Genomic DNA, 60,948 nt, shown 5'->3' on the forward strand with positions numbered 1-60,948 from the left:
TGCATTCAGGGCAACCCCCAGAGACACCCCTGTCCTGCAGTTGACTTTGCCCATTGAGCAGATTGCTTAGTTGCATTTACACTACCTGACCCACTTTTCATCTCCCTGTTTGTAGAAAAAACAAAATCATACAGAAAAGGAAGCACAGTCCAGATGCTCTAGAGAGGGGCTTTGAACTGTGAATCACATAGAAAGGAAACTTGAGGAAAAGAGAGGTCTCATTTTACCCAGAGAACAAAAGGCACCAGTGTCATAACCTAAACTAGATTTAGTCCCCAGTCCTGCCCCACATTACACATCATGATTGGTCTGATAGTAGACTGAAATACTGTTCTCAAAGTTCTGCCTAATGAATGTTATAATTTGGCCTCACAAATTATTTTCATCCAAATGAGAATGAATGGGCTTGGTCTTCAAATGAGAGACAACTTACAGTTGTCTGAGGAGGAAAAATCACGTCTACATGATTCTCTATGCACATGTACTCACACATGCAATGAACAAATTTTGTCTATTTGTTACCAGACCAGACAAATTTCAGGCAGTCCACTCCAGCAAAGTTTCTCCTTCTGTCTTGCATTTGTTAACATAACACATCATGGTGTCCTATTTTCTCTTGCATTTTTAAAAGTGAGAGCTCTAGAGTAATTTAATGTCCTCATTTACCACGGGTTTTATTGAATATAGAAATCAATAACAAACTGCTGGTCAATAAAGAGCTGCTTATGGAAGGGAAAAGCTTCTTGCAGGTGCTAAAAAGAAAAAAATAGAGAAATAATTAGTATGTGTTTGACAGTGGCCACCGGGCGGTAACTAATAAGGGGAATGTATCATCTGCTAGGAGAAAGTTTCCATTTCATGGCTGCCTTGAAGACCTGGGGACATTTCTCTGGCTGTCTGCAAGAGCCAGGCATAGGTAGTTACCATCTCAGATGGATGTTTCTGCCAAGCAAGGAAAACTTATTTCATCTCTTTCAGAGCATTTACTGTTGGCACAGAATAGTTTCCTCCAGTCCCCAGCAAGTCAAAAACCACTCTTATGTTCCTGTGAAGCAGGACACAGATCCTAATACCCTCATTATCACCACCATCACCATCTGGCTGTATCTGTTGTCTCATCATGGTGCAGACCCTGCTCCCTCACTGACACAGATCTAGAATTTTTCTGCATGGCTGAAGCTGCTAACTGCAGCCTGCCACCCTATCAGCCTGCCATGGTTCAGTGATCTTGGTTTCATCCAGCAGAGAGGCTGACATAGGCCCAGCCCAATGCACTGCAGAAGTGATGATATTCCATCCCTATTGAACTGGAGAGGAGCCTGGTCACCAGAACAGGGACAGGAAGAAAAACAATTGGTACTCTGTAAAATAAAGGTGCCCATAAGAAACAAGCTCTCAAAATGATGGAGGACCAAACACATCAACAGAAATTCAAAAATTAGTTATTAGACATTTTTAGGACCTTTGTCTATTCCCTTTGGTTTACAAATCCTGCAGTGAGCTGCTTCAGATAGTCAGGGTGCCATGATCAGCTCTGCTCAGCCTCACTCCTCTGACCCAGGGATCCACATGGCACTGACTTCATGCAGACCAGGTGCACAACCTCTGTGTGTCAGATTGCAGCCTCATTTCTTCCTTTCCAGATGAAGACAGAAAGATGGAAGAAGGGGATTTCAGTAGAAAATAGTGAGTCTACAAGGCAGATTTCAAACCCTTTTCCTTGACAGCAAGGCTCTGTCACCAAGGTTTTGTGGGCATATTCCTGCTGTTATATCACCCTACAAACAACTCAAATGCACTTTTTACCTTCTTTTGCTCCATAAGGTTTTATTTTCTCCTTCAGTGCTATCACATTTTAGTTAGAAGTGATCACTCTAAATTATCCCACAGCTGTGACCCCTCAGGTGCCTCAGCTATTAGATTAGACTGCCCCATCCGTGAAGGCAAGGATATCGATATCATCTGTACATCCATCCTGATGAACCGCTAACCACTACAAGATCACCTTGAGGGAAGAGACATTTAAACTGCCCAAGAAATGAAATTTAGAGGGGAAAAGGACAAAGAAAAAGAAGAAAGAAAAAAAAGACACTTGCCTGCATGGGGTACAAGTCCATGGAATAACTGCTTCCAGCAAAAGATATCTCCTTCTGATGAAGAGAAGTTGCTAAGTTGCTGCTGCTGTTGTTTTTATAGGAATAAGAACAAAGGACTGACCTGTTCAGGTAGGAGAAATAATTGAGCCTGTAATCAGTTATAAGTCTCCAGATGGAGGCTCATTAGCTTTCCAGGCAACATACATTAAAATTCTGACACATTCATACAAAAGTCCCAGCAACTCAAAGCTCTCCCAAGCATGTCTGTGACCTGTAAGGATCCCTTGTAACCCTCACTGCTGCAATATTTTAGTTAGAGAGGCAATGAGGAGAATGCTCCAGCTCTGAATGCAATCCATTCACAGCAGCAACACAAAGGCATCAGGATGTAAACAGACTGACATTTGGTATATTTAGGGTTTAATCTATATGCAAATCTCTTGAACATACTTCAATAAAAAAATAATTCACAGAAATTTATGTTTACAATTTTGGGCGTGATTCTTTATGTCTTTAACTAATGGTCTCAGATCTGTACTGTTGTATTTTATAACACAGAGCTGATAGATTGTTTGAACAGGAGCAGAACTGAATATTTCCCTTTGTAAATACAGAAGAGACCTGAGAGTTTTTTCAGATGAGTAGCACACAGTGGTTACTTGTGGTAAGACACACAAGACCTCTAGCAAGTTTAAAGTTCCACTTTCCTCTCCCTGTCCCCAGCCCACTTGTCTTTTGAATAGGCACACAGAGCAGCACAGATACTCCAGCTGGATCCTCAGGTTGGAGAATCAGTGTTAAGGACTCTGGACACCTCTGTGTAGGTCATGTGCCCCACAGTCTAAACACAGAATGCAGCCACTTGAAGATTTGCTGAAAGTGAGAAACAAAAATATCATGGAGGAGACCCATAGCATTGTCCTACGTGAGCTCCAACCAAACCAGTGTCAGGTCAAGTGCATTCCTAAGGACACACACAACACTGTCAGCAGGAGCTGAGGCGTCCAGGGGATCTGGCTAGACTGAGTGTGAAAAAAGAAATTTGCATCAGAGACATCATTTTAGGGCCAGAAAAGGGCCTTAAAGAAAGACATAGGTCACCACCTCCTTTGGTTTCTCCTATACTGAGAACCATAACTCTTCAAGACAGCCAGCCTTGATTGAAAGTCTTCAAGCAATGGAGATTCATCATTCCATTAATTCTCACAATTTCTCATTTCTATGGCAGCAAACCGTAGTTTTCATGCAAAATGAGAAGCAGGCATTTTGAAAGGAAATGTTCATACATACAGAAGAAATGAATCACAAATGCTCATACTTAATATCCACCTAAATCTCTCACAGCAACATGGAGGTTATAAACAAGAGACCCAACAGTTTTCAGATCTTTATCTAGATGCAATGTTCTTTTTAATCTTAACTCCTGTATAATGCAGGAAATGCTAAAACATATACTTCTGCATATCACCAAGCAATTCATATGGAGATGTTTTAATTGCCTATTTCAGTAGAAGCCACATTAGTTATCTGTATGTAATTTCCAGAATATTTTATTCATATCATGTTTGTAAAAAGACTGAAAAAAAAGAGGACTGTATACACTTTGAAGTAGGAATATTTACATGCCATATCTGATTTAAAATGTACCAGTTAGTAATATTGAATTGGGAAAATTTAAATATAGTTTCAAGGCAAAATACATGAGGAATATATAGAGGTAAGTTAAGAGCAAACCTGTTGCAAGCAAAATCAATAAAAATATTCATTAAAAGCCTTGGCTGCTCAGAGTTAATGGTTCTCTTAGAAGGCTCTCAAACACCTTAAGGGGAAGACAATGCACAATGAAGACATTTAATTAACCTTAACTCTGACCCCCATAGCAATAGTATTCACATATCTTGCAATCATTATTTCTTCCCTACCTGATATGTACCCCTGAGAGCACACTTTCTCATCACCTTCTCATCACATGGATCTTTCCGTGCTCTGCTAAATTTCTCCAAGATAAGCATAAGGGACACTTATTGAAATCACAAAAGGAATCATAGGCAATGGAATGAGATTAAATATAAGCATAGTGGAGATCATCTCTTCTGCTGGGAAGGGAAAACCTTCAAGATATGAGAAGATGATCTGTATGGATGCAAATGCAGCTGTTCCTCTCCCCTGGCTGCACCACAACAGGAGATCAATGAAGAAAGGGGAGGACTTACAGAGAGAGACAATCTTCTTTTTGATAAAAAAGAGAAACTACATGATTCTGGGAATGAGGAATGCTGCCAAACCACCCTGTTATCTTGATTCCCTGTTTGTAACAAATAATAATCATAGCTTTCTCATAGGCACCAAAGTAGCAAGCCCTTTGGAGGTAAGATGAAGGATGGGAGGAAGAGACTGGTCCAAGTTCCTTCTCAGAAAATTTGCTCAGAAAACTTCCCAGGTTTCTGCTAACACTCAACACTGTAACCAAGATTAGAACGTCAGACTGCAAATTGTTAAAGACTTACTCTTGATAAGCTTTTTAACTCAAGTTCCAAATGCACAGCTAATTCACACAAGATTGCAAAGAACTCCTGAAAAATACCATTTGGAAAAAAGACTGGGGATTTTAAAGATGTGATTAAGAAACACCTGATTTACACACAGACGCCCTCAGCATTCACAGAGGTCCGAGGGCATACCAGTTTAATGGAAAGGGAAAGAAACCCCATACTTCACAGCAAGTGAAAAGAAATCCCTACTATGGAAGGTGATATAAGAAAAGTGTCATTTCCTTGCCCTACAAAGAATAGTCACAAAGGAAGTCAAGCAGGTCTTAAAAAGGCAGATCTGCTAAAGGTCGAGGTGCATTAAGCCTTCAGCTGTGCTGGATGAAAAGCAAAAGAGCAAAAAACACAACTGAAAGATGCATTTGAAAGTTATTTGGAGAAGAAAAGAACTATCTGTTCTGCACAATTACAAAATAGACATCCTAATATAGCAGTTATGTGAAACAGTGCCAAAAAAACAAGAATGCAGACTATTTAAGAAAGTAAAATTTAGTCTAATATGGGTTATTTTTCCTTGACTTGTAATGGCAGTATACTTTTACTGTATCAAGTCTTAACTGTGAACCCAAAAATCCTCTTAAGTCAACAAAGAGACTGCCATTTACTTTATCAGACTATAAATCCGGTCCCAAAGAAGATAAGTGCAATGTGTCATTGATAAATGATGGAACTGAGGAGAGCTATTTTCCAGCCATAAGCGGTTCCTCCAATCCTGAGAGCATTGTCCTCTGAAGCACAGCCTCTGCCAGGGCAGCACTGGGCCTTTTAAACACAGCAGGACTGCAGCATGACCTGCTGTGGAGAGGAAAGCAGCTCAAGCACTCACACATGGGCCAGGAGCAGGTGCCATGCTCTAGGAACCCTGGTGGATCCCCCAGCTTGCCCATGGTTGCCCAGAAGTGTGTGGGTATGTTTAAACAGCTGGAAATATAAGAACAAATGTGCTGTCTCAGGCTCTCAGTGCCAAGAATTCAGTCTCAGGAGAGATTCTATGGTTCCTGCAATCACCAGCTCCACTCCCTTGGAAGATGCTAAGATTAAGTCAGCGCAAAAGTGCTGTCTCAGGCTCTCGGTGCCAGGAATTCAGTCTCAGCAGAGATTCTATGGTTCCTGCAATCACCAGCTCCACTCCCTTGGAAGATGCTAAGATTAAGTCAGCCTAGAGGGATCTGGACAGGCTGGATTGATGGGGCAAGGCCACCTGTATGAGGTTCAACAAAGGGAAGTGAAAGATCCTGAGCCTGGGTCACACAATCCTACACATCACTATAGGCTGGGGCAGAGTGGCTGGAAATCTGCCCAGGGGAAAAGGACCTGGAGGTGCTGGTCAACAGCAGGTGAAAACGAGCCAGGTGTGCCCAGATAGCCAAGGAGACCAATGGCACCTGGTCTGTATCAGAAATGGTGTGTCCAGCAGGAGCAGGGCAGTGGCTGGCCCCTCTGCAGCACTGCTGAGGCCACACCTGGAATACTGGGCTCAGTTTTGGGCCCCTCACGACCAGAAAGACACTGAGGGGCTGGAGCATGTCCAGAGAAGGGCAGCAGAGCTGTGTAGGGTCTGGAGCACAAGTCCTGTGAGGAGTATCTCAGGCAGCTGGGAGTGTTTAGCCTGCAGAAAAGACTCAGTGGTGACCTTATAACTCTCAAAGGAGGGTGTAGTGAAATCTAGTTCAGTCCCTTCTCCCAACTAACAAGCAATAGGACAAGGTCTTAAGATTATCAGAGTAGGTTTAGATTGGATATTAGGGGAAAGTTCTTCAACGAAAGGGTTGTCAGGCACTGGAACAGGCTGCCAAGGGAAATGCTGAAGTCAGCAGCCCTGGAGGTATTTAAAAGACATGTACATGTGGCACTTAGGGACAAGTTAGTTGTGGACCTGGCAGTGCTGGGGTAATGGTTGGACATGACCATCTTAGAGGTCTTCTTCAGTCCAAATAATTGATGATTCTGTGATTCAATCCTGTTTAATTTATGAGATTTGATGTGATGATAGGCCAACCTATCCAACCTGAGGGCAATGGCCTTTTGCACCCATATGCAAAGCAAAATGTCTGAAGTCATTACTTGCTGGAGCAGATAGCCTGTGCTACATCATGCCATCATGCAGACTGTAAAAATAAATGGCTTTGAAAGATCTGGTAAAAGATACCAGAGGAGAGGCAGACAGATGGCTCAAATGTGAAAAGACAAACTTCATCAGAGCTCTGATCTGAGCTCACAGTGTCTTCATTGTTTCCTTGGACCTTTCTTTTCCAGGCCTTGCAAACCCTGCATAGACAGACTGACTTGCCTGCAGGTGAGCTAACACAAAGAGAGAGTCCAGACCCTGTCTGAGAGAGCTGCTACCTACGTGTAGCTCCAGCACCCAGGCTTTGACTGTGCTTGCTAAGAGTGACTCCAGGGGCACCTTGCAGCAGAAGCTTGGTCCCTTTCTTTGAATCAGACATGGAAGGGCCAGGCAACACCACTGGCCTGGATTGTCCCCACCTGAGCACCATCCCTGTGTCCTGGGTGTTAGATTCAAACTCAGGGACTCTTTGATTGAACTGCAGAAGAATCTCTCTGGCAGCAGATATGAATGACTTTGTGATAAATAATTCCTTCCCTGCCCTTTGAAATCCACATGCTGATGATAACTCAGCTATTGAGTCATATTGGAAAAGAGTGGAGGCCTTTTGCTCTGCCAGCTCTTGTTTTAAGCCTAACTGCTAGTTCAATGCAGCCATGAATTTTTGCCTCCTTGCATATAATATTTTGCTATCTAAAGCAGGAAAAGCATGAGGGAAAAAAAAAAAAAAACCCTCATCCTAGAAGGAAATTAGCATCCTGCAGCCTAATAACCCATTCTCTGCATCACATGCAGGGTGGTGTAATTAAAGCCATAAAATATTCAGAATTGATCTCCCCATTTGGAAGATACACTTGCAACAAAACTAATGATGGCTGCTGCTGTGTGCCTAGGAGAGGATATCTCCCCCAAAAGGCTTCTCTCCCTAGGAATCCTGCTGCTTCTATCCTGCCTTCTCCGGGGAGATGAAGGTCAGATAATCCAGGTAGCAAATACATTCAGTTCCTGCCCAGCCCCAGCTCATGGGGTCACAACTCAACGCTTCAAAATTTGAGGTGGGCTGTTCTCCTGCACAAAGTTCCTGGAGCACAAAGCTCCCCAGGGCACATCCAAGTCCAGCAGCACGTCCTGCTCAGCACAAAGCTCTCCAGAGCACACCCAGGCCCAGCAGCACATCCTGCTCAGCAGCCACCAGCCCCTGCTCACTCCTCAGCAGTGACAGAACTCGTCACCTAAGCAAGGGGCACCCAGGCCTGGCAGATTAGTGACTCCTGCCCACAGACTCTCAGTGCTTGTGGGATTTGCCCCAGTTCCCCCGAGGCTGATGGTTTACAAATGCACCCCATGGCACAGTGGTGTTTGCAGGTCTCCTCTCACCCAGGACTGTATTAAATTTCCTGCCTGTGACTTCTGCTAGACAAAAAACACTGCCCCAAACAAGGATTTTGTTTTGATGGTCTTGGTTTCAATCTGTAAGTGTGAAAGTCTCTTCAAGTCTGTTAGCTCCCTTTAGAAGCAGGATAAATTCTCTAGTTTAGAAAGTTTTAAAAGGATGAAAAGTCAAAACAAAAAAACCTTTTAAGCAGAGTTGATTGACAGTAGTGTTTTAAACTGTACAGTAAACAGAAAGTATCTGATCTGCTTTAAGAAGGTATCTTTAAAGTCTTTGTATTGTATTTTTGTTCTCTGCTTTCTACCCCTACTTCAGCCAGTGCAGTGACAGCTTTGCCATGTCTCTTCTTGTTTCAGGGCAGGGCTCTGAAGCCAGTGCTCTCCTTGTACAACCAAGTGTCTCAGAAACATTTGGCAGGACAGCACCAGACCTGGCCTCCTGCCAAGTCTCCATCCACATCATCCCAAGAGAGAAAATGAGGAGCCCTGTATCCAGGTCTAGCTGCACTAGACCTGCTGCAAAATACCACTTATCCCAACCTATTACATGGAACAAAACTCATCACTAAAACCCTGGACACCAGAGCCAGTAACTACAAGAATTTACATTATAACCCAGCAGCTTCTCCCACTATATTCCATTCTGAGAACTAGATATTCTTCTGGTATGTGTAGCTAAGAAAGCAAATGCAGCCTGAGATCCACCCTGCAGCCAGCTCTGAGCTAGAAGAAAACTATTCCTACAATTCAGTTTAATTTTGCTTCCTGTCTGTTTCAAAAAAATTAAAAAGCTCTCTTGTAGAAAACATCAGATGACTCCCCTTGATTTACAGCTGGAGCCTTTAGGAGATGTAAGTAAGAACTAATTATGACCTCCTTCTTAAATGTCTTGCCTCTGAAAGCCAAAAACAATCTGAATAAAAAATTAATTGATCAATATTCTCCCACCATTTTTCGCCAATTAGGCCTGTAAGTTAGTGCACCTTAAATAATGTGCCAGAGCAAAGGTTTCATGGGCTCAGCCTTGGCTGTTCACCTGTGAAAATTAATATGCTTAATTTTTATGTGATAACAATTATGTAACTTATTTTTGTAAGTAAATAATTCAGCACAGACAAGAGCCACAACACAGAAGAATGGACTGTACCTGTGTTTTGCCTACTGATAAGGGGCAGTTTTGCTGTCTCTTTGAATCCCTGCATGACCAGCATTAAACTCTGCAAGCATCTTGAGAGAGAAATATAAAATAGCCCTCCCAGCAAAGCTAAATTCCAGTGCTGGCTGACATTTGTTTCTTTTTATCTGTACATTTGTCTAATTAAGAAGATACAGTGCCGTTTTAATTTTCATATAAACTCTTAACTTCAATGGGGATGCATTCTGCAAACCAAACAAGAATTTATTAAGATAATAAAGCAAGCACTTCATAAAAATTTAAATGCCTGCTCTGAGCATCTTTTTTTGTGGAACCAAGAGGCCAAACTGGGGGAAGGATCTGCAGCAAACCTCTTCAGCAAGCTCATGCCCAGGCGCATGTGTGAAGTCTGTATGTGCAGGGGGGGCTTCCCATACCTGAGGCCACTTGTCCCCACAACACCAGCAGGATTTTAGCTGTGTGCCAGCTTTGCACCTTTTCAAGCACAGGGGTGCCCTGGTTCAAATTAATGGATTCATTTACAAGGACCTTGGCTGGGGGAAGGCATATTAGTTTCCCTTGCTTGTGCTGCATCGTCTGTTTATAACAACACAGTTAATCAAAGGAAGGGGAGATGAAGATCTTTTTTTGCCAGTGTGGCAGGAAAGACCGTGAAGCTTTAATTGACCCCTCGAGAGACAAAGTGAAAAGCTCGTGGAATTAGTTGAATTTTTAACACAAGGGCATGTTTTCCTTCCAGATCTGCTCTAGACACCAAAAGAAAGGGTCATGCTCCCAGCTCCCTGCTGCCCTGGGTGCAGCTGCTGCACCACCTCCTTACCTGAACCATTTCAGAAGCAATGCAGCTATTAATACCTCAGGGTAATGACTCACAGTAATCCCTTAAACCCCGTAATTGAAAAAAAAAATGGCCACTGCTGACTAATGATTTTGAGACTGGGGCATAATTAATTGACTTCTGGATAAGGTGCCTGAGGATTTTAATGTGGTTGGTAGTTCTGCCTCACTTGTCTGGGCTCTGCAAGCTGTTCCCAAAGGCAACATGCTGTGGATCAGGCAGGAAAAATGGTATCCAGGTCCTTTGAGACCAGGGCTGGGGGGCACAAGGATGTCCCATGTGCTGTGTCCTCCATCCTTCCCAATGCATGGGGGCACCAAGGTGGATTCAGAAGTCACAGCACTGGCAGGCTCCCAGCAGGGCAGTGAGGAAGGACCATGGTCCTTGTAACTCAATTAAAATTGTGCAAAATTAAAGAGGCTGAGAGAAGGGACCATACAGCACATCTGATTTTTTGGGGTTTTTTTAAGGAGGGCTGAAAAATTCCAAACTCTGCATTTAGAAAGATGGAGAAAGAGGAAGGGATTCTCAGAAATACTCAAAATGTGATGAGAAGTTCCTGCTATTCCATAGGCTTTCACCTGGCAAACTCTTCTAGTTACCTCTATTAAATCAGGTTTTCCCCCTCCACTTTATTTCTGGATGGGAAGGGCTGAAAATACGTGTTACAGCACAGGGCAGAAAAGGACAAGCTTCCCACTCTCTCCTCCTTCCCTGGCCATGACTTACAGCAAGATTGCACAAAACTGAGGACAGGCAGGGATTAGCTGGCTGGCCAGATGAGGAAAGATGTGCTCAGGAGTAGTTTGTTACAGCAAGACCTGACCGTGTTGGCCCTCCACAAAATGAGCAGCAGGTTCCAGTGGTGAGGTTACTGAGGATTGCTGCAATTTGTTCCCAGTGCTGCTTGTGAGCTCTGCATCTCCTTTCCTTCCACTCTCCTGATAAATCTGAAGTGCAGAAGCAGCATTTTCCTCAGTGGAACCAGTAGATGCTTTAACTGGAAATTCGTACATGGAAATTCGTGAAGGAGATAACCCTATAGCTTTCAAATGCAATATTGAGGAATCATTCTAGCCAAAAAAAGCAGATGATCTGCTTACAATTTGCACAATCACTCTGCAGATGTGGACACATATATGAAAACAATGAAAAAAAAGTGTTTAGAGGTTTTTTACCTCTTCTAAAAAGTCTTTCTGCTCTTCTCTTCATACCACTGCAGCTCCAACAGTATTATCATAAATAATAAACATCATAAGGCATGTGGCAAGAAAATCTAAACAACACCATAGCTACTCATCACTTGACTTAAAATATTCTGGCTGGATTTTCTCTCAGCTGTAACAAACATTAGGTTTTTCCTCTTCTTCTCAAATAACTGTGACACAACCACAATGCAAGAAGGTTCCATGCAAGCCCCCAGCATTATGCAGCCTCATTAGGAGCTCTGATTATTTATTTGGCACATCTCCAGCTTGCCTGAGTGGCTGAGTCTGTCAGTCCTGCACGCTGATTCATATTGCCAGTGGCTAACACAGTTCAAGTGCCAAAGGCAAGCCAAAGGGCAAAGTCAAAATAGGTAATGGCATCAGCTGGGAAAAGTAACCAATGCACGTCATGTCAGTGACCTCATGATGACCCCACTGAGCCTTTTTTTTAATGGGAGGCACTGAAAATGAAGATTTCATGCCGGGGGATGTATTGATAACTTCATGGAAAGGACCGCAGCCCCGCACTCTTCTTCTGTCAGTTGTCCTTTTAATGATTGTTAATCTTGTTTTAAGACAAGAAAAACTGCAGTTTACTTGAATACTCTGGGTCTACAGGGAGGTTTCAGAATTTCGTTCTTCCCTTCCTTCCTCTGAAGTACCAGATGCTACTACACAGGATTAGAGAGCAGTTTGAACTAGAATGCAAAAAAATAGCCTTAAGAAACATTTGCATTGCCTTAAAAGTCCTCTTGGAACCAGACATCCAGATTTTGGTCCTCATTTGAACCAGCTATTTTTTCCTTCACTGCAGCAGTGTTAAGGAGGTTGACTGAAAGTCAGCAAAGTTGTCTTACATATAATGTCCCTGGGACAACAGACCAATGACCCATTAACCATCTCCAGGTTTTAGTCAGCAGGGCAGAAACATACCTTCAGCCTTGTCTGGAAGTGCCCAGTTTTGATCTCTTTATCTTATACTAAAGTTTAAAAATAGCCCACTCTTCGTTTTGTAGGAATCAGTTTTTGTAGAAACATTTCCTCTGAATTTTCAGATCAAATCCTCACCTAGAAATTCTTCCCCACCATATCAAAATATAAGCGATGAATATTATTGCCAAAGGAAGCAACAGATGAATAATAATAGCTTTATTTTTAACTTATCCCTTAAAAGGCATAAGGACCCCAAATCTGTCCCACAGGAGTTATACTTTACCACCACTGGGTAAATAGAAATTTTTTTTGGTTTATGATTCCCAAACCATCCATATTCATGTCAAACACATAGAGTTCCTGTCAAAAAGGCTTTAATCAGACACAAAGCATAATGTAGGTTACTCTTACACCAATAGCTCCTGATATTGTGATCTAAAAATAGCAATTGTGATCTGTCATAGCAACCAGTCCTGCATTAAGCTGGATTTTCCCTGAGTCCTATCAACAACTCAAATCATGTCTTGGTATTCATGCCAGAGCAAGGAACCAGTCCCAGGGACTGGCAGCACCCTCCTCTTCAAGCTGGTGAGTTCCTAAGTTGCCTTATAAGAGGAGAAAAAAAATAAGTAAAAAAAAAAAAAAAGCCAGGAGGAATTTGGACTGCAAATGCACTGGTGTTAAGCAGTACATGAAAGTTGGAGCATTATGTTCAGGATCCAGCCTTTGAGAGGGTGAATTCCCCACTCCAGGGGGCTGCTGGGATGGGATTTGGCTCCAGGTACAACATCCTTCCTTCCCAGCACCCTTAAAGACTAGCTAGCTGTGCTGTGACCTTCTCAACATACCAGCTTGTAACAGGAGAGACACACCTAGACCCAGCTACACTCCTCCAGCCCCCCTAAGCTCTTGAGGGACCAGCACCAGAGAATTCTCTACATGGAGGGTCATGACCTGGACATTTCAGGAGAACTAGAAATGTTTGTGCTGCATACAACTGATGCAGCACAGTGAGGCCATGGTGTGGTGTCAGACAGAGAAGCCACAGAGCATCCCTCAGCAAGGCATGGTGTTATGGCTCCCACCACATCTTCAAAAAGCACTCTGGGACTCCACTGCTGTACAGCGCGCAGCTCCAGCAGCCAGGCAGGGCAGCTTTTCCCACTTTGTGTTTGCCTGTGTTTCCTCCCAGTCTGTCCTTCACAGTGCAATCAGCCTTCAGACACCCCTCATCTCCTTGAAACTCAGATTCCCATCTCTTCCCATGCACACCATGTACTCCTTGTACTCTGCTGGAGACAAGGAGAAAAGAGGAAGGGGTCCTATCCCACTTCAGAAAATGCTAATTAGATTGTTCCAACCTGCTCCCTTCAAAATGTACAGTTATGGACCAATAAATTGCACACCCAGAGGTGACATTCCCCAAATAAACGATTACTTAAGGATTAGTCACGCAGCTGTACGAAGGCACATGGCTGGCTTTGCAGGAAGGATTATTGGAGCACACATGAATACAGATGACTCAAGCAGCCAGGGCAGGGACCCATCTTCCACTTCAGCTGGGTATAAAGCTTCAGGCTTCAGCTGTCTACCTGTGTTTGGCATCTCCTAGGCACACCTACAACACTGCAGCTGGTAATTATGAAAGAAAATAAATCCTCCGCAAAAAGAAAGAGTGACAAACTGAAAAAAGTGTTTGGCTTCCTGAAAAAATCTTGATCAAAGCACTTAAAATTCTTCCCCCTCCACCTGGAAGTTTCTGAAGGACAGTGGAAAGACAAGAACATTCTGAGGCATTTTCAGCAGCAGAATTCATAGGGGTACCCAGGGAGCTCTTGGAGCAGCCTGAGCACACGGGCCTCAGGCTGCACAGCAAACGCCTCTCCAAAGGGCCATTCTCACAGAGAGCTGAAGCTGGGGAGTTTGTGTTCTCCTTCAAAGCCAGGAGCTGCACTCCCTCTAAGAAAAACTGTTCTCTGCAAGTGCATAATTCATATTTTAGCCTTGATTGGGTGAAAAGAGATGCTACAGCTGACTTCACTAAAGGTTTCAAATCAACCCCATTATCTGTTACATTAATAATTGCAGCTTTTAGCATAGTGAAACCCAGCAGTTTCTTAGGATGCAGCGGATGCCCTTTGATTGCTCTGCTTTTTTTCCTATTGCTAATTTAGGATAATGGTTGGACTCGATGATCTTAGAGATCTTTTCCAGCCTTAATGATTCTATGATCCTATTTATTACTTCCAAGACACTGATGGGACATTTCTTCCCTTTTTTTGGAAGGAGAGGAGGGAGCCAGGTATGACACTGGCTGAGGCACCAGCATAGCAGAGGCAAATGTTGTTCTCCAAGCAAAGACACCTGCACCCTGCATCCACCTAAACCCATAATCACTCCCTACTTGCCTTAGGGCTCACAAAATCATGAATAAGACTTACAGAGCAAGCTTGGTAGCAACAGGCCTTAGTTTTATCAAGACTACATAATTTCAAACGTTTTATCAACAAAAACTGCTGGAAAAACAGCAGGTAACTGGAAAAACTTGATTATTGGCTGTTTCCTTTCTGCCGCCTCATCTGATTTTCCTTCGTCCACAGGTCTTTCCCAGGCTGTCTGGCTCCCGCAGGGCACGGGGGATGTGTTTTGGGCCGGCAGCTCCCCATGGCCGGTCCGAGGGGTCCCTCTGCCGATGGGAAGCGGCGGCGGCGGCCGGAGCAGAGCGGGGGATGCCCCTGCCCGGAGCTGCCCGGGATGCGCTGGCTCCCGGACAGCCCTGGGGACCACGCACCCTGCAGGGATGCCCTTGCATCCCCGGTCCAGCCCAGCAACAGCAGACTCAGTTTTCTACTTTCGGTTTTGTGCTTGTTTTCAGTACTGGAAGAGCACCGAGGTGCTGAAGTGTGTGCAGAGAGCGCTCATCACATGAGGAGCATCTGGGGGAGCTGGGGTGCTGAGCCTGGAGAAAAGGAGGCTCAGGAGACACCTTGTCCGTCTCTACAACTCCCTGAAAGGAGGGCGTAGCCAGAGGAAGGTCAGCCTCTTCTCCCAGGTAAGAAGTGACAGGATGAGAGGAAACAGCCTTGGGTTGCACCAGAAGAGATTTAGACTGGATATTAGGAAAAATTTCTCTGCCCAAAGGGTGGTCAGGCATTGGAATAGGAGCCCAGGGAAGTGGTGGAGTCACCATCCCTGGAGGTGTTTGAAAGAAGTGTAGATGCGGTGATTAGGGACATGGTTTAGTGGTGGTCTTGGCAGTAATGGGTAAATGGTTGGACTCAATGATCTTAGAGGTTTTCTCCAACCTAAACAGTTTTATGAATCCATGATTTTAAGATGGGATTTTCATCCAGGGCTGTGTGGGATCTGATCCCATGGTGGTGCACAGCCCACAGGGGCAGGCAGCAAAGTACCAGGACAGTGCAGATACTCCCCACGTCCAGGGCCATAGGACTGCTTGCTCCTACAGAAGTGCAGGTGGCAGTGTGGCCCCACAGCATCCTCTCCTCCACCTCAGAGCAGGGAGGGGATCAGCAGGGCACAACCCAAACTCAAAACAAGGCACTGCCTGCACTCAGGTTTTCAAGCTCTCAAATAATCTGAACTTTCATTAATGGAAAAAACTATTCCTCCCCAGGCTTAGGGAAATGAGTCTATACGTCCTCCCCTCAACAGGGACATAAACACAAATTCCAAATTCCCACACAGGAAGAGAAGGCAGAATGGGGAAAGGATGAATGATCTTAGTGCAGCAGGCAGAGGATGGACCAACAGCAATTTTCATGAGTTCAGCAGCTCATACCCAACAAATTGTCTTCAAATACTTTTCTCACAAATCATCTACAGCACATTCCCTCTGATGTAGTCCAAAATAATGAAATCTTATTTAGATCACTATTTACATTCTAAGTGCCCCAAATCACTGTACTGAAGATATGGATGATTCACCACCTCTAATGACCTGTCAAACCTGGGGTAGGGAGGTCAGAACCACGGAGGTTTTTCTAAACTCCCCTGGGCTTAGTGGAGACCATAGCAATTCTACTAAGTGGAAAATAATTTGATGCTAGTCCCAATCCTTCTTTCACACTCATTTAGCCAGGTGCAAAGCTGTCAATAGCAGTGGCAATACACTGCTTTAACACAGGTATAATTTAGCAGAGGGTCATGTCTGTTTTTTTCCCTGAAGAGCCTTTAGAAAAAGAAATCTGTCAGACCTTCCTATTCAGGTCATTCCCAAGTCGTGTTCTGCAATACAGCTCATAGAGAATAATGTAGAGTGTTTTCACTTTAAAGTGTGATGATAAAAGGATACCTGGTAACCAGCAGGAAATTTTGAGGGGTGAGAGGAGTCCTTCCAACTCCTCTGGGGGTCTGACATCACATACTCTTCAGACAAGTAAGTTATTAAGTTGCTTCATTCACACTCTTTAGTGGGAAGCAGAACTAAGTGCAAATCCAAGTCCCAAGTATTGTAGCTCTCATTCCTGGTTTGCCATATTAACCATAACAGGTGCTTCTCACCTGAGTAGCTCAGCTTTAATGGCAGAAAAAAAGTCCTCATGTTTGCTGAATACAGATGTTTGCAGCTGCACCTTTTCTGGGGGCCGTGTGCCAGCTTTCTGCCAGTGCTATACTGCAGCAGTAAGGTGTTCTATAAACCAGGGAGGATGGCAGCTCAGAAAGCTCTAAAGCATCTCTTCTACAGACCACAGAAACTGCTGTTCCAGCAGTGACACCCTCCAGAAAGGTCCCATCTTAATGTCCCTGATGGTGGCAATGACCCCTCATTCTCCCTGACACCTGGACTATCTAAGAGCTGTCTTAGCCCCTGATGTGGCTGGATGCTTTGCTCCATGATAACACTTTTCATGTGTTCATAGCTAATGGGCAGGACTGGCCTTGTGACCAAGTCTTCTGCAGAGCACAGAAATCTCTGCACACAAGCAGTTTCCTTTGCAAAGGCACTTACACATCCCTAAGCCGTTTTTAGCCTAACAGAGAGGAGTTACAGGTGCCATCCTGAGAATGCTTTGCTCTTCTTATTACTTATCAGCAGAAGGTATTACTGCAGTCTTACACTGCACTCATGCTTAGTGCTTCCTCTGTCTGGAAAAAGAGCACTAACAGGAAACTTTATACTGCAATTTATTCCTATTTTACTTTCTTCTCATCAAAACTGCTCCCAGTCCAGCTTATAATGACAGTCATATTCCCCAGCAAGGCAATCCTCATACCCTCAGAGAGGCACTTCCCTCCACAGTTCTCACAGTTACCAATGAAACTCCACTTTCTTGGCACCCTTAACCACCAAGCACTTTGGAGGAGTGCCTGTGCCCCACTAAAGGGAACAGACAAACACACTGCCTCTGATTCTGATGGGCCCAAATTAGTCTACAGGGTCAACCCCAGTTAGCTCCATCTGCAATGGACTCCAGCTCTTTGCCTGATTTGCAGAGGACAAAAGCATTCAATAAGCTCCAAATATGAAATCAGTATTATGGATTGATAACCAGGTTTCACACAACAATGTTTTAATTGCCTGTTGTCCCTTTTCACAACCCAGGCTGGGAAAGAAAAATAGGTTTGTTTCACAAGCAGTACCATGCCAAAGAAGAAGCAGTGAGGACTTGGCAGTTCAGAAGCTGTCTGGCAGCTCTGGTGCTACCAAGAAACTTTGAGGGAGTTCAACACGTTCTGCAAGTTCAGCACATTGCAGTGTGTTGCACAAAGAAGCCATAAGCTCTTTTCTGCATCCAGCCCTGGGACAAGGATCCATTTGATCCATATCCCTTTGAGGCCCACCAAAACTTTCCCATTAGCTTGGATGAGGTTTGAGTTGCATGCAGAGACTATTTCCTAAAGAGTCACCTAGCTTTTGATAAGGTCCAGTATATGAGGATGTGAGGTATTTGTTCCTGCTTTGTGGATTTAAGATGTCCCTGTTGTAAAAATAACAGGGACACCCACGCCTGTAATTTCTGACTGGCAGGAGTGGGAGGCCAGGGCTGGAAGGGAGGAGAGCAGTGTCTGGATGCATCTCTCCACCCAAAGAGAGACAGAGCTCACCATCCCGTCCCTGCCAACCAGCTAATGAAGCTCTATTTTGGCACCTAGGTAAAGGTCAAACTTTCCAAAATCATGCCCTAGGCTCTCGAAGGATGATTTTCCCAAACATATGAGGGAAGAGAATATGCCCAAAGCAAAATTAGGATATAGACATATGAAGTGTGAAGCTGAAGGCTTATGGTACCTTCATGATGTCTCAAACTCCATTGACAAGTTGATTTCTTTTCCAGAAGGGTTCAATCCTGTTCCATACTTAGGGAAAGGCTGGTAGTTCACAGTACTTCAGGCTGCCTTGAGAAACCCCTCTCTTGTTCCCCTGACTGGAAGCAAGGGCAGGCAAGATCTCCCACTTCTCTAGCACAGGTGGATAAATTAGTGCCCAGGTGCCTAAAGATGCAATTATCACAGATTTTCTAAGCTTTGGGACTTCAAAGAGTTAAATTTGATTCTGCCTAGTTTTGGTAGACTGTGTGTGTGCAGGGATATACTCATCCTGTCCAGAAAAAACAGAGCCAGGAGCACATCAGGACAACCCAGCCTTAGCACACCCATGGCAGGCAAAATTAGTGGGTGGTGCACAATATTAATTCAGCTCCTTACCCATGTGCGCCAGGATGCTGCCTTTAATTAAATTAGCATAAGCTATCTCTTTGACATTCTGATTTAATATTATAGACTCAAGGTTTTATCCCAGTAAATGCATAAAATGTGAATGCATCCCAGGGTCATTTTTTCATGTTTCTCTATACATTCGCTGTTTTTATTTTCTTAATGACCCCGTTTGTCTTTGCCAGCTGGAACGTGTGTGTTACAGTGCAAGCCAAGGTTTGGTCCTCAGAAGTGGAAGGCAAATCACTACACTTTACTGCAGCCAGGGTGGAGGGGTCCCCAGTGGGATGGAGGAGATTTATGGCTGCCAGCTTCCCAAAAGTCATCCTGAGCCTGAGGAACAAGCAGTAACTGAGACCAGTTTGTGCTGGACTTGAATCTGCTGCTGCCCCATTCACCAGGGCAGATCTCACACAGGTCCCTTGACCATCCTCCAGCAAATTATGAGGGCTATGGAAAGACTCCTCTTCTTGGGCTGTTTCCTCTCTTTTAAGAGCATTTTGGCACTGTTGAGTCCTGTGAAAATGTCACAGATGGCTGAGAGTCATGTTCAATATGCAATATACACAGCAGGGCTGGGTCCCTCTGCCTTCCTCCTCCAAGAGATCCCCTGCACTCTGTTTGGGTGGGATTCCTTTCAGGCCCCTTGTGCATGAAGTCTCTGGACCACAGTGTCCCACCTGGCCAGGCTTATGTCCAGATCACTGCCCAGCACCCTTCTGGATGGGTTTCTGCCACCCAGGAGCCAACCCAAACACCATTCTGGACCTTCCCCTTGGTACCAGCACTTTTCCTTCAGACTGTGTTCTCTCTTCCTGTGTGCAGGAGGTTTGCTCTGGGGTGGTGAGCCCAGGGGAGCCAAGGAATTGAACTCTGGTTCTGCAGCACGTGATCTGTTGCTTCCACACAGCCTTCACATTTGCATGTTACTGAATTAATCACTTTAAATTAATGCTTGCTGGTTTTCTCGTCTCAAGAAATGCACTGAATGCAAAACAGTGTCATCCTTACAGGGACTATTTCTAGCTGTACAGCAGATTAAAACTAAATTAGCTGATGTTTCAAAACTGGCAAAACCATGTATCTGCTGTTCAATTTGTAATGCTGGCAGACTGTTATTAATGGTGGGCATGTATTAAAAATTCTATGTTTATGAAATGTACTTTTAAGTGCTTGGCTGTAGCAGCAGAACACTCCCTTGCTTTGTTCTGTAAAGGTAAAGGGAACCCGCTCTACTCAGGGTCATTACCAGGTAAGTTGTGACTCTGCTGCTTATCTGGTACCATTGCATATCTCCTCTTGATTCAGCAGTTGAAATTTTTCTGAATTTTTACAGGGTTAACACCCCACATTGGGAACTCCTCCTGCTTTAGGTCTAACTGTGTCCCCAGTGTTTCACCCTACAAAGAGTATCTGGGCTGTGATTGAGTGATCTCCCTCTGCACACAGAGAACTGGATAAGTGGAGCTGGAACATCTTCTGGACAGCCTCCTCTGTCGTCCTCAGTGTTTGTACTTTTCTCTTGCAGAAAACCTCCTACTTTTTCAGGAACTTTTGCATTTATCCAGATCTTGCACAGCAGCCTGTGATCACACACATTGCATGATTAATTTCATATCTTCAGGCTCGAGGAAAAGATGGGTGTCCCAGATGCTGTTAGGATGGTTTGCACTGCTCAGGAGGACGAACACAGGCAGGAGAGGATGGATGAGCCCTGCCCTGGAGCTCCAGAACAGGAGTGACAGGACATAGCAGTCCATATTGATACAACTGGGAATGCTCCTGGGCAAGGCTGTTCCCTGGGGACAGCCCACTATTGGACAGTGCCAACACCTTTCCTAGAGTGTTGAATTCACATTATCTCCACTTTTTGTTAAACAGGACAGACAGGCACTGTGCCACCCTCCCCTAGACAGCAGCAGAGAGCTCAGGGTGCTCAGCTGGTGATTAAAGTGAGATCCACGCAATTTTACAGCGATGCTTGGTAGGATTCAAGGTTTATTTCTACTGAGAGATGATACTTAAAAGCAACAATAATTTATGGTTGTCAGCTTTTACTGCCAGCTACTATTCCTGCTCTCCACCCTGGTGTCAGGGCCCACACTGCTCCCTCTTTAATACTGGCAGCTCCCTGGTGCTCAACTGGGGCTCCTTGCAGAATCCAGAGTGGGTATGAAATTATAGCCATTGCTGCAGGAGCAGGAGAGAGCATGCAAAAAAGCTGTCTCTACTGATATTTCACAAAGAAAAATTGAGTCCCACTAAGCCTCCTTGTAGCTATGCAGAACCTTTAATATAAAATGGGTATGCAGCTTTTGGTGGAAAGACCCTGTGAGCAAAGGTGAGGCAGCTGGGAGCTCCATCAGGCTGCTCACGTTACCCTGATGCTTTCAGAGGAGTTTTTGCAGGAGAGGTTGTATTTCAGCCTGGCTACATAAAGGGCTAATTGCCCCAAAATAGACACAGTCTCACCTATTGCTTCCTGCCCAGGAAGAGGTTTGTGTTGCTGATTGTGGGACAAACACAAGTTCACCTCTCATAGTGGTATGGAAACACACAACTTTGCTCCTGCAGTAATAATAAAACCAGTGCACTTTTCCTTAAAGAGTGCTCTTTAAAGGTGAAGAGGGGCTATTTTGTAAGCAATGGCCCAGACAACTGGCTCCCATCACCTCCACTCTGCAGCAGAAGCAAGGCAAACTGCAGGAGACATCTCCATCCCATCCCACCCATCCCCTGCACTGCCAGGCGTGCAGGTACCCACAGCCTGCAGCAGGGGAAATGCAGGAGCACCAATGCCCAGGGTTATTTGTGTTGCCAAGCAGAAACATTTGGCCTTAACCCCAGGACAGTAACAGCACCTGCTGCCTCTGCCCCGGGTGGGGAGCCCTTTCAAACTGCCTTGCCATAACCCGGGCAAGAGTTGGACAGACACAGCTCAGCTGTGGGCAGCAGAGGTGGGGTGCACACGGGTCTGTGCTGGCTGCCCCCAGACCCCACAGCAGCAGCAGGGATGCCCAAACAGCTGCTGGCCACAGGCACAGTGCAGCCAGCTGCTCACCTGGCAAGCTGCTCCTTGTGCAAACACAAGGTCGGAGTCCCCAGAGGATGAACCCACACTTGGATGTCTCAGCTTGTACTCCTCTTTCTCAGAAGCACTGCAATCACTCTAGCAGATTTTCAGCAAAATGTTTTACTTCAGGGGATTTTTTTATGCTTTTGTGTTTCTTCTCTGAAAAGTTCAGGTTCTTCAAAATTCAGCCCGCACAGGAGTTTAGGGCCAGGTTTCATCAGGTTTATGTCAAAAAATATTTTAACAGTGTTTCAAAAAATGTCAGACTACCTTGCTACAACAAATTCTAAATGGAAAAACTCTAACTAATATTTTTTCTACTGCTTTGAAAACTAATCCAATCTTTTCAGTTTAGTTAGAATAGCCAGTATTTACAAAATATCTCTATAATAATAAAAATTAAAATATTTTATGGATGCGACACTTTCAGCTCAACAATTTTTATGGTTTATTGTAAATAAAATTGTTTATGATCTTATCATCTCATCCCAGAACAGGATAGACCTACCAAATCTTTTCAAAAGGCAGAAAAAAAGAATGATTTTCTGTTTGTCTCTTGTTTTGACCAAGTCTAAAATTGCTGCACTGTTGAGTTCCCATAGGCATTCAGCCTCCTGAAGGGAGAAAGTGAATGCTAATTTCATGGTTGGCTTTACTTAACGAAATAAAAATATTCTTGCCCAAATATTGTGCAAATAAGGCAGAATTCTTCCCAGACTCTTCCCTGATCAAGCTGCACTCAGAAACATGTGATCTGATTATCCTCATTTGAGCAAACTGACTGTCAGGCTTTGTGCCCCAGCAGGAAGATGGGCTGTTAACAAGTCAGGTATTTACAGCACAGATGTCAACAATTTGGAGTATTTAATCACAGCACATTTCAATTTGTCCTCAGCTCAGACAAACGAGCTGCCTGTGTCAAGGGTCATGGGTGTGTATGGAACTGGTCTGGGTCTATCTAATTTCATTTTATATATCCTTGGTTTCATACCAAAAAAAAGAAATAATCTCTAACCAACAAGTGCTGGATTAGCCCATCCCCAGCCGAGGCCATCTCCTGTATATCTACAGAGGCTGAGCTCTGTCTGGACTTAGAAAAGCCTTGGGTGGGGATGAGGAAGATTTGCTTTTTCTTACTAATGGCACAGCATACATTTTTCTTGCAAAAGGCCTCTCAGATATGAAATTTCACAAATACTATGAAAAGGTCTTTTCTGAGTGCCCAGAGACAGCGCACAAGGTAAAGCTATAGCACTGAGATGATAAAAGCACACCCTGAAGGAATGAATAATTGAAGCCCAGCCCTAAATATTAATAGAATACAAGGAGAAGAGGACACATTCCTCAACTTTGCACTTACCGAGCTGCCTGTTTGGATTTGAAGCACAGATATTCTCACAACCACTCTAAGCCCCTTAAATCCCTTCCTGGAAGACCACAGTGCTCCAAGCTAATGCTACATTTGTCTGAAACTCCCCAGCTCATTTTGTATTCAGGCCTCAAGAGGAACATGGTAGTGTTTGTTGGAAGATGTGTTTGTTGGAAGATGTGTTCCAGAAGCAGATAGAAGCAAAGGACACTGTCTGCTCCCACAGAGGAAAGAGCAGCATTTGTGCAGGAGAGAGGATGCACAGAGGGACAGCTGGCAGTGAGTGGGGACTTCCTCCAGCTCCAGAGATGCCCAGCCAGGGAAACCTGACAGGATGCTGGGTGACAGGGGGATACCAAAGGGACACAGCAGGCACCCTTCAGCTGGGCCATGCTCTGCTCTGGGAGATGTTTACAACATCTGGCCCCAGCCTGGTTTCTAAACAGGGCCAGACCAATGCAGATTGGTGCATGACAGTCACAGGCTCTGAGAGCTGCAAGAAAGGGCTCACAGCCAAGCACACACATAGGAGCCCATCCACCTTCAGACTCTGTGGGCAAAACCCTGCCCTGACACCAGGAAACAGAGCCAGCCATGCATCCACAGGGACATGCAAATGGACAGAAATTGATTTTCTTAAATTCAAATGCCATCTGAGAATGGAGGTTGCTGTGCACCTCGTGGGAGCAGGGCAACACTTCTTCAGCAGCCCGTGGCAGTGGGCAGCTCTGATGAACCAATTCCCCTGCAACCTTCACAAGCCCTCAGGCCAGTAAAATACAAGCAATTTAAATTAATTTTTAAAAATTGCATTTCTCTGTGTCGGTTGACATGTCTTAGGTTGATGTCTGCTGGCACCAAAATAGCCTTAAGTACCTTCTGGCTGTAACTCAGAGCCATTTCAGGCATCAGAGCAGCCACACTCTCTGATCAGCTCACACAAGACTGGAGGGGGAACTCCCATCCCTGTGGCTCAAACCAGAGGAAAACTCCTGAAAGGTTTGATACAGAGATGGGACAGCCAGGGAACAGGCAGGATAACTTGGGACAGCCAGGGAACTGGCAGGATAACTTGGCACACCCAGATGGCCAGGTTGGATGTGCCAAACCAGCACACCCCACTGTCAGCACGGAGCTGCCCCAGGGCTGCCAGCCCCCTGCTCCTCCTGCAGCAGCTCAGAGGAACCCTAAGAAACAGGAGGGGGTTTATGGGGTCAGCATCACAGCCCTGCCTCTTTGCCATGTGAATCCCATCAGACAGACATCACTCTGCTGCAAACACATCCACGGGCATCCGCCACTTCCCAAATTTAGAACGATTTTTAACAAGCTGGAATCAACAAAATAAACAACACTTGATCTGCAATCTCCCCGCTCTTGACAGCGTCCCCAGAGGTGGTGGAAAGCTGAGGAGATAGCTCCTTGCTTTAATTGGTACATTAAAATTCTTCCAGGCCACTACACAACTGTTAATAGGCAACTTAATTAAGCACTAACACAGTTCATATTTCTACCCTCCAGAGGTTCTTGTTTCATTTTTTTTTCTTATTACATCCAAAGCCATTGGGAGTTTTGTCCTAATCATGTAAAACAAGCTGAGGGCAGCGACACCATGCAAGTTGTTTAACTCCTGATCTCCAGACACCATTGCCAGATGTCCAGGCCTGCAGTTTCTTCTCCAAAAACAAGCCAGAGGACTCCAGGAACAAGGTGTGAATTGCTACAAGTCAACAAAAATAAATGCCAACAATCCTTAGCACCAGCAGCCAAGTCACCCCGCTGAGTGCCAAAAGGAAATGGTGTTGGGCAAAGTCAGGGCCTCTGCAGGCATCCAGTGACAACAAGCAGGTGGGGGGTTTGTCCATTGCCTGAATGACCACAGAGCCTTATTCAGCATACCATGAATATCTTCCAAAATGCCCCATGGTGTCCTCTGCCTCATGCCACCCAAAGGAGACTCCTGAGGAACAGAAGTGGCAAAGGATCTCCGGATTCCCGGGAGAGCTTTGATATTTGGCTGCTGCCACCACCTGGCTCTCACTGTCCCTGCTGAAGGAAGCACAGGAACAAGCACCAATGCCCCACAACACCCCCAGCCCTTCAGTGTTTCTGGGCAATCATTTTCCTGCACATCAGGCTGGTTTGATGGATTAGCTGAGGAGGCCCTCAGTGACTGTGTTCTCAAAAGCTTTCTTCTTTCTAACACTGTAAATCAAAACTTGCTCCAACAGCTGTTGTGGGAAGTGACCAGTTTAATAGTCATGCAAACAATAGTGGGGTTTTGATTATAGGTGAGTTACAAGCCATTTAAGTTAAAAAACAACTGAATTTTACTGCTACCAAGCACACTTAAGGTAATACACACAGATTGAGGAAGGAGGGGTGACTGGAGAAGCCAAGCAGTCACCTGGTCTATGGAGGCAAGGAGCACACATTCCTGGTGATGAATGAATATTAATCCCTCTGCTTAAGGAGAATGGTTTATTTGCCTCAAAAGCCTTGTACACCAACAGGCCCATTGCCAGTGTGTGCATCATGATCCATGATGGAACTGTGGAGCTGAGGAGGGTTTTCCAATAAGGTCAAATAAGGTCTGTCTCCTGCTGTAACATTTTTAGTCCAAGGGAACAAAGATCCAGAGCCCCTGAACACAGCAATAGTGTAGTTGGAAATTTCTAACACAAACATTAACAAACATCTGGGAAGGGGGCAGAGAGGGCAGTGCTCTGGTGACATAAAGCAGGGTGGCCACATGGACCTCAAGTATGATTTGCATTTGCTGAGGTCGTGTCCCAAGGGTAGAAACAGGATCACGTGGTGGTGCTGAGGTACAGCCACCAAGCTCCTGGGTTGGTGCAAGGATAGGGTTGGATGGGCTGAACCCACAAACACCCCTGTAGGAGATGCTATCACACAGCACAGAAATGTGCTTTGCAGCATGATCTAAAGCTACAAGATGCCCACTAGGTTAAAAGTACTACAAAACAAAATGGTTTGAAAATAGACCATTGAGTATGTTGTTATTGAAAATGCCCCTTCCTTCCTTCCTTCCTGCTTTCCCACAACAACAACAAAAGCCTCTATAGACTTTTTTTCCCCAGAATTAAATAATTTTTTTTCATTTGAAGAACATTTTTTTTTTTGGCTATTTCTGTGCATGGTTCACACAAAAATAAAACCCCTAAACGTGGCATTGGATTCCATTCCATTTTTCCTTGCTTCTTTCTTCCTTAAATTTTTCCTTCCACCAGGAGAAGGGAAGGGAGAGACAACTCAGGGAAAGAAGGCACTAAATGGAATAAATCAAAACCTGATAAAAGGAAAAGAAGATAATATTTTCTAAAAACTTTTCTAAACTAAGTTTAATTTCCATTGGAAACCTAAAGCTCAGACAGGACAGGATATAAAAGGTAGTGTTTTCGAGGGCTGAATAGGGAGAGAGATAAATGCCTTAGCTAGGAATGCGTGTCACAGCCCTGCCCTATGAAACACCGTGTGCCCCTGCTGGAGTGCCAAACCCAAGAAAGGGGAAAGATGTCCAAGCTGTGACCAAGAGCTGGTGTCAGATTCCCTGCAAGGAAAGCCCACAGGGTTGTGTGGGGAGGGAGGATGGGCTGGGGAGTGAATGGTGGGAGGGATCTGATGACACTCCAGAACTGGTGCCTAGAGCAGAACACAATCATGGGTTGTCCTACCTCTGACCCTGAGCAGGAGAGGCTTTGGGATGGGAATGAGCCATGAATTTCTGTGATCTGTTAGGGAATGGTCCCAGAGTGGCATCTGGCTGCAAGGAGGGTATTGAGGTGGGGAAAAGGTCTAATAAGGCTATTCACACCTAGAAAACTCCTTTTGGTGGAAAGAAAAGTGTCCAAGCCAGCCACACTGGCTTTAGGCTACAGGGACAAAAGTGTCCCTAGCTTCTGCGTTTCTCTGTTTGGTAGAAATCCTCCTCTTCCACTTTCCTGTGGGAAACACCTGCCCTTACACTTGAAGAGAGACCTTTCCCAGCTGGGTCACTGCCGGCAGGTCGGGGATGCTGAATCACCTCGGGAGCACCCGGGTGAGCAGCGCAGCCCCACAGGCCCACAGCAAGGGCAGAGTCTGCTGGAGCTCCCAGCCCTGCCCAAAGAGCAGCCCCGGGGAGGCTGCCAGCAGCCCGAGCTCAGCCCCACCGAGCACACACGGATTTTCCTGGGAAAAACCTGCCTTGTCACAGCACAGCCTGTGTGGAGATCCCGCACTCGTCCTTTGACCCTGTGCTCACAGGGGCACCAGGCTCCTTCAGCAGAAAGGTTCTGCCCGTTGTTTTCATACTCGAGAGACACCTGGGAGAGGTTGAGGTGTGAGCTGGGTTTATGTAGACACAGCTGAGCTGAAAGCTGCTGTTTCCAGCGGGTGGTGAGAAACCACTTGACTATTTAAATACATGTACCTGTCTGCAGTGGCTGAGGGGTGATATTGACCTTTTAAAGCACTTACTGCACCTCCGTTTTATCACCTTCTTGGAAAAAAAAACACCTGCGGGTGGGGGGGAAGAGGGAAAGAAAACTATGCACACAAACATTTCCGTTTGCTCAGAAAATTTCTTTAAAACATCACGAATTTGGTTTTCTGTTCCCGATTGCTCCTTTATTATCGGATACTGAAGCGGGGATTGGATCAAACACTCGCAGGGAGCCCGAGGAATCCGCTCAGCCCGCACTACCTGGCTCGGCCACGAGGTGACGCTGCGCCCGGCCAGACCCTGCCGGGGCGTTCGTCCCTTGTCCATTGTGGGCATATTTATTTATTTTAACTTACTAATTGCTTTGTGTCCAGGAAGAGCTGCAATTCCATGATACTGCCCACGCATCCTGCACTGCCATGGGCTATACAAGCACTCAGTAAGACATAACAATAGACAGAAGTACTGGCCTGGGCGCTCTGCACACACAAACCTCTGCCAAGTGTCTCCATATCCTTGCAGGACCTGTCACAAATCAGAACTGACTGCTCCTGCCTGCTGTCTCCATAACCTCTGCCCAGCGCCTGGCACCAGGCAGTCCTAAACATATTTGTTCCCTGAGTTAGATGCACACATAAGGGTGGAAAGATGAGGTTCCTGTCCTTCTTCAAGCTGCCAAACCCAACACATCACTGACTGCAAGAGAAGACAGATGGAGCAAACAGCGGATTGGAATCTTTTATTCAGTAATCAGTCCTGCTGTGTGGATAACATCTTAGCAACTGGAACCCAAGTATGCAAAAATACTGAGTTTTCACAGTGAAAAACCAGACAGTATAAAATATTCCAGTATTGCCTCTTAGAACCATTATTGAAATAAGACCTCTGTTTCAAAGGCAACGTGCTTATTTATTGTTTGTTTTCTATGCTCAATCCCTCCCCCCAAAACACTTATTCAGACAGTAACCCTCCTCAGCCCCACATTACCCACACGTGCTGCGGGGCAAGAAACACTACACAAAATCCCTTCCCGATTTCCAAATGCTTATTGAAGAACGTCCTCCCAGTGGTGCCGAGCTGCAGGAAGACGCAGGCGCAGGAACAGGAGCTGTGCTGATGTTCCACACTCCAGTGCTGGTGCTACTGCCCTCGGGCCAGAGGCTCTGTCTCCCGGAGGAGCCACCGCAGAGCTTCGTGCCGGCCTTGCCTCTCCAGCTCTGCTCCCACCACCTCCCTGCACTTCTGATGGTACTCGTTCACCCAGTTACACTGCAGAAAGGGAGGGGCAGGACATTCAGCATGAACACAGAAGAGAGTTCGCGACCTTACAAGTTATGTACAGCCAAAAACATTTGTAGGCCCTTGTGCTCTTTGGGTCTGAGCTGTTAGGCTGGGCTGGAATCCTGTCCTGAAGAGACAGATCTCTGTTATGTGGAAGTGACTTGTAAATTTGGTGAGGGTAGGAACTGAAGGAATTCATCCTGGGTTTTCAGAGGAGCCAAGGGTCAATTCGGCTGACAAGTAAAGTCTCTGCAAATCACTGCCTCCAGCAAGTCTGAATAGCTACCTTGGCACAACTTAATAAATAGCTTTGCAAAATTGTAACTGGACAATGCACTCCTGAGGCACAAGCTGCCCTATTGATCTGAACAGGCAACCCTAGGGCAGATCTTGGTACCCTTCACATCTCTATTCAGCAAATGGAAATGTAAAACAGGGTTATCATTCCAAAAAGAAGGATGTGCTGAGGTAAAATAAGGAGTATAGTAGAAAAACAGGATGAAATATGCCATGGAGAAGGTAGTGGGAGACTTAAACAGAAAGCTTAAAGTATGAAGCTGTTCAGAAATAAATGCTGCTGAGCAGGTATCAGAGAAGGCCGCTCAGAGTTCATGTGGGCTGAGCAATGGGATGTGCCTGAACAGGGCTGGTGACAAGCAGATGCAGACAATGAGATGGGACAGTCACCACTACAGTCCTTGGGGAGACAGCATGGTAAGACAAACATTTGCCAGAAGCAAATCAAGGCAGGAGTAGGAAAAGAGATGATAGCAGCAAGTATCCTATTAAGGGAACTACCACAACATAATTACATAATTGGTGGGATCCTCACTGTCTTCATCATATAACATAGACTGGAAGAACGTTGACTGAAAAGCTGGTTTAGTTCCCCCCCCACTTCAAAGTGGGTCAAGCTTAAAAATAAGTCAGAGTGCTCAGGATTGCTCTCTGGATCTATGAAATGGAACAATGGCCAGTGGTTCTAGCAAACAGAACAAAATAAGCTGGTTCTAGTGCAAAGAAGGCAATGCAAACCTGTTTTACTTACCTCCTTTTCTGTCAGCAAATTAACATCAATCATTTTCGTCTGGATTGGAACCAGGGTTAAGGGTTCAAAGGTCAGGCTGCCTCTGTTTTTGAAATTGTACTGCAGCAGAAAGACAGAGATTGTACAATTTTAGAAACAGCTCCACCCTGATTACACTTACTCCTTGGTTATGTCATCACTACAGAATAACCAAGGCAACATTCAGATGAGAGGGTAGCAATTTACAGCACCATTTTTCTTACAGCTCAAGCAAAGAATCTCAATATAAGCCATAGTTACTTCCTTCAATGGTCCCTTTCTAAAGGTGAAAATTGTACAGGACTTCAGCTTGATGACTACATGATCATTTTCAGTCTGACATTTCTAAAAGCATAACCCAGCCAGACTGGCAACTATAATGTCAAAATCTGCCCATAGTTTTGTTTCTACTGCCACTGATGGCTCCCTGCCACAGAGGAAAATCCCAACTTGAGATCAACCAATTCTACAGCAATGACTCCAAGGGGCTGAATAAAGATGCTTCAACACAGAAACAGAAAACAATTTAAAACAACTCTCACACACACTTTTCAACCCGTGGAAACTCTGCAGAAGCAAAATTGTCTTCTGTGCTCCCATTATCAAGGGAGATTTAGAACCAGTGCTCATCAATAAGGAGTTTTGGAGACCAGGAATCTTGAGCAGGATTTAACTGTCTGCAGCATGGCCCCACATCAAGTTCCAGTACTTTAAGTTTTATAGTCAGCAAGTCATGAAGCAAGGTGCATCTTGAGCAGGTCATTCACCTTGGTTTCAGCAGGGATGACGAGGACAACGTTTTCTATTCGGATCCCAAAGGACCCATCTTCATAATAGCCAGGCTCTGCAGAAACAGACAGTAATTAACTAAGCCACATTGCTGCACTCTGCAAGTACTTATTCCCTATGGCCAAGCTTCCCCTCTACGTCTTCAGCCCACTGAAGTCACTAAGCAATCTTGACATCAGGCAACCACAGAGGCAAATTTCTGACGCTACTAAATTTGCACAGAAGCCCCGAGCAAGGTGACAGCAGAAGGAACAAGACAGACAGCCCTCAAGCTTCAGAATCTCCTTGGAATTCAAGAGAGAGCACAGAATACTTGTGTTTAAATACCAGAAACTCTGAAAATATGAATGTCTTCAAGAAAAGCAGGTGGGTAACCCCTTCCTCAAAACACTCTTTTAGACACTGTCTCCCTGACTTCCTGAGAGGACTTTGCAGCCCTGAAGGAATGTAAGTCTCTCAGCAAACCCCAGCAGGCTGTTAATTTACTACTGGAAGAATAAGGCGTGCAAAGATTTAACAGCTGCCTCAAATAGCCCATAGCAAAGACAGGATTAGCTCCTGAAAGCTTGGTGTCCACCTTGTACTGCAGCCAGTTCTTCCAGAGTATGCCAGAGCCAGCTGGTCAGCAGAGCTCTTCCAAGGCCCGTGCTGTAGAGAGCAGGAAGCAGCCCTGCAGCACCCCATTGCAAAGGTGCTTCATGGAAGGTGAAAAGCTAATGTGAGGGTCTTTACCTAGAGAGCTTAAATGACAACTAAAACAGCCAGCTGAGGAGGCAGGCCTAGAGCTTTTGATCCAGCCTTTCCTTTACATCAGTCACAATTATTCTCTCTGCATCTTGAAGAGCTTGGACCCTCCCCAGTGACCAGAGAGAATCTCCCAGTGTTAAATACCATCAGAGACAATCATGCCAGCCTCCAAGGGCTCGTCTGCAAAGGTTTTGTAGCTAATGCCACAAGGACCCTCGTGCACATTTAGGAAAGCACCAACTCCATGTCCTGTCCCATGCAGGTAATCCAGGCCACAGTCCCACAAGGCAGAGCGGGCAAAGGAGTCTAGAAGGTGACCTGTGGACAGACAAGGAGAAAGAATTCAATCAAGTCAGGCTCCCTCAGAGACACTGATAATCATGCTGAAGGTTCAAACCTGGAAAACATACAAAAAGGAAAACAAACAAACAAAACCTACCACCACCCCATCAAAAAGGCTCATCACCCACAAAGAAAGCAAGTCATTGGATGGCTAGAAGTCACAGGGCAAATTTGACAATTCTGATATTCAATCCCCTTTACAGCTAAAGAATCCTTCTCTCTTCCATTACACAGGTCTTCAAGAAAACAAAGACGTTTTCAGGAAAGAATCTAATGGTTAAAAGTCCCACAGAAAATTCAGTACTGGTCTTAAAAGGAACTGCACTAATTTAACTGAAAATAGGAGATCTGCCAACTGTATTTGGTGGACTAATCAGCCAGGCTTTTTACTTGGAAGGCCACTCTTTTCACACAGCTTCAACAATTCAACAGAATTTCTGTTGCCCACATGTGAACACCAAGCCCATGTAACCAAGTTCAGACACCCTTCAGTTTCAGTTTGGGTTTCTCATAGCACTGTGCAGCTGCTTTTAACTTGCCTTCCCAAGAATGCAAACTGAAGAAATCTCTAAAAAGAGCTGGTTTTGTATGAGGTGTGGGGATAAAATAACCCTGTAACAAATTCACCAGAGGTGGATGATATGCCACAACTTTTCCTGCACAAAACAGCTCCTTTGTGTGTCATATTCCCATGCATTTTCCCACTGATACAAGAGATTCCACAGTAACTGGAAGAGAATTAGCCAGTCCTTATGAAGCTGGAAAGTCACTTCTCACTTTGATAGGGCCATTAGTAAAGAATAAAGACAACCTCCAAGCACATGTGTTAGAGCACCACTAACTGATGGAAGTCACTACCACCCTAGAGCCAGAGCACTTCCAAAATCCTTCAGACTGCTTGCCTCAGAATTTTCAGCACTGGTTGATGCTGAGACAGAAGGCATCAGCAATCCAGAATCCAAAATCTTGTGATGGAAACAGACAGTTATATCAACATCTGCCTGATCTGCCTAGACCTGTCAATCATAACGCTGTTCTCAGACCACTTAATGGTTCTTCAGAGGTCAAAACACTCCAACTCACCAACCCACCTTTGGTTCCATTTGGGAAGATGGCAGCACTCACAGCTATATGTCCCTTCAGGACATATGTGAAGCATTCCTGTCAAAGAAATGTGTGCCATAAGTAAAGAGGGAAAGGAAAAGCTTTGTATTCCCCAAGAAGGAAAAGAGAGGATGCATCCTGTAGCCAATTGCAAAGGATATGGAAAAACTTGCTCATGCTCTTTGGCTGGTAATGCCAAAGCAAACCGTGAGCAGAAGGAGTTTACATCACTCTGAAGATCCCTCTCCAGTAACTACAGAGAGACTATCACAAACTCAGACTGCAGGTTTAGCAGCAGCATTCACCTGACCTACATGACCGATTCTCTTTGTGGCTCTACTTTTACTTCCTGGGCATATCCTACAGCATATTTTTGTCACTAAGTGAACTATAATAATGAAATTAGTTTTAGTTAAGACTAATAAAAAATTAAAGAAGCAATTTAAAATAAACAAAATTACATTGCTAAATTTCAAACACAGACCTTTTCAGGTAAGTCTGAGACTGATTTTTTATATCATACACTAGGCACAATCTGACTGGAGCCTTGTATCAGACACTGAGCTTTGCACTAAATTAGAACCCCCTGGTTCCCTTATTGGACAAACTAGCAATGTTTATCCTCAGTCTGCTGATTTTCTTATTTCTTAGAGGAAACATGTTATTTTGCAGATGACAGCTGTGCATTTTAAGACAGAAAGGTGTCAATTCTCTAAAACAGTTTATGTTTTGGAAGTCTGAAGTACGATAGTCTCCTTTTCAGTCCTTATCCAAATGCTGCCACATACTGGTAAATAAAAGGTAACTCAACAGAGAACTTTGACTGCATAGCAATAAAGCACATTACTAATTTAAGTATCTCCAATAATAAGGGTCAGATCACAAACCACACTGTGATCCCAACTTACCTTTTCATAGGCTGATGGTGTGCCAAAATGCATTGTCCTGGTCACATCTGTTGTACCATCTCTTCAGAAGCAAACAAAGCAAAGATGCAGGAACCAAAGGGATGGGGAAAAAAGAAAGATCAAAGTGAGAATGCACAGGAAACCCAGTCATACTGCAGCAAACCAACCAAGCTCATAAATGGATAAAGTCATCTGCTCTGGGCTGCACAAGGCTGATGATGTAACTGCTCCTAATCTCAAAAATTCCTGAACACAATGCCCCAGATGTAGCAATAATGATTTACAATTCACACTGTTATCTTTCAATCACAAGCATCCCAGAGCTCTTCCCAAATTAGAATCTAAATTGCTTATAAAAACGATGCTAATTTGAGGTTTAGCAACAGGTACCTGTCCATTGAGAACAGGCCAAATTCAGCCTATTTGTATGGAAGACAATTCATAACAGCTTTAAAACACACTTGTGTAAAAATGACAGCTACCAGCTCGGAAAAGGGAAGTGTAAGGGGGGATAGTACCCCTTTCATCTTCAGGATGTCTTGTGCTAAGATTTCTGCAAATCATCCTGAATTTGGATAGGGGTTAATCTAATACGTCAGAACCTGGCTCTAAGTTCCTTCTGCAAATAGCATTTTGAGCCTGCTGTCAAAAACACAGTGGCTCTTGAAATAACGAGTTCCCTTTGAAACATTCACTCCTGTCTCTGTGCTCTTCCCAGAGCACACAGGCTGTGGGCACAAAGAGCTCACGGTTTAACTTCTCAGCAGGGACAAGCAAAGCACCCCTGTCACAATGCTGTGGTAAGTGCCATTGATGTCCAGCTTACATTGTATCCAAAGGGCTGCTTTTCATAGTGGCACTAAGGAAATCGTTAATTAGGCCATCAGAGGAGAGGAAAAAAGATCTCCTTGTAAAAATCTTATCAAAGGATGTCTGTATGGTTCTTTTACAAAGCTCTTCCTGACTGACATAACAAAAAGGCATAGCTCTAAAGACAAAGCCCATCTCAAAGGAGCAGCCAGGCTTGTCCTGCATCTTCCTGAACAAGCCACTTCTCATCTATTTACACTGGTTAAAAACATCACTCCTTTCATTTTCCATGGAGTCAAGAGTTCCACAGTAAAGGAACTGAGGCCACTGAATGGCACTGTCAAAACAACATTGAGTGAGTTTTCAGGCATGATGCCTTCCCAAAAACCCAAGTGGCCACTGGGATGAGGATCCCCGAGTCTCAGTCTCTCTGAAAAGGCAGAGAGCACCACAGGGCAGTGCTGTCCTGCTTCTTTGCCCCACCTTGTCCTGAGCTCAGCATCAGTCAAATCTGCCCACAAGGCAGATCCTGGCAGGGTAGGTGCCTCACCCAGCTGTGCAGGCTGCTGAGTAGGCACCCCAAGGCTAAGCCAGGGCAGTCAGGCCTGCTCCCTGTCCCTGCAACTTAATACCAAAACCACCAGCTAAAGCACAGCTCCCATCACACTGGGGTTGGGTGGGACTCAGATGGGAACTGTACTTTGACATCTTGTCCCTGACCCAAGCAAGGCCTGTCAGCAGCCCTGATCTGTCTACTCAAACCTCCAGACTGCCTTGCTTGCCAAGGCAAATGTGAGCTGACCCTGCAGAGGTCATGAGGAAAAGAACACATGGCAGTTCAGCACCATTTACCCACTCACTTGTACTGTGCTCCTGAGTCCAGGAGGTAGATCTCGTTCACGGACAGCGTTCTGTTGGTCTCAGGAACTGGCCTGTTCAGTTAAACACAAAGGTTTTTGTTCCACAGTTTTAAGGTCTCCAGCCCACATCTGCAGTCCAGAAACCATATTAACTACAAGCTTGGATGTGTTGGCTCTGATTTCTTGTGGCAGTGATGGAAATCCCACACATGCTGAGCCAGGGATCATACTGAGGAGAGGATTTGTATACAGCAAATGGCACCACAGTACAGAGCTTTTCTGCTTCCAGCAAAACCCTCAACATCTGTTTCTGGATGTATTTCAGAATAGTTGTGGCACTTCATACTCATCTTTCCCAGACTTCCAGCCCCAAAATAGCCCTTTTCTATGGCCCTGAGCAGAGCAGCATCATAATACATGCATGCTGCCAGCAGGGAAAGATCTTTACTTAGTAAGGAGTAAAGAAAGATAGCAAGCAACATCTCCCTGGAGTACTCTGTTGTGACTCCATGAGGAAGTGAGACAGATCATTCCAACTATGTTTGCTGAAGGTTGAAAGGAAAAGCTGTGTTTCTCTTACTTGTAGTGAATGATGGCTCCATTTGGACCTGTGCTTGATATGGTAGCAAAACTCAACTCAACAAAGTCTTTCTGCTGACTGAAAAAGAAGATTGTGATCACTACAGCACAAGTGAGAAGAGCACACCAGACACCTAGAGTGCCCCATGCTCAATTTCACATCACCTCATCCTTCCCCTTGGCCTTAAAAGACACCTGGACAAGCAAATTTGAGAGGAAGAAATGTACAATTTGAAGCCCTCTTCTCCCAACCATCTGTTTTCCAGATCTACTTTTTCCTTAGAAGAAAATTCACAACCCAAATCACCCAGGAAGAGATCTGCTGAACAATTTCTACTTGGTTATTTATTTACTCAAAGGCATTTTAGAGGTCCTGCTGATGTACACAAGGGAGTAACTCTCAAAATAAATGGTGCTCCTTCTCTATCAGAAGAGGAAGAAATCTGACTTTGAAATATAAATTTCTCTGTGGTAAGGAAACAACTGTTTTGTATTTAAGTGTCCTAACCTGCAGTGCTCCTCATTGCTATCTCAAAAGGAAAGTGGACAGGATCCAGTGGGCTGGGACTTGTATTTCCCAAGAGACCCAATTCTTCCCAAACTCTTTCAAGTTTTCAAATAAATCCATTAGTAAAGGTCCTCAGGTAAAATATATCTGCAAGTGAGATGCATTTCTAAAGAATAAAATAAAAACAACGGATAAAAAAATGTCACCCAGAAAACCTCCTCAGAGCAGATTTATTTTTTACCTGCGGAACTCCTCTGCTTTGTCTGCCGCAATAATTTCTGTTACTGTTCCCTTTGGGACCTGGTGGACAAGGACATGGGTTGGATTAGTGCAAACAAGCAAAGAAAACCCTATATGCTTTAACACTGGGTCTCGTCTTGTGCCTTATGAAACCCTGGAAGTGGCTTCTTTCCAGGTTTTCTGTCCTCATTCCTCAGTAATGACAAACACAAACCCACCAACATTGTGCAGGGCATTTGAGAAGAAGGAAGTGGAGACAGACACAGCAGGATTGCTGAACCCTGACTAGGGAGCAGTTAGTGCAGTACTAACTTCACTGAGATGTGCACAGGCAAAATCTCACAAGGCAACATCTCCTCCCAGTCAGGTGACACTAAGGTTATATAGTTCTCTTTAACAGCTCATGCTGTTAAAAATCTTATGCTTTTAAATCAGGAATAGAAGCAGTTGCAGAAAAAACAAAGTGTGTTAAAATTTACTTTAGGGATTTGATAAATTCAAACCTGTGACCCAACTTCCCCTGGACTGGAAATAGGCAAAGCAGGGCAAGAGCTAGGTTTCATAACCCCTGAGGCTGTCTTCTTGAGGTACTCAGACATGTAAAGAGGCACCTTCTGGAAGTCATCAAGTCCTCTCCATAAATAAAGTAATAGACTCAGACATGCAGTGGCATGGCTTAGTAAGTTGCTGTGTAACACTTGGCACTCTGCACATCCACTGAATACTTCTAACCTAGTGAATACACAAATAACTTGTTTATATCCCATTTTCACTGCACCTCCCATCCATAAATGCCAAATTTGTTCATACTGGCAGACAACACTGATTATCATGAGAGTAATTCCAAAGTATTGTATGAAGTTGAATATTATTTCATGATTTACACTACCAAACCAGCACAAGACAGCATTAGCACTACACTAAGCCTGCTCAGGTAATTTCTCACTTGTTTGAGCTTTGGTCTGTATAAAATGAATGGGAGAATGTTTTCAAAAAAATTAATTCAGCCTTGAATAAAAGAATGTTTGAAATCCTCACAAAAAAACCCAAACCACCAGATAAACCCCCAACTGTTTCCCCACTTTTAGTAAAGACACTACAAAGACTAACAAAAAGTTTATGCCAATAAAAAATTTTACACAGCAATAGAACCTCCAAGTTAAAAAAAGTTATACAATACCTCTTTTTCCAGCCAGTTAAAGAGCTCACACAGGGCAACAGCATCTTTAATCTGTGTTAAAATAGGCACAAGAAAAGGGAATTGAGAAGGAGAAAGATTTATCAAGCCTCAGTATAAACAGGTTTTGATGCAAAAGAATTCAACCTGTAAGTTTCAGAAACACAAACTAAGAGATGATTCAAGAGGTATTTTCAGGTTTTGCACCCTGTAATTAATATAACACTGGAAATTTATCTGGAGAGTTAAATGAATGTTAATAATTACTGCTGGGACATATCTTACTGTGTGAAGCCTAGCTTTACCCCACATATCACTTTCAAGGCTATTTTGCTTTAGCAGCCAAGATCTTGCATCTCAGATGGTAGAAGGCAACCACATGACACATCTGGTGATGTGACAGGGGAATGTGTCCTTTGGGCACACAGCCACCACACAGTCTCTGTCACACAGCTTCTGGCTCTCTTGTCTTACGACCCCCTTTTTGTTCTTTTTTTTTTCTACGTGTTTGCAGTATGTAGGGGCAAGAAGCAGGAGATGTGTACAAGAACAAGGCACAGTTGTCCTCAGGCAGCAGGTGACAAAGTGCCTCTTCTCAGTACAACTATTTTTACTTCACCTTAACTAACAGGGAGAGAAAAACATTGAAATAGAAAGTACTGGTTCCCGAGAAGTTCCAGAAAATATGGGACAAACCCAGAACTGCCAGCCCTGCTTCAAGTGGCACATTTCTCTTGTTGTAAAAACTGCTGCTTGAAAACTAAGAGGAGATAAACAAGATAAAAGTTCAGCTCCACCATGAACCTGTTTTATAGGCAGATTCTTTGTTTGAAAATATGAAGCTTCCTGGGAAATCAGCCCCATTTCCAGTGTCCTGATGACAAGACTAAGAGAGTGCTTTGAGGACACTGGCTGCTTCTGAACATCTTGGCCTGGGCTTTTCACCATGTGTCGAAGAATTTCTGTGTGTTATTTAGGCTGTGTTTATTCAAGTGATAACAATTTGAAGACTCTACTGACAAAGACAACAGAACTAGCAAAGGGGAAACAACATCCCTTTAAGGGCCCACACTGCAAACAACATTTCTCAAGTCTTCACAGTCTTCCCACAGAGCAAGGCTGTTTCCTCACACTATTGCAAATGTTGTTCTTCAAGGGAATGCAAAACAAGCAAAAAACCTGCTTCAACAGCAGTAGATGTCTGACAGAAGACCTTTTTTATCCTGCCATCCAAATTCTTATTTGCTTTTTATCCAAAACATTAAAACTGAAAGGAAAATGTTATTTCTTTCCCTAAAAGTAAAGCAAACCTGTTGCCATGTGCAAGGAGACACTCAAGGCTTCACTTACGTGTGCTCTTCTCATGCCTTCTGTTTCCGCTGCGTTCTTCACAGCCTTTGCAATGCAGATGGGGGTATATGGGGTGAGGTATCGGTAAGCCTGCAGCAGAAGGACAGGGATTACTTGTGGATTAGTCAGACTACATAATCCTACAGATTTAATAACTCAGCCTGGCCACAATTTGTACTTTGGCAGCCTCTCTCAACCTTCAGCACTGTGAGATGCTGGTTGCCAACAGTCAGCTAAGTGCACTGGGGAACAGAGAGGAGAAACAGTCCCTGACTGAAGGAAGGACAGCTAGAGGGAAATCCAAAGAAATAAACAACAGCTTGTCATGAAGCAGGGTGAAGACCTGGATGTCCTAAATACCATATATCTATATCAATGTCTGAGCCATAGATTCCTGCTGCTGATGGACACTGAAGGCCCAGAGGCCAATGAGAAACACTAATCCCCGATGCCATGGCAGAACTAAGGCTGTGGAAACAACCTAAAAGCCACCTTGATTTGTTACCTGACAGTCATTCTCAAGTAGCAAGGAGCAAAGGGTACCTAGGCCAGGTACCAAGCACTGAGCACCACCACTGTTAATGATCAGCAGCTCTGACAAACACATCAGGAACTGAGGAAACATGAAAGGCCTTTGCAAAGCTCAGCTTTACATGCTGCCAGTTCTGAAAGGAGCTTACATTGGTGGTTTGAGACAAAGCTTTCCTGTGCTTGGATGGGGTGACCCTGCATTAACAACTAGTAACTGATCCTCTATTACTGCACACTTCCTCAAACACCAGCTGTCCTTAGATTAGCAGGAATGCTTGGCTGGTTTTAGCACATCTTCTGAAATTCACCAGCTGAGATGACTTGCCTAAACCTCACCACACTTGGCATCAGAAGAAGAACCAATTATTTTGCACAGTTCTCTGCTCTTAATATATATGGGGAGGTGGGATGAGCATCTACAGAAGCACAGCCCAAGCAACATGTTGTTTCCTACCTTAAATGCATCAGCATACAAATATATATCACTCAAATTCAAGGAAAGGCCCAGTAGATCCTCTGCAAAGACTAAATTCACATAAATCCTACAGGTTTACAATTTCCAAATACTTAAAAACAGCAAAACAACTACACTACATAATGCAGAAACGGAATTACAGAAGAAGTCACAAGGAAGTCAGAAAAGTCCTTTTATCAGTCAGGATAAATAGTCAGATTCTTAGTTTGGCTTGCCCTTTACAGATACTGGTAAGTACTATTAATCTTCTGTGAAAAGTATATTTACATGCAGCTGTAAACAAATCTGTAAAGGGTTTGCAGATCTGTGTTTAATAACGGAATGGATTTTTGCCAGTGTCAATATTTGGCTCTGATGGAGACAGACAGTAGATGGACTTTCAGCACTGGTGTTCTTCATACCAGCTGAGCAACTGGCCTGGAGTGCTTTGAAGTGGTGGAGAGCCAGGGAGGAACTAGAAAAACTCTGGCTCTTTCAGTGACCCTCTAAGTGGCTTTTAATCAAGACATTTCAGTCTTCTTTGCCTGCTTTCTAGAGCTCTTGAGACAAGGACTCTCCCCACTGCACACAGAGGGCATGCAGCACTGCAATGACTCAGTATCAGGCAAAATTTCCAGTGCTCACAGGGTAAATAATGTCACTCCAACTCATTATACTCCTTTCTCTAGGTCAGACCTTCTGTACTTCATATGGATACTCTACATAAATCAACTACAGCAGCTTACCCAAACTGGGGATAGACCATTGGCTGCAACTACAAAGGGCTTTCTACTCTGAAGTCAAAAGAACAACAATTTATCCTGAATGCTCCATAGACACTATGCTGTCAGTATTCTGTATTAGGAGGCCTAGAAATAGATTGATGGTGTCTGAAGATTTAACCCTGGACAGGGACAAAACCAGTATATTTACTCACAGTATCTGTTAGTTACTAAACATCACTGCAAACTGGATGGTATTCCAGAGAATGTGATCTCTAGCAAACAAGATATGTAGACAAGAAGCATGGAAACCAGTTTATTTGTCCTTCCCCAGGTATCTTTCATAGCTATTAAAATATTAGGTGGACAGTGGGATTCCCAGACAGCAAGTTCAAAAGGATAGCAAGACATAGCTTGTATGGCTGTGCAGAAATTGTTCTGATACTACAACTGTCCCTCGGCAGAAGTGCATGGACAACCAGTGCCTGCAGGTCATCTGTGTCCTCACAAGATTCCCTGCTACAACAACTGTCATCTTCTCCCTCCTGCCTTCAGTAAAGGGCATCACATATTGCCTGATATCCTCAAGGCACTGAACTAAATAAGGGCAACCACCCTCAGACACTCAAATCAAGCCAAATGCACTCTCCCAGAAGTCCTGCTCAACTTTCCTGCTTCAATTTCTGCAAGTTTCCAGTTCTTGCTGCTCGTCCACATGAGGCTGATGCTGCACCCGTGGGCAGAATGACCTGAGTTCATCCTGCTGTCTCTTCCCTCCCCTCTCTCACTTGTTTTATCTTAAGCTGACAATTCTTTGGATAAATCGGCTTAGCGAGCTGGAAGGGCAGCTCCAGCAGGAGCAACCCCAGGATTATCAACCCCTCGATACCTCAGCATGGCTGGATCCCTTCTGCACAAGCTCCAGCCTGCACTGGGCTTGGCAGAGGGGAAACTGAGGCCAGCTGCCCTCATTAACACCCTTCCTAACCACAATGAGCAGAAAAGAGAAAAGCATTTTCCCCTGCTAGGGCCACTGACCTTGGGAATGGCCTCAGTCAGAGCATAGCTGGCTTTGTCACTGAGCCACACTTTCTCCTTGGGTGAGAGGCCTGCACCAACAGCCTGCAGCTCCGACAGGATAGATCCATAGGGCATCACCTGGATCTTAAACTCAGGTTCCAGGGTGGAGTCAAGCTGTAAGTGCTCTCTCACAGCTGGGTCCATCATCCTGTCACCGTCAATGAAGAGCCTGAGAAACAAATTGGAGAGATCAAATAGGTGAGACCACATCTAACAGTGGCTGGAGCAAAGGAGGGCAGGAAAAACCATTCTGGAAACATTTCAGGGAGAAAGGAAATGATGAATTATACACTCTACTTTGTCCTATGTCATTTTAACTACCAGCTTTCACAAAGTTTAAACCCCAACTTAAATTAAGATGTGCCACCCCAATGAGAGGAAAGAACTGACAGCATTTCTATTTGTATGACACAGTCAAAATGGCTACATCCCACCACTGTGCTTGAAACAGGAAAGTAACAGAGGCAAGTAACAGCCACTCTCTTAACTTTTAAGGGCACCATCTGGAAAGAGAAAAGCTACTGTAGTTCTAAGTATCACATTGCTCTCACTTTCACTGAGTTGAAAAGTTCAGCTCAATCACCCAGCCAGGTTTTAGCTCTGATGGATCTAGGTAGCAGCTTACAGGTGCCTCCAAAGGAACCATGCTTGCTGAGGATCAATGTATGGGGCAGTCACAGGAAAGAAACCTTCTGTTATAAGCCAGCCCTGAAACTTTCCTGCACTGTCCCTGTAGTTTTGAAGTGACTCAGCAATTAGATTTTCCCCTAAATTTTGTAATGTCCAGGCCAGCCACATTTCACCCAGATCCCCAAAGGCCCTACACATTATCTCAGGGTGACAGACAGGAGTCTGCCATCAAGCCCAAGGTCACCCAGCAAGCCAGCCAAGGCGCTGAGGAGTGCAGCAGAGCTCTTGGCTGCCTCTCCAGCTCTGATCAGGGGAGGAGAGTAACTAATGTTGGAGACAAAAGAGCTCAGAAAGGACACTAAAGTACCCAAGCATAGGTGTTTTTGAAAAGACAAATATTTTGCTAGAACAGTCTCCCCCAGAAAAATGCATCTTGGGGAACAGAGGAAGGGAATTCAAGCACCTGATTGTGTTCATTCCTATGACGGCGTATGCAAAAAACACAGGATTGTACTCAACATCAGAGCCTCGAAGGTTGAAGAGCCCTGGAAAATAAGAACACCAAGAATCACAGTCCTGGTTCATCTTCTGCAACATCAGACAAAGCCAAAAATAATCTCACAAAAACACAAGCAAGCAATGAGACATCACAGGTGCAGGCTGTGGGTCCATCTCCCAGCCAGCCATCCCACAGCCTGCTTCATTCCTGGCAATCCTAAATTTATGCCAGGAGATGGCACCAGAACCACAGTATGAACACTCCCGGGTGTTTAAACTGGTGTTTAACTTCTAAAGGAGGGCTGGCTTGGAAAAAAGCAGGTACAGGCAAGGAAAACAAGGACACAAAAGGTAGGGTCTGCCCCTTTGTGGTCTGCGCAATGCAATAAAAGCTCACTTTGTAACAGCTAGAAAACTTCAAAGTTACAAACTATCATTTCATTCCAATCCTTTTGACATTTGAGGGAAGACACAATAGGCAAGACTACAATACCCCAAAAAGGCCTCTCATTCGAGCCCTTCCAATATCTCAGATTCAGACTGTACAGTCTTAGCTGTTTTTCACAAAGATTTTATCCCACACAACTCCAAACAAAGTCAAGAGGGGAAGTAGATGTCCAGCATCTCTAAAATCCTGATTTTAGGGTCAAATAAAAACTCCAGGGTATCCAATTAGCTGAAATGAGTTACTCAAGCCAATAAGGCCAGCCAGCAGGACAGCTGGGAAAAGAACCAACATGTCCTAAATTACAACCCAGCACTGTATTCATCGAACTGTGCAAATTCTGCCATGAAAGTAAAAATACAGCTTAATTCTCTCCAGGGAAGCAGTAGGTCACTTGAATGCAGGAAAGAGCCACAAAGAACTTTTTACTGCATGGGTACAAACTTCCTCACTCAGCCAACTCCCAATGCAGTAAGAAGGCAATAATCTTCTTTGTGGCTCTTTTTCTGTCCCCAGAAACTTGTCTGGAGTTTAATACAGTGAACTGAATTAGATAAAATTAAAACAACTTCTCCCCTTCCCCCTTTAGGATAAGAAATCACCCAGGCACCCGAAAATGAGCTGCTCTCGTGACCTTCTCTGGTTCATCTTAACACTCTTGATTCATAACCAAGCTTCACTTTGCTGGAGACATTTAATCTGAAACCACCTCAGGGCACCAATTTATCATTAATTTAATTGGAGATGCGCCTGAAAAGGTGAGACATACAATCTCTGCTCATGCAGGCCTCCCCAGGGAGGAGTCGTATTCTCCCCTCTCAGAAGTACTTCTTTCACGAAAAAAGCTCTTTGCTCAGTGTCCCAGATCCAGAACAGCCCACAGACCTCATCAAGTTGGCTTCACCCAGTGCCAGGGACATTGTGCTGGCAGTGCTGGAGTGAGGAAAACAGCACCCCCATTTCTACCTTTCCAGATCTGACACGGGGCACAGGATGAGCAGCACTCACACCCTGCCAGTGTTACACTCCCCCTATAGCAGTGTGTGCACTGGTGATTTCTGCAGAAAGGACACACAGTACTAGGAACAGCAGTCCTGGGGAAATCACTGCTGTTTCTGGCCATTCTCCCTTCCTACACACTGGGCTGGGAGCCAGGGTGTAGAGACCCAGCCACCCTGGGGCCCCAAACACAGAGGGGACTCTAGTGAGACCCTGGGTTGAAATGATCTGGAAAAACAAGTTGAGCCCTGACATACTTGTTTTAACCAAAGCATTGGCTGAACACTGGAGAGGTAGAGACTGACTTAAGAAGTTGTGACAATTAGGAAGATTACTGTGAATGTGGTGTACCCCACCCTTGCTTTATGTATACAAAGCCACATGTTGCACTGCTTTGTTTATAGCCCAGACTCCACAGCAGAAAACAGTCTCCATTTTTCCAATGGGTGAGGCACCATCAGGATATTTTACAGCCAGAAAATCTCACAGGTCTTTTTCTTTCCATCACGCTGCCTCAGGCTTTGTACGTGACCTTCTCCCTTTGCCTGGGCTGTTTTTTTCAAAGGTGGTGATTTGCTGCATTTCCTGGGCCAGAGCTGTACTCAGGAGCTGCACTGGTGTAACGAGGCATTGTGCAGAAATACAGGCATGCTGCTTGTGACCTGTTACCACCACTGCACTTGATAAGAAGTTAATTGATGTCTAACGAACATGCTTTCATAAGGGCCTCTCACCCTGGCATAGGGTTCTTCCTTTCCAAGGCAGGAAGAACATTTAATTTGTAGAAAGAACTGAGAAAGGAGATGCAAAGACTTACATGCTACTTCATCCAAGGCCGTTACCACAAACCACATGACTTTCCTCTCAGCCATTTTTGAACGGAGGGCTACAATTTTGTCTCTCCAGCTGACCCCTGCAAAACACAACAGGAAAAACTACAGTCTCTAACTGTGCTGGGGATGATGATGTAAACACAGACCAACACATCATGCTTGTGCTCCTCACTCCTTTCTAATAACTGATATGAACTATCTCAAATGAGCTGCCTTCTAGATGCCATGGATTTGCTTTGAAGTCATCCAACATCTAGAAAATGGTTATTTGAAGTTTTGAGGACAGAGGGGTCATTAATGAAGGTTTGATCACCTTCTTCACCTATTCAAAGTGACCACATTGCGCTGCAGCACTGTTTTACTCTCTCCTTTGTAAGAGAAGAGCAAAAGGGGGATATAGAGCAATAGGAACAACCCATGTCTATCAGGAGTTCAGCTCCTCACCTGTGTAACTCAGGTCAAGTGTGATGAGAGACTTGCAGGGGCGTTGAGGACAATCTGTCCAGATTGTATCAATCAGGTTTTCTTTGACAGGCACAAGGTCATGACCAGCACTTCTCAAGACTTTGGACATTCTCTTCCACTGGTCTGCCAAAGAGAAGAAAGTCAAGTGTGGGGCTTGAACGAACACACATATGTTCAACTCTCTTCACAAAAGTCAAACTCAAAAATCACAGTCTTCTCCTTTCCTTCTTTCCATTCCCTTAAAAAAGGCCACAAAATTTACTGCAGTTACAGTTCTACAAACACACCACAGTAGCCACTGGCAGGTACAGAACCTCACAGTGCTGAAGTGTCATGCTGGAGCTGAAGAACTGCCCCATCTGGGAGACAGAAGTCTCTGGAAGAAGCCACAGCAGAAGCTGCCCTAAGGGTGTCCTCTCCCCCAGTGCAGAACCATGCCAGATCTAAGCTAGACAAGATGAGAGGCATTTCCACATAGCCACAAGATAGGTCCTTAATCCATCTGAACAACCAAGTATCTCCCCTTGCCTCCAGTGACCTTTTCATTGTGCCTCATGTTTTGAAGCATGAATAGATGGATACTCTGATATAAATGATTCCTCTCCCTGTGTTTCCTACACGGAAAGTTGCAGAGATCCCAAGACCACCAGCAGGAGTAACAGCTTGAATTGTGCCTGGGTGCTCTTGCTCACATGCTGACCAAGGCATTCAGCACCTTTGTACTGAAGTGCCCATGACAAGCCAAAGCACAGACAAAAAGAGGTGATCAGAATTCTGCTTTTCAGGTAAAGTCACTGCAAGTCTAGAAAGCAGTTCTCATCCCTTGTGCTTCTGAGTCAAGGAGCTGTTGTGTAACGCTTGTGATATGTGGCTAAACCAAAATCCAACCTGTTTTGCATAACAGTTTAACCACCACTACATCTGAAACATGGTTAGCTGCACACCATCACAGAACAGCGCAGCTAGAAAAGCAAGGGAGAAAAATCCAGTTGCCCAACTCAGAGTTATAAATATAAAGAAAACCAACCTGCTGGAATAATGAAAGGGTCTACTCCCACCTTTGAGCCTTCTGGGAGGACACTCACTAGCCAATCCTCCTGAGTTGGTGTATCTTTCAGACCTTCAAGGATTAAAAAAAAAAAAGTTCAAAGAAGCAGTCAGATTGAAACATTCCCACACTATGCAAAAAGTCCAAGCTAATGCATTAGATATGTCTACTAACGAATGTCTAGACCCACAGGCAAGGGCTGTCACAGGACACTAAAGCAGAAGCTGTGTATCCAATATGTCCCAAAGTCCCTGCATGATGGGATATCCCTACAGCTTAAGCTGTACTTGTGGGAAGTGACTGTTCTCTGTTGATCAGTGGAGCAGTATCCCAGGCTCCTGCATACCCATTTTCATGAGTGTCCAGTTGCTGTCCATTTGATGTGCAGCTTGCAGGAAGTAGCGTCCATCAGTCCACATGGCTGCGTGCTGCTCGGTGACTATGGCAGTACCTAGGCAGGGAGCAGAAAGGGGATTCAGGGCAGGCAGCCACCATGCAGACACAGACAGCAGGGACAGTGCTTGAAATTCACCCTAATTCCCTAAAAGGCACCTCTGACCACTGTTCAAAAGTTATTCCTGTTTCAGTGGAGATATTCACTGTTTCCCCTGCCCTGTGACCTTCCAAATCCTATTGGAGACAGTATGCACAAGGATGTACCTTAATGACTTGCCTCAGATGAACTCAAGCAAATCTCAGGCAGCCAGTGGAACTGGATAAGTGGGCCTTCCAAACCTTCTGTAACAGAGACTGTGGTCTAACTTGGCTGCTGTCACAGTAACATATACTGTACATCCCTGAATTCCATCCCAGCCTCTTTTGGGGAGGAAGCCTGGGCTCTGGCCACCCACAAAACACAGCTGATACCAGGCATGCAGATGAGGGTATCACCCCCAGCTGTCAGCTGCACCCCTTTCCCAAATGTTACAGCTTTAGCAGAGATGGCTGAACAGGAAACATGAACATAAACTTCTGTTGGTTTCATTGTCTGTGGTGTTCCACTGACTCCAGATGGAGGGACACAGACAGCTGAGGGGCAGTGACATCCCAGCAAGGCACTCAAGCTGCCTTGCCCTTGACAATACAAAACAAAACAAACCATGGCACAAACTGAAACTGAATCCAAGTCTTTGGAGTCTGCATCTTAACAATACTCTGTCATAAAAAACTGATTCTCAGATTAGCAGAGCAGAGTTTCCAATTATTAACTCATTGTCTTCTACCAAATTCCCCCAACACAAACCCCATTTTAAGTTGCTTCAGCCTGAAAAGATGAAGCAAGAAACACAAGGTGAGCCCTTGTGTGAAACCTCACTGACTGGCTGTGCATTAGGCTGGGAACAGACCTTCCAAGTACATAACAAGGGCACAAATTAGAGAGGAAGGTTATGAAGAGGCTGCGCAGAAGGAGCAGAATTAATAGAGGATTCATGTTAGCCACTAACAGCAGCCCACAGCCCTGGATTTATCACCTTCCAAATGAGGTTCCAGAGCTCATAGGAACTGATGAATAGACCCTCCAAACATAGGTACCAGTATTTATTAAAATTATATACAATTAGAGGGGGAAATAACTTCAGCAGACTAAAATGACTTTCCAACAACCACAGAACAGAGCAATTTGCACAGCTTAGGGTACAGCCTGGGTAAAAACTAGGTCTCTTGAAACACAGACCTATCCTACAGCCAAGAAAACATCCTGTCTCGGCAAGATAAGCAAACTTTTCCACAATGCTCAGTTTCCAAATGCAGTTTCTGGCCCTGGCTCTGTTCAAACAGAAAGGCCAGCTAAAGCCCATCCACTATTCACCCAGCCCAAACGGGCAACGTAAAAATCTGTTCATACTGGCTGCACATCAAAAGAAATGACCACAGGTTACAGGCACCACATTAAACAGTTAACAGGATTTTACTTTATGAGAAGTTCATTTAGGGGTCAAACATTTTGTGAAAACTTGTTATTCCGCTGATATTACATAATTCCAGCGGGTAGCCAAGACATAATTCTGCAGATGCTGAAATGGGAATAAAACAGTCCAAACAAGCTGGATAGATTTTCTTTTCCATCCTGCCTCTATGCCATGAAAGGAACTATTTCTTTAGAGGAAAATTATGCAAGAACCCAAGTTCTGGAAAGGTACCTGCAGAGCCATCAAATCCAGAGATGAACGCCCTCCTGCAATCACAGGGTGCAATGTACTCACTCTAGAAAACAAAAGAGGCAGCAATTATTTATAGCAGCAGGGAAAAAAAACCAATCAGCTGATGACAAATACTTTGATAAGCTTTTTCTCCTAAAGGACACCACAGAGAGAACAAAATGAGTTAAAAATTCCTGGGCTCTACTCCACTGTGATTATACTGTATTTATGTTCAACTGGTGGGTTTTTTTAAGCTGCAGCACTTTTCTCCCACAAACATCTGTAAACACTGAAGCACTTCAGAGTTTGCAGATGTTTATTTCACACTCAGTCTCCCCTTTGGGCAACAAATAAATCATGCCTTTGAAGCTGCAACGTGAAGGGAAGGGAAATCAGAAGCACCCCTTGATCTTGGGGTAATCAGCACATAAAATCTGTAAAATTCACTATCTCCACTGAAGTCCCCTCACTGGCATTTATAATAATTCCTTTAAGACTTCTTTTTCCTGCAATAGTGACATTGAAAGAAAATCATTAAGGTGGTAAGACTGTAAAAAATTTAATGCTTGGGACTTTTCATAAATAGATACTGATCCTTTCACATCTTCCTTGCCTACTCAAAATCAGACTACAGCCAAAACCACAAGGGCATGGTTTGATGGATGAGAAGGAATAAGAGGCTATTAGTCTATCTTCATCCTAAACCTGTTACAACCTGTGTTTCTGGACACTTCTTTTCAGAATGTTATAGAAGAGCCTGAGAATGCACAGACACCCGATATTAACAGGAACTGCCAAAATTAAAAGAACAACTGAACCTTCACACGGCCCACATGACTTTTATGGGATTCCATTCTGGCAAGTTTGTAGGTCAGAACTGCTGAGTAGGCCTGTTAATGAACTAGTGCAAATCAGCAAATCAGCTTAATCCAGGCTGATAGCACTGACGTTTGAGCTGCAAAACCCCTGGATTTGTACCTTACAAATGGTCTAAAATCCAAGTCTGTTTCTCTGCCCCCAGCTGTGCTGGGGCAAAAGAAACATCTTAGGAATTGAGCTAAGAAATCACAGCCCAATTCTCAGGTGCTTTTAGTCCCTACTGTGATAGAATCACCTGATTGTGAAAATATACTCCCTTCAAATCTGTTACTCTTCTCTGTACTAAGGAAAACAGAGGGTTCAAAGCACAGGAGTGAACGAGCAGCACAAATCACAGCACCTGGGACCAACTCTTTATTTCTGCTCCAAATCACACCGTCATCAAACCCCTTTCACAACAGCCATGTCTCTCTCCTCCTGGGAGAAGCCAACCAACCATCCACCACTAACATTCTGAAACTGAACCTTGGGACAGCAAATCTCGTGGCCCAAAAGAGGATCTTGTTGAGTGGTTTTTGCTCCCAACTGCCAGGGAAGATTGCTGGTATATACTCCAAAGAAATCCTCCATTTTATCCAAACACTAGTACAAGTTGGCAGCTCAAAGGTCAGACATCATCTCCCAGGGTCCAATGCCAACAAGAGATACTGGAAACTTCCCATCATGGATCGCATCACTTAAATACATCCCAAATTATGTACTTGAGTACAAAGGAGAGAAGTGATTTATTTTCCATTTCTCTTGACCAACACAGCAGAGACTACAGGCTAGTTTCCTTGTGAAAACCTCACGCTATCTAACACACATTAGAGTGTTTTGAGTGTTTACAATGAGGCAGAAAAGCTTTAAAAGGGAGCATCAGGGTTCTGGAGGGAAAGACAGTTCATTCATCTGTCAGTCTGAATTCTTGCACACCCACCTGCTCTGTTCCATGCAGCAACCCCCACTGTGCAAAGATGAGCCCATGTTTTGCACAAGCTAAAATTACATGGGGAACACCTGTGTATGCCACACAAAGCATAGACCACAGCTCAGTGAGAACCAGGCATTTCCCTGAGGCTTGTCTTGCAGCTCTGATGGTCTTCAACCTGGCCCTCCTCAGTCCTTTCACATCTGCTGCTCACCACACCTGTCAGTCACACAGACAAAATTGGGGGCTACATCACAAAAATACCCTTATCTAAGCCAGGAAGAACCCCCCCAAAAAGGAGGGCTGCTTATCCCCAGAGCCTGCATGGTTGTGCTGTAAACACGCTGAAGCTCATTCTAGTCTAATGTCAACCAAGATCAGCAATGCAAAGTGCATCTGGCTACCCTTAGAGGCACGACACCAGTGTCATTAAAGAACAAACACTGCAGTGTTCCTGGAGGGAGGGAGGTACTCACTGCCAAAAACCTAACTGCATTGGTAAGATCTGGAACACGCCAGAGCAACCTGTGCACAAGCCCTCTCCTGCTTTATAACTTGGCTGATGGCTCAGCTTAGCACAAGTGTGTGTCAGAGGAGCCAGCCCTGAGCAGAAGACAGCACCTCTGCCAACCCAAACATGGGGCCCTAAGCTGGGCAGGTGCTTCCTTCATGTGGACAACCAGCCAAATCTGACCAAATTTGTTTTGAGTCAAGGCCTGGAGGGTGAAGCCAGCCGCAGTTAAGCTGTGACTGGCTCCAAAACCAAGCTCTAATTCAAACATCATTCCCTCCCATTAAGAAGCAGTTCTTCCAGTCTCTGAATAGTCCCATATGGGTAAACTCCAGATTCAATGTAAACACACACTGACTCAACATGAAAATGGATCCTGCTTTTACCACTGCAACATCCCAAAAGCTCTGACATTTTTAACCAAACCACAAAGGGTTTAGGTGGCTCATTCCTACAAGCATGGCTTTTCATCCCTTCATGATCCTTGGGCACCTGCAGCCACCCAGCACACATGAAGAGAAGTAGGACTCTTTGGGCTTCATTTCACTTTTGGCTGGGACTGTCCTCCTTTCTCATCAGCCTCTGGACCACCCAGGTCCCCAAGGAAAGAGTCTGTTTCTCTGACTTCATATCACCAGCATCAAAGTTTTCAAAAATTAAAGCAGCCATCCAACATCCAGGGCTGAGTGCAAGAGCCACAAATCCAAGGCAGCCTTGGTTAAGTCTGAGTCAGAGGCAGCTGTGTTTGAGAAGCTCTACAAGTTTTTCAGTTCCTTGCACAACTAAACATGGAAAGCAAAGGCTACAACTGGTAGCAAGACTCCTGGCAGTATGATAATCTAAGCCTTGCAGGAAAACCAATATTAAAAGCATCACAGAACTCAAGAGCTCATCAACATTCCCAGCATTACAAAGTGAAAATAGTCAGCAAGTTGCAGCATCAGGGTGTATCAGCATCAGTCCAATCCAGGGGTTCCTTTGCAACCCAGAAGGGAATAAAGTTTCCTGCAATCTAAACCCTGTGGCAACACCACAGGAGGGAAAGCCCTATTTGTTGACAAGTTCTGTGATGCAGATGCCAGGACAGCCTCAGGAATAGCTGAGAGAGGCAAGAACAGTAATACACATCTTGTTTGGACTTGGGGAGGAAATGGCTTAGGCCACCAAACACTTGGGTATCATTAAACTACAGTATTCTGACTCATGGAGGGAGCTGCCTAAGAGCAAAATCTGACTGCAAGGCTGTAAAGTTCTTGTTTGCACACAGGAAACAAACCCTTGCTTGGAACATGGAAAAGTTTCAAATCACAGGTCATCACAATTTACCTTGAATCAGTAAGGCTGTTCTGGGATCAACAGGTTTCTGTCATTGGCAAAAACCACATTAATTCCCAGCCCTTACAGAAAAAACCCTGCACCAGCTATTCTGGAGGCACCAGAATCAGCAGTTTTCAGTAATCACTCCTATTCAGACAGATTCCCTCTGCAGAGAAACCTGACCAACTCGCCTGGCAGGAAATAGCAACATGGGGTTCTCTGCTTAACTGCACTCTGTCAAGAAAAAGAAAGCAACAGAAAAACCCAGAAGTCCTGAGGGTCACATTCTTCAACTCACATGACAGCATTTAATGTCTAGTGAAATGAAACCAGAGTTATATATGGACAGAGGCAGCTTGAGGCAGGAATGCAGCAGACAATAGCAGCTGCAGAAAACGCCTTCCCCCTACCTGCCCAAGTTTGGATCTCCCTGTGAGGAAACATGATGCTGCACATATGGTCCCAGGGCACAGGCAAGTCTGGACCCAGCTCACCCCAGTGCCAAGTCAAGGGCAAAGGTTCTGATTCAGTTGCATTTTGCTCTTGTGCACCCTGGGGTAAAAGGGAGCTTTGGGTGTGTGCCAGTAAAGCTTCAGGTCTTTTGTTTCCTGAAAATGACTGAGGAGGGGAAAACCCTCAGCAGTTCTTGGGTCTCCTAACAGAGTGAACAGAAGAGTGAACCTTACACATGAGCAAGCAGGGGAGGTAAAAAGCAGTTCAGCAATTTAAAATTTATGTCACGGACTACAAAATTCCTAAAGGAAGCAGCACACAACAGTTACTGCCATGGGTTACCACCCTAGGCCCAGACTTGCCTCCTGTCTTTAGTGCACAGAACATGATGCAGAGCAGCACAGAAAGGGAAATGTCACTGTAGCCTGTTCCTTCCCTACCTCTCCTAAGGCCCCTCCATCTGGGATCTGAAGGGCACAGGCAACAAATTTCACCAATAACTGGATCTAGCAAAGAGAAAACTCTGCAACTAAACCTTTGCTACCTTGCTTAAGAGTATGTATTGATCAGGAGGTGCTACTGGAGAAAGTAAAGCCCAGATAAGGCCTGTTCCTCCCCCAGCAAACCCTTTCTTCCCAACAGCCAGGATGGGCATAGCAAGTGCCCTGGCAAGCTCCGTTTTCTGCAGTGTAAGCTCCCTGAAGACAATGTGAGGAAAAGCTGTTGGTGGAACATCCAGTCTGATTTGTTACAAGAACATAAAAACCTCAGTCTCCAGAGATGATCACAGAAATGTTTTCCAACATATTTCTCAGGTTACCCAGACTTATGCTAGAACCATTAAAGTGAGTGAACGAAGGATGATTTTAGTTATACCTGGCTTTTATTTTTTGCAGGGAAGGAAAGTATGACCATTCCCATAATGCATCCATCCATACCTGGTGGGCATCTCCAGAGGGCACTATGTAGGCTTGGACAGGTTCCTGTACATATCTGGGGTTCTTCATCACCTGCCGCAGTTGCTTCAGCAGCTCTGTTGTAATTTTCGGACTCATCTTCCTACCTGCAACTAAAACAAAGCACAAAACTTCAGTGTTTCTCCAGCCATCCCAGGTCACCCACATGCACAGGCTGGAGGAAGCTGTTTCCATTGGAAACTCTCTTTGAGGACAACTGTGCCAACATCACCCCTCTCAGACCAGAATTTCACCTGTCTTGTCCCTTCATTTCTTGAGAACAAGAAATCAGGTTAAGGCCAGAGAGTCCAAGCTGGCCTGTCCTGGAAAGGATCTTTCCTGCCTGGTGAAGGATGGCATGCCCTGTGGTGATACAGGAAAGCTTAATGCACCAGTCAACCCCTTCTTGCATGAGGACAGCACCAGGAACAAAGCACCTCAGACACACCCTGTGACAGCCAGGAAAGGTCCTGGCATGGGAGCCAAGTACCAACAGATCAGAAATGCCCCACGTATGAGGTGCACTGAGAAACTCTCAGTCTTTTCACTTTAGGGCCAGGGATGCTGTGGCTTATACACCACAGGAACACAGGCTGCTAAGAGAGGAAGAGATGCACATCAAGAACTCAGAAATGGGCCGATTATACATGTAACTTTTAGAGGGTTTACTGTAGCCCAGAGTTTCATGGTGAACTGCTGACTGAATTAACTCAGACAAAGGAAATCTGCTCCCAAGGATATTCAGAGGGATGCATTCACTGGCCACATTGACCTCAGGGCTGCAGACTGAGTTCACCTAGCAATAAAACAACGGTAACAAGAGGAACAGCCATTGAGCTCTCACAAGTGACTGCCAGAGGACAACTAAGGTTGCTTATGGGGATGTTCTCTAAAGACCTTTGGCAAATGCTCTGCAGAGCTCAGCTGGTATCAGGTAGGGGTGGGGCACAGCCTGGATGGCACAGCAGATCAGAGGGAAAACCAAGGGCACAGGCCAGCCTCCCTGGCTGTGCTTTTGTAATGGATGTGTCTTTGGCACTGCAGTGAACACCAGCCTCTCAATGTGCTCCTCCAAAACCCTCACCAGCCAGTGCCCGCTGTGAGCACCCTGCTGCTGTGCTGGCACAAGAGATGGCTGCAGTGGGAGGCACACGCTGGCTGCAGAGGATGACTGGCCAGAAAAACTATGAAAATCAAGTAGCCTGAACCTCAGAGCTTCTCCACCTTTTTCTTCACTCATATCTCCAAAGTGTGCCCAAAGTGGGATTATTCCCTTCCCAGTTTTCTCCCAAGGCCACTCACATTTTTAAGAACTCTTATAACTTTAATGCTGTCACTTTCCAGGGCAAGGTGTGTTATGTCTTGCTTGAAGGCCATGCTATGAAGTATTTTATTCTGACCAGTTAATTTCACAGCTCATTTCACAGCCATGTCTATAAACAGGTCATAGAGAGGAGAAGCAAGCAGCACACAAGTCTCAAACATTTTTTGCCTATCCAGGCACTTATTCTATTTACACCTCAGTAGCTACCAGGAGTCCCAGATGACATTCCACTCTTATGGCAAAACACAGTAAGGCACAGTCCCTGCTCTGAGATGTTTGCCGTCTGAACAGGAAGGCACAAGAGCTGCCTCCCTTTCACAAGGTTTGATTTGACCAAGGTCACACAGTAGCGCTGTGACCAAATCACAAACTGAACCAAGATCTGATGCATTCAGGTGTAAGGAAAACCCAAGACCACCATTCACAAGTCTCATCACAGGAGGTTTAGAGCACACCAGACTTGTGTGAGACTGACTCTGCCCACAGTCAGGTACACAGGCACACTGTCTTTTAAAACCCAGAACACAATAAGCAAATCAAGCTCAAAGGTACCATACTAGTGTATCCTCAAACTGGTATCTCATCCCTTTGCAGGGGATTACACCTCAGATTTATTTCCAGAACAAATTTAATTGTTTTACACAGTATTTGCAAGCTACACTGAACTTTATAATATTGTGATTGTTTCTGTTTGTCCTCCACAGCGAGCTGCTGTAACGCTCTATAACATTGCTGCTGATTTATGTTCAGATAGAGTGAAACACACAGGAGAGAGAACAACAACATAGCGACTAGCCAGCAGAAATCTGGCTAGAATCTCTTTCTATAAACTCAGAAGGACACAGCTTCCTTTCTTGGCCTGTGCTTTGTCTCCAGGAGTCTAGAAGTCTCATATAAATAGGCAAGGCATGACAAGGCTTTACCTTTTAATAAAGCTCCTTGCTGACAAGCCATGGTTTTCTTAGCAAGATGAGATTCTCTCAAGGACAAAAAAAAATTTAAAAAGTACTCTCACTGCTGAAAGATTTGCTTGCTATATTAAAAACACCAGTAAGGTAGATTAGTAACAAAACCCAAATTAAGGAGTACTTCTATTTTGGATAACCCCCACATTATAAGAAATGGTTTTCAAAATATTCTTCACAAACTACAATAAAAAATGTCTTCAGTTTCCGGAAAAATACAAGCTGTTTTCTCAGAGATAGTCCTGAGAACTTACTCTGGTCACCCCTATAAGTCTTTACAGGTGACTTTTCCTCCCTTGGCCATAATTACAAGCCTCTACAAAGTTCAAACAGCTTCTCTATCATTATTTCTATCATTATTTCTATCATTATTTAATCAGTCCAGAGATTAAAATGAAACACATCTGAAATTAAGGTCATGGCTGTGGCAGTGCAAGAACCACCCTCATTTCCTGCCCTAACTTAACAAAGGTATCAGGCTCCCTTGTTACCTGTCTCTGCAGTTCCCCACGTCTGGATGCCACTTGTCTCTGCTCACACAAAATACCATCCAGCTCTTTGCTCGGCCTTCATAAGCTCCACTGTGCCTGAGAAAGCAAAGGGCAAAACTGAAGTGGCTAACAAACTTTGCCCGCCCATAAAACATTCTCATGCCCCAGCCACGAGCAGAAAATGCATTAACACTGTGTTCTTGGTGGTAAGATTAGAGATGCACTGAGGGTGAACCATGAGGGAACATCAAGGGTCAGGCATTTGCTTGTCAAGATTTATGATTAAATCTTGCAAGCGTGTGCTGGTTCATGCCAATTTGTTTTCTCAGTCACTCCATCAGGGGCCACTCCCTGTATTACAGATGGGGAAATTAAGGCAGAGCAGGAGTAACATGCAAAGTACCACTGTAGCATGACAAGAGTCAGGGCTGGATCCCAAAATCTGCCACTGTCTAGACATGTATTATCTACACCTCACTCAGACTGCAGGAGGCAGCTCTCCAAGAGCCCAGACCAGATCCTGCCTGGACAGCATCTCCATCAGACACATGGGGCAAAGAGCAACCACGAAAATGCTGCCAGAGGAAGCAGACACATCCTCCTGCCTCCCACATGCAGTGATGGGCTGCTGCGAGCCCCAGCAATGGCTGGGGCCACCACCCCACTGTGTCAGGGTGTGTGCCAGTGCCACACTGGGGAGGCGAGGCCAGCAGGTCTGGCTGCAGCCTGTGCAGACCACCCTGAGTGTTTATGTCATGTTTTCTTCAGATATGCTCATCCTTGTGATAACTTCCTCTACGCTTTCACTTTTAGGAACAGTCTTGTTCAAAATAAGCACACTGCCTTGCATAGTCGGGAGCCAGCAGCACTACCTCAAAGCCAGGCTGCCCTGCACACAGGGCAGCCACACACTGAGGCACAAGCCCATTGCTTGTCCCCTCTCACAGCACCTCTAACTTACCCAAGAGAATGGCAGAACTGTTAGGGTTGAAAAGGACCTCTGGTCCAGTCCAGCCCCCCTGCCAAGGCAGGGTCACCTGAAGCAGTGACACAGGAACACATCCAGGTGGGTTGTGGATGTCTCCAGGGAAGGAGACACCAAGGCATCCTTGGGCAGCCTGTTCAGTGCTCTGCTACCCTCAGTGTAAAGAAGCTCTTCCTCATGTTGAGGTGGAACTTCTTGTGTTTTAGTTTATGGCCATTGTTCCTCGTCCTGTCGCTGGGCAGCACCTCTAAGGGCCTGGCACCATCCTCCTGCACCCACCTTTAAACCATTTACATGCATTGATGAGAGCCCCTCTCAGTCCTTCCTTCTCCAGACCGAACAGGCCCAGCTCCCACCATATCTCCTCGTAAGAGAGATGCTCGTGCCCACCCGGGCTAAAAGCCTCCCCCAGCCCTCCACAGGACTGACGGAGCCGCCTGGGCCTGGCCACGCCGGCCGGGCCCGGCTGTCAGTGCCGGATCCCCGGCAGGGCCTGCGCGCCCGGGCTGGGCCCGGAGACCCGCCGGGCACCGGCTGGAGGGGCAAGCCAGGCCCAGGCCGGGCTCGGGGCACAGGCCCCGCTCTCCGCCATCGGCCCGGGGCACGCACCCGGGGCTGCCCCGCTCGCCGCGCCTCACCTGCCGCCGGCCCGCCCGCCGCCGCCGCGTCAGCGCCCACGTGGGCCAGGGCCGCCCCCATCGCGTCACCGCCGGGGTCACGGGGCGCGCGGGCGGGACCGCGACCGCGACCGGGACCGGGATCAGCCAGGGAAGCGGCACGGCCACCGCCACCGCCGCGCTGCCCGGCGTGGGGACCGCCGTCCCGTCCCGTCCCCGCCGGCGCTGTCCGGACGGGGCGCGGGGCTCCGCGTCCCGCTGAGGGGAAGGCTGTGTGGAGCCCGCGGCACCGCGCTGCGTGCAGCCGGCGGGAGGGAGCGGAGCGCCTGTCCCACACGTCGGTCAGCGCTCGCCTCCGCGATCCGCTCCGCTCTGAACGCCCCGAGCCCAGCGTGGAGCGGTGCAGGCCGCGCAGCGAGCGCGCCCGGCCCGGCCGCGGGGGCTGCGAGCCGGGGCGGCACAGGGAGACTGGGGCTCACAGCTGCTCCCCCGGCACCACACTGCTGCACAGGCTGAAATTACACACTGTGGAGGAATTCTGTGCTGTGCGGGTGGTGAGGCACCGAAGCAGGTTGCCCAGGGAAGTTGTGGATGCTCCAGCCGTGGAAATACCCAAGGCCAGGCTGGACAGGACTTGGAGCAACTGGTCCAGTGCCCGTCGTTGATATTTAAGGTCCCTTCCAACCCAAACTATTCTATGATTCTATGAAAATCTGGTCATTTGCTGTGCATGAGCCTAATGAAAATACCTTCCACTGCCCTGCTCTGCCCTGGCAGTGCTTTAGGTGAACCCTACTGCCAGAAACAGGAAGCTGTTACAGAAATGCAGACATGAGAAGATCACCACCAAAAAGGGCTACAGCAAAATAAAAACCTCTGCTTTCTGACTGTGTCCAGACAAGAGGGCTTTGCCTGCAGCAGTGGGCTTTTGGAGGTCTCCAGTCCAACCCTCTTCTAAAGCAAGGCCAGCTTCAAAGCTAGAGCAGGTTGTGTAGAACTCTCCTTCTGGGTTTTGAGTATCTCCAAGCAAGGAGAGGCACAGCCACCCTGGGCAGCTGGTGCTAGTGCTGACCAACTTGGAGCAAAAAGGTTAATTTCAGATACCCAAGCAGATTTCCCACATTGCAGGTTGCCCCTTGACCTTTTGCTGTGCACATCTGGAAAGGGTCTGGCTTCTTTTTCTCTCAGGCTGTTCTCCAGACTCAGCATTTCCAGCTCCCCTGCAGTCAGGCCTGGCCAGCAACTGTGCTGTTCTCCACACTGCAGATCCCCGGAATACAATGTAGGGTACAACACAGCACAGCAAAACTTGTAATCCGACAGAAGAGAATAAAAGGTCTGTTCTGCAACCAGCATCCCAGCATTGGGATGGCCATTGGATGGGGCTGGGATTGCAGACTGTGCCTGAGGAGAGACAGGAGAGAGGGGAGGGAGAGGCTGCTGACCAGGACTGTTATAACAGGAAAATTTCTTTCCTCATTAACCTCCTTGGGTGAAGCTAATTGCTGTTTCTCGATTATTCTCACCTTATCTTTCAGCCTTGCCCACAAGGGATTCCTACAATCCTGGCAGTCTGGGCCAAAAAGGCCCATTTAGTTCATCACACATCAGTGTCCCCCTCGGGGTAAACTACATCCGTGTTTTGCATTTGTGTTACAGACCACATTATGCTCACCCTGCAGAATATTTGCTGAGAAGATTAATTTCTTGGAAACCAGCCAGAATTCAGTGATGTTCATACTAAAGCACGTGTCAGGACATTTTAAAAGCACTGCAACATTGGCACGATGATCACCATCATTTGCTGATGGTGAACTCTGCAGCTGAATCCAATCAGGGTTGTGAAATAGTCCTTTCAGCCTCCTCTGACTCACAATAACAGTAATAATAATAATTTGGGGTTAGATTTTGAATTTGGCTGTGGCTCTTAATAGAGGGTTGTGGAAATCTGCACCTGCCAGAGCTGTGCACCAGCCCAGGGAAGGGAAAAGGATCAATCCAAAACATTTCAAATGTTTGTCATGTGCCTTTCCAGCTCTCCAAGTGGGGACGCCTTCTCCTCTCCTGTTCTGCAGCATTTTCAGTTTGTTTGAATTTAGGACAGAGGCTAAACACAAGGTAATCAGCCT

The 60,948-nt window shown here is 45.3% G+C and overlaps 1 protein-coding gene across 3 annotated transcripts; it reads right to left on the bottom strand.

Moving 5' to 3' along the window:
* Nucleotides 1-28,517: 28,517 nt before the first annotated feature.
* XPNPEP1 (X-prolyl aminopeptidase 1) lies at nucleotides 28,518-58,950 on the bottom strand. Of its 3 annotated transcripts, none has more exons than XM_039709218.1 (21): nucleotides 58,841-58,902; nucleotides 57,218-57,313; nucleotides 54,420-54,550; nucleotides 49,412-49,475; nucleotides 47,617-47,721; nucleotides 47,250-47,342; nucleotides 46,202-46,345; nucleotides 45,742-45,837; nucleotides 43,446-43,527; nucleotides 42,311-42,521; nucleotides 39,566-39,655; nucleotides 38,219-38,269; nucleotides 37,040-37,098; nucleotides 36,292-36,369; nucleotides 35,712-35,783; nucleotides 34,042-34,102; nucleotides 33,121-33,190; nucleotides 31,832-32,005; nucleotides 30,919-30,995; nucleotides 30,134-30,232; nucleotides 28,518-29,073 (listed from the first exon to the last, which is right to left on the bottom strand). In XM_039709218.1, exons 3-21 carry the CDS (start codon nucleotides 54,534-54,536, stop codon nucleotides 28,945-28,947), a joined length of 1,872 nt encoding a protein of 623 aa, XP_039565152.1. In that variant the 5' UTR covers nucleotides 54,537-54,550; nucleotides 57,218-57,313; nucleotides 58,841-58,902; the 3' UTR covers nucleotides 28,518-28,944. The 3 variants fall into 3 exon arrangements, with proteins under 3 accessions (XP_039565152.1, XP_039565153.1, XP_039565151.1); XM_039709219.1 differs by lacking the exon at nucleotides 58,841-58,902 and adding an exon at nucleotides 58,482-58,827; XM_039709217.1 differs by lacking the exon at nucleotides 57,218-57,313 and having other exon boundaries at nucleotides 58,841-58,950.
* Nucleotides 58,951-60,948: the final 1,998 nt, after the last annotated feature.

The sequence above is a fragment of the Passer montanus genome, unplaced genomic scaffold (assembly GCF_014805655.1).
Source record: "Passer montanus isolate IOZ18808 unplaced genomic scaffold, ASM1480565v1 scaffold21, whole genome shotgun sequence".
NCBI classification, from domain to species: Eukaryota; Metazoa; Chordata; class Aves; order Passeriformes; family Passeridae; genus Passer; species Passer montanus.

What these genes read in the sequence shown, in the direction of transcription:
- XPNPEP1 (XM_039709217.1), bottom strand. Translation starts at nt 58,901, where the DNA reads ATGGGGGCGGCCCTGGCCCACGTGGGCGCTGACGCGGCGGCGGCGGGC. An exon ending in TTAACTGGCTGGAAAAAGAG is followed by an intron (nt 37,099 to 38,218) that starts GTATTGTATAAC and finishes CTTGTCCACCAG; the next exon opens with GTCCCAAAGGGAACAGTAAC. An exon ending in TCATCCCTGCTGAAACCAAG is followed by an intron (nt 30,233 to 30,918) that starts GTGAATGACCTG and finishes TTTCTGCTGCAG; the next exon opens with TACAATTTCAAAAACAGAGG.